Genomic DNA, 72089 nt, shown 5'->3' with positions numbered 1-72089 from the left:
GATCTTTGCATCTATGTTCATCATGGATGTTGTCCTGAAATTTTCTTTTTAGTTGTTTTTCTGCCAGGTTTTGGTATCAGGATGATGTTAGTCTCATAAAATGAGGTAGGGAGGATTCCCTCTTTTTGTATTGTTCAGAACAGTTTCAGAAGAAACGGTACCAGCTTCTCTTTGTATGTCTGGTAGAATTTGGCTGCGAACCTGTCTGTTCCTGAACTTTTTTTGGTTAATAGACTACTAATTGCTTCCTCAACTTCAGACCTTGTTATTGTTCTAGTCAGGGATTCAACTTCTTCCTGGTTTAGTCTTGAGAGGGTGTAAGTGTCCTGAAATTTATTCATTTCTTCTAGATTTACTGGTTTATGTGCATGGAGGTGATTGTAATCTCTGATGGTAGTTTGTATTTCTGTGGAACTCGTGATATCCCCTTTATCATTTTGTATTGCATCTATTCAATTCTTATCTCTTTTCTTTTTTATTAGTATGGCTAGTGGTCTCTCTATTTTGTTGATCTTTAAAAAAAAAAAACAGCTCCTGGATTCAGTGATTTTTGAAGGGTTTTTTTCTGTCTTTATCTTCTTCAGTTCTGCTCTGATCTTAGTTATTTTTCTTTTTGCTAGCTTTCGAATTTGTTTGATCTTGCTCCTCTAGTTCTTTTAATTGTGACCAACAAGGGAACTAAACTGGATGGACAATGAGTTTGACGAATTGACAGAAGCAGGTTTCAGAAGGTGGGTAATAACAAACTTCTCTGAGTTAAAGGAGCATGTTGTAACCCAATGCAAAGAAACTACGAACCTTGAAAAAAGATTAGACAAAATTCTAACTACTATAACCAGCTTAGAGAAGAACATAAATGACTTGATGGAGCTGAAAAACATAGCATGAGAACTTCAAGAAGCATACACAAGTTTCAATAGCCACATCGATCAAGCAGAAGAAAGGATATCAGAGATTGAAGATCAACTCAATGAAATAAAATGAGAAGGCAAGGTAGAGAAAAAAAAAGTGAAAAGAAATGAACAAAGCCTCCAGGAAATATGATATTATATGAAAAGACCTAATCTACATATGATCAGTATACCTGAATATGACAGGGATAATTAAATCCAGCTTGAAAACATTCTTCAGGATATATGCAGGAGAACTTTCCCAACCTAGCAAGGCAGGCCAACATTCAAATCCAGGAAGTACAGAGAACACCACAAAGATATTCCTTAAGAAGTGCAACCCTAAGGCACATTATTGTCAGATTCACCAGAGTTGAAATGAAGGATAAAATGCTAAGGGCAGCCAGAGAGAAAGGTTGGGTTACCTACAAAAGGAAGCCCATCAAATTTACAGCAGATCTCTTGGAAGAAGCCCTACAAACCAGAAAAGAGTGGGTGGCAATATTCAACATCCTTAAAGAAAAGAACTTTCAACCTAGAATTCCATATCCAGTCAGACTAAGCTTCATAAGTGAAGAAGAAATAAAATCCTTTTTGAACATGCAATTGTTGAGAGATTTTGTCACCACCAGGCCTGTGGAAAGGAACAACCAGTAGCAGCCACTGCAAAAACAAACCAAATGGTAACAACCACCAACACAATGAAGAAACTGCATCCACTAACTGGTAAAACAACCAGCTAGTATTAAAATGGCAGGATCAAATTCATACATGACAATATTAACCTTAAATGTAAATGGGCCAAATGCCCCAATCAAAAGACACAGACTGGCAAACTGGATTAAGAGTCAAGACCTACCTGTGGCTGTATTCAGGAGACCAATCTCATGTGCAAAGACACACATAGGCTGAAAATAAAGGGATGGAGGAAGATTTACCAAGCAAATGGAGAGCAAATAAAAGCAGGGGTTGCAATCCTAGTCTCTGATAAAAGATTTTTAAACCAACAAAGATCTAAAGAGACAAGGAACAACATTACATAATGATAAAGGGATCAATGCAACAAGAATAGCAAACTATCCTAAATACATATGCACCCAATACAGGAACACCCAGGTGTATAAAGCACGTTCTTAATGACCTACAAAGAGACTTAGACTCCCACACAATAATAGTGGAGGACTTTAACACTCCACTGTCAATATTAGACAGATCAGTGAGACAGAAAATTAATAAGAAGATCCAGGACTTGAAATCAGATTTGGACCAAGCTGACCTAATAGACATCTATAGAACTCTCCACTCCAAATCCACAGAATATCTATTCTTCCCAGCACTACATTGCACTTACTCTAAAATTTGCTACATAATTGAAAGTAAAACACTCCTCAGTAAATGCAAAAGAATGAAATCATAACCAATCTCTCAGACCACACTGCAATCAAATTAGAATTTAGGATTAAGAAACTCACTCAAAACTGCACAATCACATGGAAACTGAACAATCTGCTCCTGAATGACTACTGGATAAATAATGAAATGGAGACAGAAATAAATATGTTCTTTGAAACCAATGAGAACAAAGATACAGGTACCAGAATCTCAGGGACACATTTAAAGCAATGTCTAGAGGAAAATTTACAGCACTAAATGCCCACATGAGAAGTAAGGAAAGACCTAAAATCGACACCCTACTGTCACAATTAAAAGGGTTTTAAAAAAAAATAGTTTTGGAAGTGTAGAATTTTTTTAAAGAAAATTTGGGATGTTACTTTCATTTTCCATGAAATGTTTTCCCTTCCCCATTCTCTCTCTCCTCTCTTTATGGTATGACCATTAAGTATATATTGATATACTTCATGCAGTGCTACATTTGTCTTGGCCTTTGTTCAATTATCTTGCTTTTTCAGATTGCATAAATTTACCAATATTTCTTCAAGGTCACTGATTATTTATTCTAAGAGCTCTACATCTACTGTTGAGGCTCTGCAGTGAAATTTTCATCTCACTTATTATACTTTTCAAATATAGAGTTTTAATTGGTATTTTATTGTTTTAAATTTCTGTCTCTTCATTGATATTCTCTATTTGACGAGACTTTCCTTTAATTATTTAAAAATAGTTTACTTTGTTTACGCGACAATGAATGATAGTTTAACTTCTTACTCCCTCAAAAAGCAGTTTCTATTCCTTGCTTCTTTCCTATATATGGGGCATACTTTAACTTTCCTTGCATGCACATTTTTTTAACTGAAAATGTTGTATAATACATTGTAGCAACTCTGAACACTGACTTCTCACTCCTCAGTTTGTTGTTACTGGTCATTTTCTTTAGTTGCGTACTTGTTAAATGACTTGGCTAGACTAAATTCTGTGATATCTATATTCCATATAATGTGTAAGCTCTGATGCCCATGCTTACTTTATTTCCTTTGTTTTTAAGCTGAGCTTCCTAGAATTCATCACTCGATCAACATAGCTTAATAATCAATCATTTGTCTTTCACATATTGTTCCTAAGCACCTGAGCCAATACATTTTTCACTTTTTTCCAGTGAGTCACTGTGTGACCTGGGAACAGTTTTAAAATTTCAGTAAGTTTACAGGTCTGTGCCATGTTCATCAAGAGACAAATAGCTTGGATGTACCCTCATTATGAACTTCTAAGATGTTGCAGGAAATTTTAGAAAGCATAATAATCAAGTTACAGATTCTAAATTCATTTACCTACAGTCACACATGCCTAAACATCTCTTAGAAATATCCCCATATTCATGGAATATTTTAAACTCATTTTGGACAACAATTATTTAGGGGATGGAGAGAAATTGAATATCTTGCATAATTTTACAAAATATATTTACAAAAATTTTACATTTTTATAACATTAATTTTTTAACTGGAATTTTCCTTTTAATAAATTACTTTAAGAAATGCATCCATCAGTAATGCACAAATGAACAAAAGAAAGGGGAAATAAACAAGAAGGTATGCAAAGAGGTGATTGGATAATTCGATCAGCTTAACTTTGCCAGTGAACGTTGTCTTCAAAGTCTGCAAATAGATTGAGACTGGAATCTGGCTTCTTCTCATCTTTAGATGATGGCATAGGAAAATGTGAGTTTTTTCATCAAATGATTACTGGAGTCATCTAAGTTCTGTAGGTATCAGTACTTTAGTCATCCATTTTATTGCTGAGTCATATTCTATGGTATGAATGTACCATCAATTGTTTAACCTTACCTCATGAAACCATATAAATTGTTAGTGATTTGGACTAGTACAGATAAAGTTTTTGTAGACATGTGTCTATAAGATTTTGTGTGAATGAAACTTTTTATTTTTGTGTGATCAATGCCTAGGAATACAATCTCTCAGTCTTATACTAATTGAATATTTAGTTTTGGAAGAAACTGCCACACTATTTTCCCAAGTGGCTTATTATTTTACATTTATGCAAATAATGAATAAATGACCTCGTTTTTCTGCATCTTCACCAGCATTTGGTCTTGTTGCTATTTCTGTTTTTAAACTTAGCTATCCAGATATAGTTACATCTTATTTTGGTTTAAATTTGCATTTCTCTAATGGCCAAAAATGTTGAACATATTTATATGTGCTTATTTGCCATTTAACACAATTTATATGCTTATTTGGTGAACTATTTATTCATGTGTTTTTCACCATCTTTTTGCTTTATAAAGTAATAAGAATTTATGTTTAAATCATATGAAACATATATCGAGACTTTCAAGAGGTTTGCATCTATTCAAAGATAGTATCACTATTCAGGTTACTTTTATATGCCTTTGTGAAAAATGTTTAAAGCACAGTTTACAAGCCATATAAGAAATCAGTATTGTTATTGTAATAACCTACCCTAAGCTAGCATCACTGACTCCATCTTAGCTGTAAATTCCAGCCTAGCTTCCCCCTCCCTACCACAGCCCCTCTGAGTGCATAGCTGGGTCATGCTGCACTTAGAAGCATTGAAGCATACTGTTCTTAACACTTGTAACTATTGTAACCCCATCCTGCTTGGTGTACTCTCCTCCACCCTGCCTTTGTAAGAAAAAATTTTCCCTTTGATCATTGTGTAGAAGGAGTTTGATCACCCTACTTCTTGGTGATTGTATGGAAAACACCTGTGTCCGCTGACCCTTCCTCTAACCTGCTTTTCTGCTTCTGTAAAATTCTGCTTCAGCTAGGTACACCCTCCCCTACCTAAATCAAGGCATAAAAGATAATGAAGCCCATTCCTGGGGGCCAAGAGAACTTTGAGCATTAGCTGTTTCTCAGTCTCCAGCTAATAAAAGGACTCTTAATTTGGAACTCAGTGCATGGTGCATTCCTTCTAACTTGCTCAGTTACTACATTATGATACATTCAAACATCATTTTTACTTTGAAAACAGTGTGGTAAAAATTTATTGATTTGAATGTAAATAAGTTATTCATTTCACCTGGTAACAAATAACTCTACACAATTTCTGTACAAATCTACTTTCAAAGCAAAAAGATTCATTAAGAACATTCCGAGATTGTCCTATGACAGGTTATTGAAAAAAGATCCCAGAAGTGAGTTTTAAAACATATTGTGCAATAGCAGAAATGTTTCAAAAGAGAATTTTTGAAAAGGAAATATTTTATACTGATAAATTTTATATTCAGGTTACGTGTTTTATTTATTTTTATTTAGTATTTATGTATTTATTTATTTTTGGATTTCATGGTTATTTGTATTAAAAAAACAGAAATTTAGCTTCCAGTGCTTGGTTAGGCAGCCATCTTTTTTTTAAAAGCAGTTAAGAAATAATAATTAAAAGAACTGAAATACTTATGTGCAGAAAATATGCTGTCTATTTATTTAAATACATTCAGGATTGTCTTCTTTTGCGATTCATTTCAAATCCCAGGTGTATATCCCATGTTAGCAACCTAACATCACAACTAAAAGAATGAGAGAACAAAGAGCAAACAAATCCTAAAGCTAGCAGAAAACAAAAATAACCAAAATCAGAGCTGAAAGAAGGATAGAGACAGAAAAAAAACATTTAAAAGATCAACAAATCCAGGACCTACTGTTTTGAAAATATTGATAAAATCAATAGACTACTAGATAAACTAATAAAGAAGAAAAGAGGGAAGATTTGAATAAACATAATCAGAAATGATACAAAGGATATTAGCACTGAACCCACAGAAAAAAAATCAGCTATCAGATATTACTATAAACACCTCTATACACATAAACTAGGAAATCTTGACTAAATAGATAAATTTCTGGATGCATACACCCTCCCAAGATTAAACCAGGAAGAAATTGAATCCCAAAACAGATCAATAATGAGCTCTAAACCCAAAGCAGTAATAAATAGCCTACTAACCAAAAGTGTCCAGGACCAAATGAATTCACTGCTGAATTCTACCAGATGTACAAAGATGAGCTAGATCATTCCTATTGAAACTATTCCAAAATGTTCAGGGGCAGGTAGTCCTCCCTAACTCATTCTTTGAAGCCAGCATTATCCTGATACCAAAACAAAGCAGAGGTACATCTTAAAAAGAAAACATTAGGCCAATATCCTTGATGAACATCAATGCAAATATCCTCAACAAAATACTGGCAAACTACATCCAGCAGCACATCAAAAAGCTTACCTGCCATGATCAAGTAGACTTTATCCCTGAAATGCAGGGTTGACAACATATGCAAATCAATAAATGTGATTCATCATATAAACAGAACTAAAGACAAAAACCATGACTATCTTAATAGATGCAGAAACATTTTAGATAAAATTAAATCTCCATTCATGCTAAAAACTCTCAATAAACTAGGTACTGAAGGAACATATCTCAAAATAATAAAAGCCATATATGACAAATCCACAGCAAATATCAGACAGAATAGGCAAAAGCTGGAAGCATCCCCTTTGAAAATGGGCACAGAAAAAGAATGCCCATCCTCACCATTCCTATTCAACATAGTATTGGAAGTTCTGACCCAGGCAATCAGGCAAGAGAAAGAAATAAAGGGAATCCAAATAGAAATAGAAAAAAGTCAAACTATTCCTGTTTGCAGACCACACGATTCTATAACTAGAAAACCCCAGAGTCTTAGCCCAAAAGCTTCGTAAACTGATAAATAACTTCATCAAAATCTCAGGATACAAAATAAATGCACAAATAACACTAGCATTTCTGTATACCAACAGCCATCAAGCTGAGAGCAAATCAAGAACAAACTTCCATTCACAATTGTCACAAAAATATGCTTAGGAATACAGCTAACTTGGGAGGTGAAAGATTTCTACAAGGAGAACTACAAACCACTGCTCAAAGAAATCAGAAAAGATATAAGTAAATGGGAAAACATTCCTCGCTCTAGGAAAGGAAGAATCAATATTGTTAAAATAGCCATACTGCCAGAAGCAATGTATAGATTTAATCTATACCTATTAAACTACCATTGATATTCTTCATAGAACTAAAAAATTAATTTATACGGAACCAAAAAAGAACACAAATAGCAAGGCAATTCTAAGCAAAAGGAGTAAAGCTGGAGACATCACACTAACAGACTTCAAACTATACTACAGGGCTACACTAATCATAACGGCATGGTACTAGTATAAAAGCAGATGTATAGACTAATGGAACAGAATAGGGAACTTCTCCCAAGATTGAACCAGGAAGAAATTGAATCCTGAAACAGACCAATAACGAGCTCTAAAATTGAAGCAGTAATAAATAGCCTATTAACAAAAAATAAGATTGCACACTTACAACTATCTGATCTTTGACAAACCTGACAAAAACAAGCAATGGGGAAAGGACTCCATATTCAATAAATGGTGCTAGAATGACTGGCTAGCAATACACAGAAGATTGAAACTGGACCCCTTCCTTATACCATGGACAAAAATTAACTCAGGATGGATTAAAGACTTAAATGTAAAACCCAAAACTATAAAAACCATGGAAGACAGCCTAGGCAATACCATTTAAGACACAGGCATAGGCAAAGATTTCAGGATGAAGACACCAAAAGCAATCAAAACAAAAGCAAAAATTGACAAATGGTATCTAACTAAAGTAATGAGCTTCTGCATAGAAAAAGAAACTATCAACAGCATAAACAGACAACACACAGAAGAGGGGAAAAGTTTTGTAAACTTTTAAACAAGGTCAAATATCCAGCATCTATAAGAAGCTTAAACAAATGTACAGGGTTAAAAAAAAAATTAAAATGTGGCCAAAGGACAAAACAGACACTTAAAAAAAAAAAGACAAACAAAGGACCAACAACTATTAAAAAAAACTCAACATCACAGATCATTATCAACATTACAGTAAGCCATCTCACACTAACCAGAATGGCCATTATTAAAAAGTCAAAAAATTACATATGCTGGCAAGATTGTGGAGAGAAAGAAACACTTAACACTGTTGGTAGGAATGTAAATTAGTTCAACCATTGTAGAATACAGTGTGACAATTCCTGAAAGACCTAAAGAAAGAAATACTATTTGATTCAGCAATCCCATTAATGTGTACACCCAAAGGAATACAAATTATTGTATTATAAGGACACATGCATGTGTACGTTCATTGCAGCACTATTTACAATAGCAAAGACAAGGAATGAACCTAAATGCCCATTACTGATAGACTAGATAAAGAAAATGTGGTACATATTTACTATGGAATACTATGCAGTCATAAAAAAGAATGAGATTATGTCCTTTGTGGAGACATATATGGAGCTGGGGATGATTATCCTTAGCAAACTAACAAAGGAACAGAAAACCAAATACTGCCTGTTCTCAGTTATAACGAGAAGCTAAATGATGAAAACGCATGGACACATAGAGGGGTACAACATACACTGGGGCATTTCTGGGGGTGGAGGTCAAAAGGAAGGAAAGGAACAGGAAAAATAAATAATGGATATTAGACTTAATACCTGGGAGATAAAATAATCTCTACAACAAACCCCCATGACACAAATTTACCTATATAACAAACCTGAAATGTACCCCTGAATGTAAAGTTAGAAAAAACCATTGTAGAATACAGTGTGACAATTCCTGAAAGACCTAAAGAAAGAAATACTATTTGATTCAGCAATCCCATTAATGTGTACACCCAAAGGAATACAAATTATTGTATTATAAGGACACATGCACGTGTACGTTCATTGCAGCACTATTTACAATAGCAAAGACAAGGAATGAACCTAAATGCCCATTACTGATAGACTAGATAAAGAAAATGTGGTACATATTTACTATTCACCATTTGTAAAATAATATTGAATATTTCTTTTATATATATATATATTTATATTTAAACCACATCAGATGCTGCTATAATGTTTGCCTCACCGTTAAACATAATTTAGAAACCTCAAGAGAGGAAGGAACATTCATTGTTTTTAGCCATACTTGTGTTTAAGTTGACTTTTGAACAACATAGTAGTTCCAGTGTTACTCCTCTGCATGGATCACATATAACTTTAGAATCCTCAAAAACTTAACTATTAATAGCCTGCTGTTGACCAGAGCCTTGTGGATAGCATAGTCCATTAACACATATTTTATATATTGTATGTATAATGTATTCTCACAGTAGCATAAGCTACAGAAAAGTGTTCTTAAAATCATAAATAAGAAAAAATGTTTTCTATTCCTTAAGTGAGAATCATCACAAAGTGCTTCACCCTCACCATCTTCCTGTTGTGTATGTGGAGAAGGAAGAGGAGGATTTTGTCTTGCTGCGTTAGCTGTGGCAGAGGTGGAAAAAATGAATGAGGTGTAAGGGAATGCAGGAGAGTCAGGCACACTCAATGTAATTTTATAGAAATGTACCATAATTTCTGTCTGACATTCTTGCTTGTTAATTTCTCTAAAAATGTTTTTATATGACAATAATCTGTCTTCCATCATTTGCTTTAGTTTCAGTGCCCATATCGTTGAAGAGTCCATGCATAAAATAAGTTACAAACAATACTGGATAATAGGAGACCTTCTGCCAGATTGTCTAATGTCAAATTGTTTCCTGTTACTACTTTTCTATACAACTCCTTCTTTATTGTCTGGCACTGGTTTGGGAAACACACATCTCAATCATTCATCTTCTTCTGTTACTTTCTCTGGTGTTGGACTAGTAATCTTGAATGTCTCCAAGATATATATATTAAAACATTTCACTGCTTCTCACTTTATTGCTGTATCTACAATTTCTTCAAAGATTTCGTTGACTGGCTCTATTACAAATCTGTGAAGTCATGTACAACATGTAGACAAAGTTTTTACTAACAGGAATATATTATTTTCAGCTTGATGGCTTTCTTGGTGTTTTCTATAACAATTATGGCATTTTCAATGGTTTACTCCTTCCTTCATGATATTAACTCTATGTGATATTGTTAGCACTCTGAAAGAGAACCCTTTCAGAGTTTATGATATTAACCAAGAAAGGGTTCTCTTTCAGAGTGCTGACAATTCTTTCCATAGACTACCATGTGTAATGAGCCTTAATGGTCCCTATGACCCTCTGATCTAGAGGCTGAATTAGAGATGTTGTTTTTGGGGGCAATTAGACAACTTCAATACCTTTTGTTTTAAACTCATGGGGTTCTGAGTTACCAGGAGCATTGTCCAATACCAAAAACAGCTTTTAGAAGACAGTTTCTTACTGGGAAGGTAGTTCTTGATTTCAGGGACAAAACATTAATAAAACCAATCTATAAAAAGCATTCTTGTCCAAGCCTTCTTCTCATGTAACAAAATGACTAGAAGCTGGATATTTTCCCTTCAAGGCTTAAGGGTTAACAACTTTATAGATAAGGACAGTTATTATCATAAACCCAAGTGTATTTTCACAAAATGGGTAGTGTTAGCATATCCCTTCCTGCCTTAAATCCTTGCGCTTGCTTCTCTTTCTTAGCAATAGTGTCTTTTGTGGCATTTTTTCCCCAAATAAGGCACTTTCATTGACATTAATAACCCATACAGGTAGGTATCTGTATTAGTCAGGGTTCTCCAGAGGGACAGAACTAAGAGAACACACACACACACACACACACACACACACACATATATACATGAAAGGGAGTTTATTAAGGAGAATTGACTCACACAATCACAAGGTGAAGTCCCATGATAGGTCATATGCAAACTGAGGAGGAAGGAAGCCAGTAGTGGCTCAGTTTGAATACAAAAGCCTCAAAAGCAAGAGAGCTAATAATGCAGCCTTCAGGCTGTGGCAGAAGGCCTCAGAGCCTCCAGCAAATCACTGGTTTAAGTACAAGAATCCAAAGCCGAAGAACCTGGAGTCTGATGTCCAAAGGCAGGAAGCATCCAGCATGGAAGATAAAAGCCAGAAGAGTCAGCAAGCCAGTTTACCCCACCTCCTTTCACCTACTTTGCTCCAGCTGCACAGGTAGCTAATTGGATGGTGCCCACCCACATTGAGGGTGGGTTTCCCTCTCCCAGTCCACTGACTCAATTGTTAACTTCCTCTGGCAACACCTTCACAGACACCCTCAGAAACAATAGTTCACCAGCTTTCCAGGCATCCTTCAATCCAATCAAGTTTATTCCTAATATTAACCATCACAGTATTCTGTAGCATCAGGGATTTTCCTAACAGTGTCTGTGAACTCATCTGCTGCCTCTTGGTTGACAAAAGCAGCTTTTCCTATTATCTTGATATTTTTTAAGCCAAACTTCTTTCTCAAATTATCAAACCATCTTTTACTAGTATTAAATTCTCCAGCTTTAGCTCCTTCATCTTTGTTTTCCTTTAAGATATTATATAATTACTTTACTTTTTCTTTAATTATATTAGAGTTCATGTATGCCTTTCTTATAGCAGTCTTCACCAACATAAAAGACACATTTTCAATACAAGATAGACAAATAGGTATTACACTAGAAGTCCAAAGTGTTTCCACCTGCTGGCATAGCTTCAGTGACGGCTTGGAAAATTTCCTTCTGTTTTCTCACAGTGGTTTCTGGGCTGGATTCATGTCTCTTGAAATTGTAGGCAACTGCAGCTGAAGACCTCACTCTATGGTACACATCAAGCAGTTTAACTATTTCTTGTTATGTCATGACTTTGGTCTGCTTATTGGGAACACCCCAAGCACCACTAGTGGCACTTCATATAACCACTCCCCTCTCCCGATGTTCTTCAAGTTTTATGTCATTTGACTAAACACAATTTGAAATGAGAGCAAATCATGAGATATCAATTTTTATTGCAATATGAAATTTACTAGACAGAAGAAATGCTCACAGAGAGAGGATTAGTGTCATGTAACATTTAAACAAATATTCACAACATACTTGCAATAGCAACATGAGGTGGCTACAAAATTATTACAGTAGTACAGTATGAACTACAGTTAATTTTTGTAGTTTTAATTTAATATTCCATATTTATAGTTGGTTACATTTATATTATCTGTGAATGGAATCGTGTATGTTTTGTAAGTATTTGTGTACATAACTTTTGAAAAATTTTTTCTTCATATAATAGATTTGGGTATATTTCATGGTAGGAAATGACAAAATAGACTGGTATCTACATATATTTTATGCATTCATGGCACTCCTTGTTCTTAATTTTTGATAATTTAATGCTACATGATTTGTGAGTTTTTAAAAATTGTTGCAAGTCTCAAAAAGAATTTATTTATTGAAAAAAATCTGTGCATAAGCAGACCCACACCATGTTGTTCATTGGTGAACTATACTGTGTTTTTTCTTCCTCCTTTAGGTTCTAAGTTTTCCTTTCTGTTTGGAGAAATTTTTCAATATTCCTTTGATTAGGTCTTTTGCAATCAATTATTAGTTTTTCTTGATCTGAGCATATCTTGATACTCTCTTCATTTTTAAGGGATATTTTGTTGTATGTAAGATTCTGGGCTTACAGTCTATTTTGGTAATTGAAAATGACTGCATCTCTTTTTCAGATCCCATGTTTTCTGATAAGAAATGTAATAATTCTAATTATTTCTCCCTTATATGTATTATTACTTTCTCACTGCTCTCAAAAAATTTCTTTTGAGTTCAGTTTTGAGAACTTTGACTATAACTTATCTTAGTGTAAGTTTCCCTGAGATTAACTCAACATCTGGAAACTGTTGATATATGTCTTTTGTCAAAGGTGGAAAGTTTTCCAACATTATTCCTCATGTACTTGCTTCAGCTCTACCCTCCTCCTTTTCATCCAGATCTCTGGTTACATGAATGTTAAATATTTTATTTCAGTCTCACAGGTCTCTGAACCTTTTTCTTTCAGTTATTTTATCTCTGTTTTCAGGTTGGCTAATTTCTGTCGCTGGATCTTTCATCTCATTCTTTCTGTGTCACATTCATTTTTATATTGAGCCCATCTGTTGAGCTTTATTTATTTATTATATTTTTCAGTTTCAAATTGTGCATTTTGTTCTTCTTTATATTCTCTATTTCTTAGCTTAGATTTCTCTTTCTTTGAGTCTTTTTTTAAGTTTATGTCAATAATATCTATGATAGATCTTTGAAATGTTGTTATGGCTACTTTAAATCTTTGTTACATATTTTAACTTCTCTGTATCTTCCATGTTTATCATCTATTGATTATATTTTAAATTCAGCTTGAGACCTTCTTTATTCTTGGTTTTATGATTTTTTTTTACTTAAAAGCTGGACATTTTGAATATTATCTTATGCAACTGAAATCATATTTAAACCTTCTGATTCATCTGTCTTGGCAGAAAAAAAATAGAGGTCACCTCGTTACTTCTAGGTGATGGTAGAAGTCCAAGTTTCTTATTGAGCCTTTTTAAAATCTGAGGGGGAAGTTCCTCATTATTACTGGGTAGAAATGGGACTTCCAGTTTCCTTATAGGCCTCCCTTGATAACTTCCTGACTTGGAGAGACTGGTGTGCCAAGTTATTGTTCCCATGTGATCTGAAGTGACACTGGCAGAGGTTGGCCTCATTAATGCTGTACACAGTGAAAGTCCTTACTTTCCACTAGTATTCTTCTGATATCACCTTAGCAGGGAAAAAGACAGGACTTTACCTCTGCTGTATTGAAATTAGGTCCAGGCAAGGGATTACTTCTCAAAGAGTAAAGCTAGAAGATACCAGAAGACACTTTTCATCCAGATATAAAAATGTGTCAACTATTTTTTCTTAAGAGGGAAAAGCACATTCCGATATTAAGTAATAAAATATAAACATTTTTATTTCATTTATATGAAAGCTATTATATAAACATATATTCACAGTGCTTATTTCCTTGGACGTGTGGATGGAATTACCAGAAATGTTTCCACCAGATACCCTAAATCATCTCTCTCAAGTTCAAAGTTCCACAGATCTCTAGGGCAGGGCAAAATGTCACCAGTCTATTTGCATAGCCTGAGTATCCTTTACTCCAGTTCCCAATAATTTCTTCATCTCCATCTGAGATCACCTCAGCCTGGACCTCACTGTTCATGTCACTATCAGCATTTTGGTCCAAGCCATTCAACAAATCTCTGGAAAGTTTCAAACTTTCCCACATTTTCATATCTTTGAGCACTCCAAACTGTTCCATCCTCTTCCTGTTTACCCAGTTCCAAAGTTGCTTCCACATTTTTGGGTATCTTCACAGCAGCACCCCACTCTACCAGTACCAACTTACTGTATTAGTTTGTTCTCATGGTGCTAATAAAGACATACCCTAGATGAGGTAATTTATTTAAAAAAGAGGCTTAATTGACTCACAATTCAGCATGGCTGGAGAAACTTCAGGAAACTTACAATTATGGAGGAAGAAAAAGCAAATAGATCCTTCTTTAAATGGCAGCAGGAAGGAGAAGCACAGAATGAGGTCAGGGGAAAACTACTTATAAAACCATCACTTTTGAGAACTTGCTCACTATTATGAGAACAGCATGGAAGTAGCCACCCCCATGATTCAATTAACTCCCACTAGATCCCTTCCATGGGGATTATGAGAATTACAGTTCAAGATGCAATTTGGGTGGGAACACAGCCAAACCCTATCATAGCCCCATATTTATTATATTTAATGAAATAAAGCTCTGATATTAAAAGTTGATGTTTTGTCATTTAAGGACAAAGCTCAAAAGGAGCTTAAATAAATTCCATACTCCCACTTTACCTCCTTATTGTAATACCTTTTTTTTCAATATCCCTTTCGTGTCATGATGACATATAACTTTAGATACAAATTTCTAATTCTATCCTATACCCACTTTAAATATATGGTCTCATAAGTAAAAACTTTGAACTCATATTTATTTTTCTTCAAAACTGAACTCATAATGTTTCCTCCAAATTATCCTATATTTTATTTTTGAGACATTGTTTCCTGTTTCACAAATATGGTTGCCAACTTATAGATTCCTCCATTTACCTTATGTTCATTCAATGTGCAGTTTCTATGAATGTGTAACAATTTTACTCACAAGTAGCTCTTCTTTCCTCCATTCCCATTCTACAAGATCCCAGTTACTTCTTAGGTCTGTTCTGGTTATCATTCAGTAGAAGATTAAATAATAAATTCAATCTGTGATACACCATTTTAAGATTATGCTCATACTTCTTCTCTTATTCTAACTGATCTCATTGAACAACTACAAATGTAGATATAGCCCAAAGAAGAAAATGTCTGATTTGGTGACACATCACCTTTAACAAATCCTATACAAAGGAATATCTTAGCTCTAGTTATCTGTGTTAGAGGTACATATATTGTCTGTATTTGTCTATTTTAACTGTGTTTTTGAAAATCTCTCGGATTCAAACAGCATTTCAGATATGACTGAAAAATTTGAATGAACAAAAGGCAATATATTAATGTCAGATTTCTAGGCATGATACTGACTGCTATGTACATGTGGTAATGAGAAACAAAAAGAAGTTCAACATGAACTACTCTGTTTGATATTTTTCTATCAGTTATTTCAATGTGTTTCTGTTTCCCAAAGGAATGTATATGATAATTAGACTTGTGGTGAAGCACATATTTCTAAATGACTACCCTGATTCCACTGTAGGTAAAGGAAAGAACTGAAAACTGTTCTTATAAAAATATGAAATATGATATTAATAGTCTAAGTTGTATACTTCCCTTGAGACCTTCATTTTTAATAACCTCCAGGATCATAGATAAAACTGAGGTAGTAATCATTACTGAAATGGATTTTCTGGCAGAATTAGATATCACCTCCAAGAATCAATAATCATTTGAAGCTAATAGGGTGATTAAATGACCTCCTTTTTATTTTCCCTTATGTTGAGTTGCTTTTTAATCTTGATTTAGAGTCACACTTAGAAACTTAAACCGAGGACTTAGGACATTGGAGCAGCAACTTGAGATCTATTCATTATCAAGGTTAAAGGCTCCCTTCCTTCAGTCAAGGTATTTTTAGCTAATCAATGCATTCTAAAGGAAAAACTGAGCACTCTAGGTGCAGACTGTATAAATACCACCACCTAAGGCTGCTTCTCCTTTTTAAAGATCTGCACCATTAGCTTTGCTATGGCAGGTGCTATATTTTTTTATTTAATAATTTACTATGTCAGTGATGCTTGAGGATATCTTTGCATTGACTGATAATGATGTCATTAATTCTTTTCATCCAAGAAGTTTATCCCTCCCATCTTTTTATAGTCCAGAAAAGAACTGCCTCAAGTTGGCAGCAACTTAATTCTACTAGTCAAATATTTTCTACCATATGTAGGAAACACAGCCAATTCCAAAAGTTTTTCATAGTTCAAACTGTCAATTACCATCTAAAGAACTGTATTGACCAAACTATTTAGTGTGTGTGTGTGTGTGTGCATGTGTGTCCTAATATGCACATATCACAATATGGAAATGAAATTTTAGTGTTTATGCACAATAAATAACTACAATTTAAAAAATACATAATTATAGAATTCAATACAATTTAAAGCAAATATTGTTTCATCTCTTATCCAAAGATAGATAAATGCAGAGCAGAGAGAGAGAGAGATACATAAAGAGAGAGAGAAAGAGACCTGCTGGATGCCTATGTATACATACACATGTATTCACAAAGGAATAAAGGAGTCAGAGAGAGTGTGTCTTTAGATATATACAATAAATATATTATTAACCTATTGACCTTACTTTCCTGACTCTGAAAATAATAGTTTTTATTTATAACTACTTCTATCTTAAGCCCTTGTTTCTTCATAGATGGAACATGTTTCCCTTCTATAAAAGTATATTTCATGTTTGAAGTCAAAACATGATCTAATAAGATTATAACATTGCAAGTTAGACACTAACAATTATGCACTTTCTTTGCATAATGTTTTTAAATTTTATTTATAATTAATTAATGAACCTCATTTCTGAGAGTTACTTGGTAACTAGAAGATGATTTTCAAAATGTTGCAATAGGATACACAAACTTTAAACACCTTTGCCACTTCCATGACAGTCATTGAGGGAAAATTTTAACCTTCTTAAAGAAATTAAATTTAATTATTTTTTAACATTGCAGTGTTCTGCTGTTCCTTTTCAAGTGCAGAGTGTAATTTCACTTCATTATTACATAGTTAACAGCTTGAAAGGGAGATATTCAGCTAATACTTTTACAGTTCTGTTTATTCATTCTCACATTCATTTACACACCTTTAATACTGTGCATATAATTCTGACAAGAATGACAGAGAGATGCTCTGTACTTCTCATAGATCTCTATCAGGGGACATATTATATATCTTTTTGTGAAATTAATTTTGATCAGTGTGGCCAGGTGTTATCTGTCGAATTCATCCACATAAAATTCATTGTCAGTTTTTTATCTAAATGGTTTAGCAGCCATTCATGATGATTCTCTATCTACTTTATTTATTTAGGAGTTGCAAAATAATTCTATTCTAATTCTATCAAGTATTTCTCATTCATTATCTGCAATTCATTCCATTATTCTAAGTATTATGAAGCATATTTCACAAAGTAAGAAATAAACCCTATACATGTTCTGATGTTTATTAATTACTTAGAATAATTGGTTCTCAAAAATGCAATAAAAGTGAGAAATATATTTTTATTTTACTTACGATTGCAGTAATATTAGCATGTTTGACATGTTTTGTTATGTTGCATTAATTATTTTCAATGCTCATATTGTCCTATCTTTGACCAGGGACATCATTCAATATTTTGTTGTATTTAATATGAGCCTAGTAGTCTTTATCGCTTTCATGATGTCTTGTATAATATGTTCCAAGCACCACTTGCACCTATTTTACTTCAGACCTGGAATTTTCCTCAAGGAGCTTTGATCATTATTAATACAATGTGTTTAGCGATGACAACCTGGGCACTAAGGTTTCTCCCTATTATTGTATTGTTCATTGTTTCTACATTTTTTGATGAATATAACTAGGAATATATGTCTTTTTAAATTAGCAAGGAACACATCATAGATTCATACTAATATGTCCAATTACACTTTAGAATTATAGTGCTTTGTATTATTTGATTTTTTATTTATCTACATTTTATAATGCTGAAAAATATTGGTTTCTAATGACATTAGCTTATTTACTTGTTTGATTTATCCTCATAGATGTGTGCATATACATATAGTGGTATGCTGTTAAACATTAAATATTGAAAAGTAAACTCTCTGGAGAAATAAAAACAACCCTGGTTTGTAGCATTTGCTTATTTCCATGGAGTAAATACTCCCTCTATGATTGATTTCAAGCTACTAACATGGCACCACTGAAGGCAGAATACAGAAAGATGCACTGTCACGCAGGAGTGTCTAATATGTTCACCATACAAGTACAATAAATTCAAATGATCCCAAGGTCATGTCATAAAATATAGTAAAGTAATTAAGAAGTGATAAATTGTTGATTATTAACTTTACTGTAAAACACAATATATTTAATTGTGAGGTTTTATAATTTAATCTTTTACTTATTACTGCACTTCTGCATGTTTCCAATGACAAATGGAAGATTCCATTATAGAAATTGTACTGTCATCATTTTCCCATTTATCCTATTCTCTCCGTTCACTTATTGATAACTACAGTATTAGGATTTTATTTAGTCTTACATTTACAGTTAGACAAGCATAATATATTATTTATTTGGTTTGATTGATACAACAAATTTATAAGAAGTATAAAATTAATAGAGGGATATGTTAAGGGCCACTACAAACATGCAATCAAATACATTTAGAAAGTAGAAAATTCTATGGAACAAATAGCTCAGCTTCTTAATCAACTGCAAGACAAAGAAAATAAAAGTGTTTGGATATTGTAGATATAAGAGACTTAAGATACATGTTAACCAAATTTAATATGCAGACCTTGTTTGGATCCTTATTCAGTCAAAACATGAGAAAAAAAACACAGAGAGAGAAAGAGAGAGAGAATGAATAATTCTGGGCTTTTGAATGCTAATTTAATTGTTATCTGGTATTTAGAAATTATTGTAATTCCTAATTTTTTTTAAGAGTAAAAATTGTATTAAGGCAGTGTTAAAAAATAAAAGGTCTTGGTTTTAGAGATACATACTGAAATTTTATATGTTTTTATAGATATTGGTGATTACTGAACTTGAGTCACATGTATACGGGGGTTCTGATTACCATTATCAGAGATATAAAAACAAAATGAAGTTGCTATCCTCAAGAGTCTTTTACACTGGTGTAGTTTTCAGGCTTGTAAATAATTATTACAATTTTGATATCTAGACAGTTTAAAATCTGCTATATTGTAAAGAATGGGGAGAAAGTAAATCCATCTGGGGAATTAAGAAGAGCTTTATGGAAAGAAGGGTCAAAATATATGTATAAGAATTTGGTAGTAATCAGTGAAAATGAGAACATTTCACCCAACAATCCTTATTTGCAGAATAGGAGTTTTGAAAACTCATGACATTTTCAAAAATAGTGAATAACAGATTGTGTTGTTTCTTCCAAACTGTACTTTATATTGAAAACTAAAAGTACTGTACTTATGATGTGGTATAATTCTTAATTGTATTTTATTTATATCAGTGGAATTAGAATTTTATTCCATATGTTATTAAAATTATGAGGCATTTTAGTTCATAAAAATATTATATTTAAAATATGTAAGATAAATCAGCTATGTCAGGTATACAAAAATATAGCTACTGAAATGGCTTTCTGTAAACTAAATTATTCAAAGTTTAGTTAGGATGTAAATTATGTGTTGCAATTGTGAAAATAAACCTATAGATTGCATTATTGGGTCATTGATGAGAACATATCAGTACCTGTTATCCACAGAATTCAGAATCATGTTACTGAGAGCATTTGACAATTTGCATATGTTTAATTTTAAAAAGGGATGAAACCTAAAAAGATCACGTTAAGATACTTTCTAAAACAAAATTAGATCAATATGCAGTACTTAACAAATTATAGGACTCTAGGGATTCTTTTTTAAATGCGAAGGTAAAAGGTATATGTAATCTGAAAATGATCCCAAAGTAATTTTAATGATTTTTGCTTCCTTTATACTCACCTTGAATCCATCTAGAATCACAGACCCAATCTAAATGACAAAGGCTTATACTTAAGTGTGAAAATATTGTGAGGGAGAAACAGGTGCAAAGTGTGTTCCAAGTTTTGACATTTTTAAAATAAAAGCATTTGATATTAAGAAAGAAGGATGAAAAACAGGCAAAGATGATTGAAGAGATGAAGAGAAATTTAGAAAACCAAAATTATAGCAAAGGAAAGAAGGATACTGAAGAGATTCAGAAAGAAGGAAAAAGAAAAATCAGAAGGAACATTAAGGACAAAGAGAGAAAGGTCTATTTCCTGGTCATGGCCATGTAAGTATTCATCACCTGCCAACTAACTTTATATTTATTTTTTTAACATGGTTTTATCATTTTTTTAAATAGTTTTAAATCTTAACTTTACATATAAGTCTTTATAGGCACATATACACCGTGGACTACACATCCTTTGTAGGGACACGGATGAACCTGGAAACCATCATTCTCAGCAAACTGACACAAGAACACAAAATCAAACACGGCATGTTCTCACTCATAGGTGGGTGTTGAACAATGAGAACACATGGACACAGGGAGGGGAGCACTACACACTGGGGTCTGTTGGGGGAAAATAGGGGAGGGACAGCAGGGGGTGGGGAGTTGGGGAGAGATAGCATGGGGAGAAATGCCACATATAGGTGAAGGGGAGGAAGGCAGCAAATCACACTGCCATGTATGCACCTATGCAACAATCTTGCATGTTCTTCACATGTACCCCAAAACCTAAAATGCAATAAATAATAATAATAATAATAAAGTGTGGTTAATAAGTAAAAAAAAAAAAAAAAGTCATATGAGACTTATAATGAAAAATAGGTTTCTTATGCTTCACTGGTTTCAAATCTCTAATTTTGATTTACAGAAACAATAATTTATACAATTTTTCTCAACAATGATATGTACTTCTTTTCTTTTTTCCTTTTCTTTAGATGGAGTCTCGCTCTGTCTCCCAGGCTGACGTGCAGTGGTGCGATCTCAGCTCACTGCCACACCCTCCTTTCCTGGGTTAAAGAGATTTTCCTGAGTAGCTACAGGCGCGTGCCATCACACCAGGCTAATTTTTTAAATCTTAGTAGAGATGAGATTTTGCCATGTTAGCCAGGCTGGTCTCGAATTCCTGACCTCAAATGATCTTCCTGCTTTGGCCTCCCAAAATGCTGGGATTTCTGGCATGAGCCACTACTCCCAGCATGTTCTCTTTCTTGATTTTATGCTCTATCCAATTCTTCCATATACTGGTAATCTAGTATTTGGTTTTTAAGCTATATAGGCCTTCTAAGATGAAACAGAAAAATCTATTTTTCTTTCCACTTCTCAGAAACCAATGTATCTTTCATATTTGACAATCTATTCATCTAAATTAATAGGTAGCATTTTTTCAATTTTTCAGCTATTAATGATTGTGAATATTGTTCAATCTGAGACATGTTTGCACTGTGGTTTTATTTCCTCTTTTGGGCTTGCTTGCCCATTTTACTTTATATATAACAACAACTTGTCTTCCAACTCTCTGGAAGCATAAAATTATATTCCCACTCCAGAAGCCATAATATTAGTGCCTATCAGGACTTTTTTTTTTTTCCAAGCTAGTTGTAATCTTAGGATTGCCATTTCTCATTATTCAGAGTATTATTTTTATCTCTTCTTACTTACCCTCCTCTTCTTGAGCACATTCATTCTTCATCTTCAAGAAAAGGATAATATGGGAGGGATCTTTGAGATTTTGTGTGTCAGAAAACATCATTAGTCCACTTTCTACCAGAACACTAATTTACCTGCTCATATAATTTTAGATGGAAAGTTATTTTTTTCTAAGAATTTTCAAGGCATTTCCAACTGCCTCCACCCTTCCTGATATTCTTGAAAATGCAAAGACATTGTCCTTCTTTGTGTTTTAGAAGTAATCTTTTAGTATTCTTTCTGGAGGCTATTAAGAATGTAATTTTTTATTCCTAGAGTTCTAAAATTTCATAATGATATACATTGTTGGGGGTCTTTCAAACTTTCTTGCTCTAAGCAAACAGTAAATATTTTTTTTTGAGTTTGGCCATTCACATCTTCCTATTCTGATAAAAATTATTGACCAATTTCCTTTATAAGGAAACACATTCTTTATTTTTGCAGCCCTTACTATTCCGAAGAATAACTAGTTGACTACCCAGATTGATCCTATTCTTTCTCATTTCTTATTTATTTTTGTGCTTTTTTTTCTTTCTCTAATTTTCTTAGGTCTTATCTTCAAAATTTTTATATTTAGTTTTTAATGTTTTTATATCAATAGACCAATCTATATTTTACACATTTCTATCTATCTATCTATCTATCTATCTATCTATCTATCTATCTATCTATCTATCTAGTGAGAGACAGAGAGAAGGAAAAAGGGGCTTAGGCTTTAGCATACAACATATTGAGACTTCTTTTCATTTCCTATTTCTTTTTGTCTCTGCAGACTTATGCCTAATGTCATTTTATCACAATTTCAAGAAAGAGTAGATCCAAAGACATACATTGAATCTACTATTTTAAAATAACAGCCACTTCCATACATAATATTTTCTAATTCACTTTACTTATCTAGGTTTCTTTATTTCTTTGTCTTAACATCTTATTTGTCTGTTTTTAGCACTTACTTATTCCCTTCCTCATTTAATAATATACCTACTAACAACATACAAAATATTTTGTGAGACTCCTACTCAAGACCTTTTTATATTCTTCATCCTACTTTTCTTGCTATGTATTTACTTCTCATCTTTGTTATTTGACTTTTTAACATTTTCACTGTGGTAAATGCTATATGCACAAATGTAAAAATTAATATGTATGATTTAATTAAAAATGGCTAAATAAGTATCCATAACTTCCAAAAAAATAGAATGTTAGCAACTACCTTAGAAGCCCACTGTGCTGCCCACTAAAATATCCCATTGCTTCTTCCCCTAGAAGTTACACCTGTCCTGAGTTGTGCACTTACCTCTTATTTGCCAAAATAAAATACTTGATTTGAATATTTGAACCGCTTTTTAAAAAATGAATGCGATCACAATGAATATGTTCTTTTGTGACTTGCTCCATTCACTCAATATAATGTTTTTGAGTTTTAACCATGCTGTTACATTTAGCTACATTTCTTTCATTTTTTGCTGCTGAAAGAAATCCACTGTATATACATACCAAAGATTATTAGTTAATTCTATGATTGTTATATATTTTTATTTCCAGGTATTTGCTATTACATAAAATATAACTAAAACATTTATTTTTGTGTTTCATGGTATATATATGCAATAATTTTAAGGGAGTACAAACAAAATAGTTAAATACAAATACAAAGAGTTGTGAATGCTCTTCTCACATTCAGAGAAATGACTCAATAAGAAGAATGTGAAAATTTTCCATTTAATATATAATTACAAACTTTTAATAAAGTGATGTAGCAATTTATATTCTTATCAGTTGCATAAGGCAACTGATAAGAACAGTTGCATCAATCAACCTTTTTCAGAAAAAAATTGATATTAATAGAATTACATTGGTGGTATCGACAATAGGGGTCTCAGACTTTTGCAGTTCATTGTGAATCTTACTTGACTTTTGGCAGGAGTGGGAAGGAGAGGTCTTCCTTTTGTCTGTCTTTCCTCATGCCTGATGTTGGGTTCAATGCACCTTCCCTAATGAAAGCTAGCCCTTCATATATTCACTTGCCAGGCTTTATGATTTACTTCTATTTTAGTATGAGCAGAAATTCAAAAAAATTTTAGCTATTTATTCCACATGCAATTGTACACTCTAGACAGTACTTCAGAGCATCTAGTCTGCTATATTGCAAAACATAGAAGTTTCCTGTTTTATTTTAAATAGGATGAAGAAATAAAACACATGATTCTAATAAAAGAAACTACACAAATTTAAAAGTTCTAAATTTTTTTTCATTTACTATTGGTTGTTGTTTCACCTAGTCTTGCAGAAACACTAACAAACCAAAACTGGTAACAAACAAGATTTATGAACTTTAAAATTGACAAGATTCACCCCTCTGTAGATCATTTTCTTAATCTGTATATGGCAATAACAATAAAATTAACCTTATGAAACTTTATAAAAGTTCCTACCACTTATTTTAACTAATTATTTTTGACTATTGGTGAAAACATCATATGCATATAAATTGAAATATATGATACCATAAATGTCAAAAAGCAGTCATTAAAAAATATTTTGTTCTTAATCTCTTGCTCTCCCAATCTCCCATGAACATCCACTTACACACACCCACACAGTAGAAATACTTTGAAATTCATGGAGAAGGAAACTGAATTTCATAAATAAATCTTGAAAGTGATTTGAAATAACAGAAAAAAAAATGTGCCAGTGTTCGAATATATTTAAAGAATTGAACAACTTTCTGTAGAGTTGATCAACATTTGCAGAGGCTGAAAGTACATGTCCCTCAGAATCACAAAATAAGGGACTTGATTTGAAATATAAAGGTGAGATATGCACAGCATTGGATTGACAAAAAGAGTTAACATCTTTAGGAGATTTTTATAATAGAAGTCTCTATTCATCCTTAATTCAAACCTTGCTCTTTAAATGCTTAATTTAATGTACCTGGGCCAATCCATCATTCAAAAGCCTATTGAGTGCCTACTATGTGCTCAGCATGAGAGTAGCAGAATCAGACACCTCTGACATTTTGATAGGTTGATCTGATTTTCTGTCACTTGTCTTTTAGGCTCCCCTAGAGAGAATAAACCTGGCAGTAGCAGGCTCTATCCCTTCAGGGAAATCTTAATGAGATCTAGCAGTTCAGACTGACAACCTGCAATCAGACCTGATTTTACTGCATTTCTTTTAGAATGAACATTGGTCTTTTCTTTATGTTTCTTTACAAGTCCTTTATCTTTAAGCATTTCATTTTTACATATTTATATATGAAAAAATTAATAAAAGCTTTGATTTTTTTGAAATAAATGATTGTAGTAGACCCTGACCTCAATTAGTAGCACAAAAAAGATGTCATGTTTCAAATTGAAATAAAAACTTAAAAATCTTCTTCACCTTTTAGATGTTAATAGGGATGTCTAAAATAATCTGCAGATTTAATTTTCGATTGTTACTTGTTTTCATTCTTTAATTTCTTCCAATATAAACTTAAAATACATAGAGCCATTTTTTGTAGTTTTTTGACCTAATTTATCTTATCTAGTACTAAATTCTTTATTATTGTCTATTTGTGTTGCTTCAATGCTAGATCTTTTTTATTTGTTATTGTTAATTCATATTTAATACATAATTAGCCTGCCTGTACTGTTTGAGAATCATTCTAGAATCATGGATTGAATTAGTAAATAAAAAAAAATCACTTTATTTGTAGTTGGGCCCAAAACAGATCTCCAGATCTAAGACCTGAAATGTCAAGGCTTGTATTCAAGAGTGTAAATGTAGATTATCAGATTGGACCATGTTAGAATGTAAGCATCAGTAGCTACATGTTTGAAATAATATGGAGATTTAATCATCAACTATACTTTCTCAGCAGGGTCAGATCTAGATTTTTGGTACCTAAAACCTCTATATTTTGGGAGCTCTTAAAAAAACCAGAAAGATAATTTACTAAAACAACAAGTATAATTTTGTTCACCACAAAAGGCTTTAGAAAGGAATAGTGCTAATTTGAGACCCTAAAATTTAAACTTTATTTGATTCACAATAAATGTGCCTCTACTTATGAAATTTAGAATGAGTATAAATTTAGATAAAATGTAGTATTTATATGTTTACTATTGCCTAACATATCTAACTGATAAGGAAGCTATCTCAGTACTAATACATATGATGTGATGAGACTTCTTAAAATTGTTCTAGGCCAGGTGCAGTAGCTCACACCTGTAATCTCAGAACTTTGGGAGGCTGAGGCAGGCAGATCACCTGAAGTCAGGAGTTCGAGACCAGCCTGGCTAACATGGTGAAACCCCATTTCTACTAAAAATACAAAAAAGTAGTGAGGTGTGGCTGTGAGCACCTGTAATCCCACCTACTTAGGAGGCTGAGACAGGAGAATCACTTGAACCAGGAGGCAGAGAGTGCAGTGAGCCCAGATCATGCCATTGCACTCCATCTTGGGCAACAAGAGTGAAATGCTGTCTCAATCAATCACTCAATCAATAAATAGTGTTCTAAAACCAGAGATCCTGATAAGCAGAATAACTGTATTAAATTTACAGTTGATGAAATTGACTAATTTCATTGTGTGGGACTAGGGAAAGCTTAGGTAGAATAAATGAAACCAAGATAATTATAAGGAGGACAGGAGAAAATGCAATGTGATGCACAAAGAGACAAAATGCTTCAGAGAAAATAATGGTGATTTTATATAAAATTTGTATATATGTAAATAATTTTAGGAATTATTTAATTAATAATAAAAATAACATGTAAGGTAGAAAAGAACTTTCAAATGCAAAACTATTAGCCAAACTACTATCATTTTGATATGCAAAAGAATATGTAAAATGGCTTAGATTTAATGAGAAATCCTTCAATTTATTTATCAGATGGCTATCTTAAGCAAAGTTGGACACTATTTTTCTTTGGACCTTTTCCTTGGACTATATTTGACCTGCTGCTTTATAAAAAAAATTTAAATGTCACATTTTATTTCGTCTTTAGAAATGACCAATTCATCTTTTAATGACTTAATCTATGTGTTAGTAATTCTACATAGAAGAATAAGTCCATGGCAACAGAATAAATCAGGAAAAAAAAGGTTTGTAAAAAAACTAATAATTTGTATTGTAAAAGTTACTCAGAAAAATGTGAGTATATCTAAGGGGGCAAACACTTTTGCAGCGTGCCATGCACTGAAGGGAAGTAACAGAATTATAAATGCAATCATGCTTTTTGAGATAACATTTACTTGAATGTAAACTGGCTTGAATATTATATTATCATTAAAAAGAATTTTAGATTAAATATATATAAAACAGCATGGAATTGAATCATTGAGAATCTTAAAGATAAAATAATAAAATATGTATTTGTATGAAAGTTTTCAACAATTATAATAGCTAGAGCCAAAATAACAGATGGATTAGGACAACAGATGGACAGTTTATTTCACACTTAGAGACCACAAGTACCCACCTGAGAAACAAGGACACACTGATCTACTGCAACAACTAAATTATTGGTTGCATATAACAAAATGCTGTAGCATTTATTTATGACTAAAATTAATTAAATTAGGTAAACATAAAATACTGTAATGAAACAATTAAAATTAACCCATTAAATCAAATTACTGAAAAGATACTAGAAATTTATCAATTTCTGCTCAAGAAGAAGTATTAATTTTATGTATCCAGTATTAAGTACCTTGCAAGAAATATTATACTATCATATGCACAGCGGCTTGCTTAGAATAACTATGATAACAACATATATTATACATAAGTAAAAGCAGATAAATATTAAAGTATTAAAGTATAACTAGTCTGATCATTACTTATATGGTTTGGCTGTGTCCCACTCAAATCTCATCTTGAACTGTAGCTCTCACGATTCCCACAGATAATAATAGGGACCTCATGAGAGGTAATTGAATCATAAGGCAGGTCCTTCATGTGCTGTTCTCAGGATAGTGAATAAGTCTCACAAGATCTGATGGTCTTATAAAGGGTAGATCCCCTGCACAAGCTCTCTTTCTTGTCTGCTGCCATGTAAGACATGACTTTTCACTTTCTTTGCCTTCCACCATGATTGTAAGGCCTCCCCAGTCATGTGGAACTGTGAGTCAATGAAACTTCTATTCTTTATAAATTACCCAGTCTCAGGTATATTTTTGTTAGCAGCATGAGAACAGAGTAATACAGTAATTGGTACCAGAATTGGGGTGCTGCTTTAAAGATGCCCAAAAATGCGAAAGTGACTTTGGAACTGAGTAACAGGCAGACATTGGAAGAGTTTGTAGGGCTCAGAAGAAGACAGAAAGGTAAAGGAAAGTTTGAGATTTCCTAGAGCCTTGTTTATGGCTTTGACCAAATGCTGCTCATCTTAAATGGAGATGAGGACCCTGTTGGAAACTGGAATAAAGGTGACTCTTGGTATGTTATAGTAAAGAGTCTAGTGACATTTTGCCTCTGCCCTAGGAGATCTGTAGAACTTTGAACTTGATAGAGACAATTTTGAGTATCTGGGCAGAAGAAATTTCTAAGTAACAAAGCATTTAAGAGGTGATTTGTGTGCTGTTAAAGTATTCAGCTTTATGTATTCACAAAGACTTGGTTTGGAATTGAAACTTTTTTTTTTTTTTGAGACGGAGTTTTCGCTCTTGTTACCCAGGCTGGAGTGCAATGGCGCGATCTTGGCTCACTGCAACCTCCATCTCCTGGGTTCAGGCAATTCTCCTGCCTCAGACTCCTGAGTAGCTGGGATTACAGGCACGCGCCACCATGCCCAGCTAATTTTTTGTATTTTTAGTAGAGACGGGGTTTCACCATGTTGACCAGGATGGTCTTGATCTCTTGATCTTGTGATCCACCCGTCTCGGCCTCCCAAAGTACTACGATTATAGGCGTGAGCCACTGCTCCCGGCGGAATTGAAACTTATGTTTAAAAGGTAAGCAGAGCATGAAAGTTCAGAAAATTTGCAGGCTGACAATGCAATGGGAAGGAAAAACCCATTTTTTGAGAATAAGTTCAAGTAGGCTGCAGAAATTTGCATAAGTACAAAGAGCTAAATGTTAAATGTCAAAACACTGGGAAAATTGTCTCCAGGTCACATCAGAGATCTTTGTGGCAGGCACTTTCATCACACAGGCACAAAGGCCTATGAGGAAAAAAATGGTTTAATGGGCCAGGTCTAGGGCCCACTTTCTGTGTCCAGCCTACGATCTTGCTGCCTTGAATCCCAGCCCCTCCAGCTTTGGCTAAAAGGGGCCAAGATACAGATTGGGGTGTGATGTTAGAGAGTGCAAACCCCATGCCTGGAACATATCCACATAGTGTTGAGCCTGCAAATGCACAAAAGTAAAGAATTGATGTTTGAGAACCTCCACCTAGATTTCAGCGGTGGAGAACCTGTGCTAGGGCAGAGGTTCTCTATTTGCACTCAAAAGAGAAATGTGAGGTTGAAGCCTGCACAGAGAGTCCCCACTGGAGTGCTGCCTAGAGGAGCTGTGAGAAGAGGACCACTATCCTCCAGACCCCACAATGTTAGATCTACCAACAGCTTGCACCATGTCCCTGGAAAAGCCAGCCTATGAAAGCAGCCAGGATCACAGGTTATACCTGCAAAGCTACATGGGCAAAGCTATTCAAGGCCATTGGAACCCAACACTTGCATCAGCATGACCTGGATGTGAGATATGAAATTAAAAAAAATATCATTTTGGAGCTTTAAGATTTGACTGTCCCATTAGATTTCAGACTGTATGGGACCTGTAGCACCTTCATTTTGGCCAATTTCTCCCATTTGGAATGGATGTATTTACCCACTGCCTGTATTCCCATTGTATCTAGGAAGTAACAAACTTGCTTTTGATTTAACATATTTATAGGTGGAAGAGACTTGCTGTCTCTCAGATGAGACTGGCCTGTGAACTTCTGAGTTAATGCTGAAATGAGTTAAGACTCTGAGACTGTTGGGAAGGCATGATTAATTTTGAATTGTGAGGACATGAGATTTGGGAAGGTGGAATGATAGGATTTGGCTTTGATAATGTAGGAGCTAAAATTCAAGATGAGATTTGGGTGAGGACACAGTCAAACCATATCACTGGCTATGATTCCCACATGTTGTGGAAGGGACTGCTGGGAGGTAATTGAATCATGGGGCAGGTCTTTCTGGTGCTGCTCTCATGATAGTGAGTAAGTGTCATGACATCTAATGGTTTTATAAAGAGAAGTTTCCCTGCACAAACTCTCTCTCTTGCCTGCTGCATGCAAGATTATGACTTTGCTCCTCCTTTCCCTTCCATCATGATTGCAAGACCTCCCCAGCCATGTGGAACTGTGAGTAAACTAAATCTCTTTCCTTTATAAATTACCCAATCTTGGGTTGGTCTTTATTAGCAGCATGAACAGACCAATACAATTACCTTAATGAATAAAATTACATACATTCACATTAATGCTCTCAGACTATTTGCCCATGTTTCCATTCCTAGCATCAGTAAATAAAATTATTTCTTCTGTATGTGATTTTGAACCTTATATCATTTCAACAAACAGGGATGAAAGAAAATTGTCTTATTAAGTATTTTAAATTATTATGCTAACACCAAATATGAGCATCATGTCAGAATTTATCTCAGAGACTCTTTTAAATGCCAGATTGTTCCAATAGTGATATGTTTTACTAAAATGTGTTTAAAGTATATAATCTTTCTTATATCATTTTCTCTCAAAAAAAAGCTTTAAAAAGCATGTATTTCTGGTTAAAATTTTAATACAGCATAGTTGTGTAATCATGTGAGTAATACATGACCTTAGTATCAATTCTCTTACCTAGTGGGGTTCCAGGGGAAACACTGACCCCAAAATATTACTTCTTTTCTGCAACATGTGAACAGTCTATATGGTTAGATGTAGTTTTTATTACTAAAATTTTAAAATTTAATGAAAATATAATTGATATTAAAAACAAAGACATAAATAGCATCAAGAATCAAAAGAATATCAAAGATTTAATGCAATATTATAGAAAAATGCCTTAAAATATCAAAGATAATATTCCAGATATATTGCAGGTGAAATAAGATACTTAGAATATAGCAGATCTCAACATTTACTCTTTGACCAAAGATTCTATAAAGGAATGAACAGGAATATGTGAATTTTTTCAACTTCTTTTCCATAACAACAAATTGAGGAAAAATAGAAGAATATAAGTTGTGCATGGATTTACTTTTTAAATGTCATTTTCCCTTGAGATCAATAAGATTAGCACTGTACCAGATCCATTCTCTCTTTTTCAACACATACATGCACACACACACACACACACACACACACACATCACCAAAATTGTCTACTTTAAGTGATGGCTTATTCTCAGTTCAATATGTTTGCATTTTGACATATGCCAATCAGCCCTCATTTTCTAATGATAAAATTGACAGTTCCTTCCTCTAGAGATGATTCAGTTTACAGATATGATTTGATTTTTTATCCATGTAAACTATGATGATAGTCTATAATGATGGAAACTCAATACATTCCTTAAAGGCTATGTAAACAATAAGACCAAGCAACTTACACAAAATAAAAACTTACATAAAGTAAACCATATATATATATATATATATATATACACTATATATATGAGTAAATCCTAAAATTTATAGTAACTTTATATATACATAGATATATATATAAAGTTTTGCACGTAACTTTATTTAAATTTTTATATTTACTGTTGCAAAATTTATTATGCAATTTCTTATTTGGCTAAAAGATTGGAGTAGGGATCTAAATGAGTGTTTCAAATACTTCAGAGCTACTGAACTCTAGGGAGATGCTTAATTCAGGACATGGGTAATAAAGGTGTTCACGTTTCTGTCCATATAAGCAGGCCATAATTTTATACTAGAGATCCGACCAAGGGGTAATTCTTTGCACTAACTGGGAATAGGATTACATGGCTTCTATTAACATTGTGGAAGAAAGAAAAGAAAAAAACGCAATACTGGAGCAAGTTTTGTTTGACCCACATAATTGAGAATGCATTCACAGTAGAGATATATGAGGTTATACCTGGAAAAAGTTAAAAAATATGTGCAAGCATTTTTAAAAACACAATAAGAGATTTCAAATATCTGTAAAATGTCAATGTTAGAGATGTATTACTAAATCTGAACTTTGAGCAATTGAAATAACAAATCTTGGTAAATTGTAAATAATAATAATAAAATGATCACAGGTTAAGAAACCATTCTATGTGCATAATGAATGCAACAATGAATATCAGAAGAGATTAACAGAGGGGAAAGGAAACTTTAAAATGAATTCAAACACAAACATTACTTTGTCACCCTTTGTAACTGACTTTTGTGCTACTTTAGTGAATATGAAATTGTAAATCATTATTACACCCATTGTTTATCAAATTAAATTTGTTGTTGATGATTAGTAAAAGGGGCATAGTTCTTACATAGTAGGTTCACCATTCTTACTATTTCAGTTTTCTTGGGAAAGAGGAAAGAAGCTCCTGAGTATGAGGAGCTGGTCTGGAAGCATTAGATACATTTAGAATTATTTCTGCTGTCTCTCTCCTGGCACTTGTAGGTATGCAGTGGTATACTCTTCTTGAATATAAACCATATCACAGAATACCCACATTAGACAAGGGCCACTCCGTGACTTGACTGATCAAAATATAAACAACACTACTTTGTAATCATATTTGAGCACAAAATCTAGGTGATTGCCTCAACTACAAAAATGCCAAAAAACTCTCCATCCTAGCTATTGTGAGTGAGTACTGCTTCTTGAGCATTGAATCTTCAGTTGAGTTCCATTCTTCCTTTTCTCCAGAAAACAATTTAAGATTGCTAATTATAAACGATACTTATTGCTTCTTCCTGAAAAGATCTAACCCATAGCAAAATCTCTTTTCCTTGACCTTACTGCTAAGTCACCTAACACAAAGTCAAAGCCTATAAGTTCTTTCTAACACCCTCACTCCCTAGGGCGATAGTGGGAGGGATCTATTATTGTGTGATTTAATAAACCAGTGTTGAATACAGGTATCTTCCTAGTGGTCTTTGACTGGAAGACATTCACAGACATCAAAATGTTTCTCTTTTCCCCTTAATACTATAGATACTTATAGGAAATATTTTGCCTCTCCAAAATTCAAGACTGTGGATTTTTAGAGAGGCTTATCTAGCTTTTCTATATACTATATCTACTTAGTTATGGACACATGTTTCTTAATGGTTAATTGACCTGAACTATGCTGGTGATACGCAGAGACCTGTAACTTGTTGACCTTCTACAATCCTCAAATATGAATGTATGCTCTTTCAAGTAAAGCTTTACTCAGTTACTGAAAATATAATAATCACTGATTTTAATTAAAAGGTTTTGAAAGAAACCTGAGGCTCTTGAAGTGAAACTAAAAGTTATGTCAAGATGCTCTGATGCAGTAAATTTTGTTTGTTCAAAATGGTTCAACAGTAGAGATTGGGAGAGCTTGTGTTTGATTCTCATCCATGTGTTTTTATTATGGTTTATCTTTGGTAACTTAAGTTACAAGTCCATATAGAGACCCCGAAGCACTGTGACTTGTCTCTTTTCCTCTCACTTATCATATTTTTGTGTTCCATAGGTCATTTATAATTGCAGTTTTGTACAACTCAGAGTAGAAGTTAGGCAGAGCAGAGATGCAAGATGACTTCACAGTTAAAGGACGGTTACCTAGAGCAACAGAGTTTGGTTTAAATCACCTATCTACCATGTACAATAAATGTGATTTCATCAATGTTACTTTTCATCTCTGTGCCTTAATATCCTTTTAATACAGGGATAATTATTATAGCTACTGTTTATGGTTTCTTTGAGAATTAAAAGTGTTAATATGTTTGTAAAGCCATAGATAAATGCTGGCACTAAATTAATCTTGTTAAATATTTATGGAAAACCCAGAGTCCACTTTTACCATCATCCCCAATAACAATATGCTTAGAATTATATGCTTGTTAAGTGTATTACTTAACTACTCCATGTGCATTTACACATTTATACTCTATGTGTATAGAATGTGTTATTTAAAAAAAATGAAATGTTTCATGCTCTTCTTAACTCTTTTAGTCTGGTTTATTGAAAGTATAACTTATAGACAGTTAAATTAATCTGTATGTAGTATGAGGTATAGATCAAGGTTCCCTTTTGTGCATATTGAGGAAATAAAACTGTTTTTGTATCACTTGTTAAACAAACTGAATTGCCTTTGCTCCTTTATTAGAGCAACTGACCATATTTCTTCTAGTCTTTTTATAGACTTTACACATTTTTATAATCTAGAGGTATATTCTTTTATTAAATGAGTATTTTAATTCAGTTTCAGAAAAAGATGATACATGGATTTGAATTAGAAAACATGAAATTAAGAGACTTGTTTTACTGAAAATAGGAAAGAAAAATAAATAACCTATAATGTATTCAATTATAATTTTATGGATCTTCTTCTGTGTCAAAAGCTATATATTTTCTCCCCAAATCAGCTGCTCCAAGGAATAACTCCCTCTAGATGAGATAGACTAATTCCATTCCACCCCCATCTCTCTTTTTTCAATAATACTGTGTAGGTGTTAAAGACCTGGGCTCTGACCAATGAACGTAATTGTCCTTTATGCCAGCAACCCACAGGCAGTGGCACTAACAATCTCATCCCCATTGTTTCCACTGCCTCAGGAAGAAGGAGCCAAAAGCTGACCCTAAGCACAAATCAAAGCCCAATATTTAGAGAAAATAAGTGTTTCTAGCCCAGAGTAGGCAAGCTATGGGCAAGAAAGGTTCTCTTTTCCACCACTATGGTCTACAAGTTACTCTACTGCTACTGAGCTCCAGGGGTATTTGAAAGTGCAAAAGGATCTAAACTAATGAGAAGAACTTTGCCCAGGCTGCAGATAAGAGTATCAAACAGGGTGACACGTGAATGTAATCATGTGTAGGAAGATGATTCTGGAAACTACCGCCCTTCACATGGCTGCCAGCCTACAGAGGACAACAAAGTTAAGAACCAAGACAACCACTCCAAACTGGTGTATCTGGGAAATCTTCAACCCTTTTCCTAGATCCCACATCAAGTGTCAAATCCCACTCTCAGTATAACACATGAGAGGGAAGATGAGTGCCAATTTAGCTGTAAGTATCAGTGCTGGCCCCAGACACAGGGACTTCATGAGTTCCAAATAAGACTCAAAGTTCCCAGGGAGCAACAGGGCCTACATGCCAAAAAAAGAAACCTTTGCACTTAAAGCAACACCAGTGCCACAGTGACAGATGGACATCACTATGGGAAGATACCAACTGTAGATAATAATGTGGGAGATAAAGAACAGTTTGAACCTGTGTTCTTATTCCAGAACTCCTTCATCTCTTCTTTGGCCATGGTTCCCAAAGCAACCATCAGAAAAGCATTTCTGATACAGAGCTGGGGACTAAAGTGGGTTCCTAGGCAATGATGGCCAACATGTCCCAGCAAGAGTGCAGCCATCTTGAGTTCCAGCCTGGATGAAAGCTAATCTAGAGTTACATTATTACAACAAAACCACAGTGTACTGACTACTAAAACCATATAGTAAGCCTTATAATCAGGTTGGGTGAGTACTTTAAATTCTTTTTCAAAAATTTTTATTAGTCTAAGTTCTTTTTGTTTCTATGTATATTTATAAAATCATTCTGCCAATATTCTACAGAAATGCTTTCTGGGTGATTTCTCAAAGGTTAAAAATTATATTGATAAATTTTTCATTAATACATAATTATTATACATATTTATGGGATACATGTGATATTTAGATACAGGCATATGATGTGTAATGATCAAATAGGGGTATATAAGATATCTATCACCTAAACATGTATCATTTCTTTTTGTTTTGGGAACATTTCAAATCCTCTCTTCCAGCTATATTGAAATATGCAATAAATTGTTGTTAACTATAGTTACACTACTGTGTTTTCATTGAAATTGCACTAAATATAAAGATAAGGGAAATTAGAATCTTAATTGAGTTTTCAATCCATAAACACTGCCTGTGTCTCTAGTTAATTAAATCTTCTTTGAATTTTAGCTCCATAGTATTTTAGTTTTCCACATATACATCCTGCAAATGTTTTATTATATTTATTCCTATTTTATTTGTTAAGGTGGTATATACATTTTAAAAAATTTTAATTCCAAATATCTATTGATAGTATATATAAATATTATTGTTTTTTATATGCTGATCCTTATTTTTTATTATTTATCATTGGCAAACCCATTTATGAGTTTTAGGAGATTATTTTAAAATCGTTGGGATTTTCTATGTAGAAGATTAAGCCATTTTACAAACAGCAACCATTATTTCTTCCTTTTTAACTTCTACCTTTGAAAAAAATTTTTCAGTAGTTTGCTTTAATGCATTGGCTAAGATTCACAGTAAGATATTGAATAAGTATGCTCAGAATATATATCCTTACCTTGTTTCCAATATAGAATGGTAAGAATTCAGTTTTCACCACTCAATATGATGCTAGCCTTAGTTTTTTGTTTGTCTTTACTATGAATGAATGTAACATTTTCAAAATATAATTTTTTGCCTCAGTTGGTATAATTATCTAATGTTTTCTTTATGTTATTGCATATATTCAGTTATATTGATTTATTTTTGCATGTTAAAACAGCCAAGCATTGCTGGGATGAGCCATGTTTATGATGCATTTCTCTTCATGTATTGCTGAATTCAATTTGCTAATATTTTGTTGGAAATTTGCATCTGTGTTCATGAAGAATGTTAAGCCTGTAGTTTCCTTTATTGTACTATATTTTTCTGACTTTAGATTGGTGAACTCATTACAGAAAACAGCGTGGAGATTTCTAGAGAAAATAAAAATACAACTATTGCATGACCCAGTAATCACTCTTCTGGAGATAGATAGAACAAAAGAAAATGAAACCACCAACAAGTAAAGATATCTGCACTCCCCTGTTCATTGCAGCATTATTCATAATAGCCAAGATCAGGAGTCAACCTAAGTTTTAACATCAGTCGATGGATGAATGGATAAACAATGGGATATTATTCAGACTTAGAACTGGAGGGGATCCTGTTATTTGCCACAATATGAATGAACCTAGAGGACCTTATGCTAAGTGAAATAAGCCAACACAAAAGAAAAATATTATATTATTACACTTATATGAAATCTCTTTTTAAAAGACAAATATACTGAGAGAGAAAATAAAACAGGGTTACTAGGGCCTGGGTTGGGTGGGGTGAAAAAAATGGGGAAATGTTGGTCAAAGGATAGAAAGTAGCAAATATGTGAGATGAACTATACAACATGAGGATTATGATTAAGTATGCTTTTTGTATTCAGCATTTTTACTAAATGAGCAGATTGTAGTTGCTTTTGCCACACACACACCAAAAAAAAAAAATGGTTAAATATGTGAGAGGATGTATATGTTAATTAGCATTGCTATAGTAAGCAATTTTCTCTCAATATGTCTCTCATAATATAATATATACTTTAAATATGCACAATAAAATTTATTTTTAAAAGTTGAGAAGTATTTCCTTTTTTATTTTTTGAAGAAATTTTATAGAATTGATATTATTTCTTCTTTAAACATTTTGAAGAATTATATAAACATGCAAGTAGATTCCTTTTTTAACTATGAATTTATTCAGGTTATATATTTCAGGCTGAGTTTTAGTAGTTTGTAACATTTATCTACATGTAGAATTGTATTTGTGTTACTGAACTGACTTATATTTACTTGTTTGTATTATTTCCTTATTATTATTGTAAGGCCTGTGAACTCAGTAATGACTTTTGTTCCTAACAATGGTAATTTATTTACTCTCTCTTTTTTTCTTATTAGTTTTGCCAGAGTGTTATTGATTGTATTGATATTTTCAAAGAAATAGCTTTAGTTTCTTGATTTTCAGTTTGTTTTCTGTTTTCAATTTCATTCATTTCTATTTCTATTTCTACGTTATTTCCATCATTCTGTTCAATTTGGTTTATTTTACTCTATATGCCCTAATTTTTTAAGACAGAAACCTATATGATTATTTTGGAACTTTTCTACTTTCCTAGTATAAGTATTTAATGCTACAATTTTCCCCATAAACACTACTTTATCAGATCCCATATTTTTAACATACTGTATTTTGATTTTCATTCTTTTAAAAATACTTTATTTTAACCCTTTGACTTCATATTTGACTCATGGATTTCTTGCTTTTTTATTCAATCTGATAAAACTGTGATGATCAGTTCATTTATATCGTTTGATTTGAATCTGTCATATTGCTAGCTGTTTGATTTAAACCCATGTTTTTTTGTTTGTTTTTCCCTTTGTTTTTGCTTTTTGGGTGATTAATATTTATTTACAAAATTAATATAAAATATATGGTCTTGTTTATCTTGTTTAACTTATTAGTTAATATTCCTTTTTGAGTGTTCTAAAGTTTACAATATAATTCTTTAATTTATATTACTGTCTTCATATATTCTTTTAAGACTTCATGTACAGTGTAAGAAATTTTAAATTTCCACTTTCCATACTGTGTGCTATTGTTGTCATACATTATTCTATAAATAACATGATTCATCAAATATATTACCAATATTTTTATTAGGCAGTTATTCTTTAAAGAATGTAAAATAAGAAAACTGTATTTTTAATTTAGCTACAATTTTAGCTATTCTTTTGCTTTATTTATTATGTTTTATCTATTTAGTATAGTTATCAAAATTTGCATTTGATATTACTCCTTCCTTTATCATTTCTTATATGGCAGTTCTGTGTAAGATGCATTCTCTGGAATGTGTTCATCTGAAATATCTTTTATTTGGCTTCATTATTGAAATATACATTCACTAGATATAAAATTATTAGTTGTTTTTTTTTCATTTCATTTTATTATATATTTTTTTGAGACTGAGTCTTGTCCCACCAGGTAGAGACGGGGTTTCACCATGTTGATTAGTTGTTAGTTTTAAAGGATTTTAATGTCACTCAGTTGACCTCTGATTTGTCTTGATTTTTAACAAAAGCCTACTCTAATTCTAAATTTTGTTGTTCTGTAGATACACATACACACACACACACACACACACACACAAATATATATATATATTTTAACCTTCTGGAAGTCTTCAATATCTTCTCTTTATTGTTAGTTTCAACAATTAACTGTGCCTGTCTGAGATGTGTGTGTTTATACCATTTTCTCATCAAATTTATCTTCTTCCCTATGCCTTCTAAATTCTCTTACCAAGACTTCAACAATTGTACATATGTTAGACCATTAGGTAATGTCCCACAGGATACTATATTCTAAATTTTTAAAAATTATTTTTTGTATTTTAGTTTGGATAATTTCTCTTGGACTAAAATTTTTATTTCCACTGTATCCATTCTGTTGATAAAACCATCAAATGAATATTTTATTTGGTATGTTTTTGTAGAATTTCCACGTGACTTTTTTTTTTTATTTTCCATCTATCAAAATTCTCTATCATGCTCTTGTCATAATTTTTAAAACTTTTTATATGGTACTTCTTTATGTCTAGTTCTATTAACTATGAATTCTGACTTTTTTATTCTTGATTTTTTGGTAATTTTTGGTGGAATAATAGGCATTATAGGCCAAAGAACACAAGAAACTGCAATAAATAAAATTTATGCCTCTTGTTTTTTCAGGCTTTTGGTGTGGGGGGGTTCAACTGAGTCAATTATTGAGTAGAATTTAACTTTTGTTATTGCTGTAATTACAGCAGCACACTACAAGTTTCAAAGTTCTTCAGTAGTGGGATGCTACTAAGTCATTCATAGTGTTCTATCCTCTTCTTCTATTAGACTTAGATGCCTGCAACACTAGATGTTCTTTATGGACACTCTTGCCCTTCCCCCAGTTTTAGATTGTTGTGGCTTTTACTGGATGCAAGTATAATTTGGAGGACAGGGCAGTTCTCAGGTCTGCTGGTCATTCTTTTGTCCTAGACAGGTTTTGTATGCCTGGGCCACTGATATAGTGGTTCCTCAGCATCTTATTCTTCCTTCTCATGGAAGCCAGTTTCTCATATCTATGGAAAATCATGAGTTGGAAGGGAGTATGCATATCCTCTTAGATTGGTAGTCAAACTGCCTTTATCAATTTAGTATCTTTAGCCTAAGTGGATTTTTCCAGTTGTTTCTCAGTGGCAGACAGCTTGTTTATTTTCTGTCATCCAAGGTAGTACATAATATCTGGGCTCCTTATTTTAGAGGGTGTTTTACACTCCTCCAATAGCTTACAGACTTCTTTTATAAGATAATAGGGTCAGGAATGTGGTGAGATTTTGTGTCTATGCACTACTGTGTGTACTTTATCTGGTTCACTGCTCTGCCCCAATATATCTTAAAAGCATCTGCTATTGACCTATATTAAAAGCTTTCAAGAGATGATAGATAATTCTTATATGGCTTGGATGTGTGTCCCCTTCAAATCCAAGTTGTAATGTGAACTCCAATGTTGTTGTGGTCCTAATAGGAAGTGTGTGTGTCATGGGGTGGATCCCTCATCTTGGTAATAAGTGAGTTGGTGTCCTCATCTTGGTAATAAGTGAGTTCTCTACTACTTCACTGTAGAGCTGGTTGTTTTGAAAGAGTGTGGCAACTCCCTGCTTTTTCTCTTTTTTTCCACGCTTGCCATAGGGATATGTCGGATCTCCCTTCTCCTTCTGCCGTGATTGTAAGCTTCCTAAGGCCTTCACCAGAAGCAGATACTGGTGTCATGCCTGTACAGCCTACAGAACTGTGAGCCAATTAAGCCTGTTTTCTTTATATACAAATGATTAGCTTATCATTTTCTTTTGGATTACTTGCTTAGTTAATTGGAAAAACTCTTTAATAATTCTCTCAGAGAAGATCTGAGGAAGTAACATGTCTAGTTTCTTTCACTTTATTTAAAAGTATGTTTATTTTCTCATTACACTCCTAACAATAACTATAGAATCCTGTGTAATATTTATTTTCTAAAAAAATGTTAAAATATGATTACATTTTATGGTAAACAGTAGTAGTTAATAGTTTATTTTTTATTAATTACCGTTTTTTTTTTTTAACAATTTCAACCTTTATTTCAGATTCAATGGGTACATGTGCAGGTTTGTTACATGAGAAAATTGCATTATGATGAGATTTGAGGTACATATAATCCTGTCACCCAGGTAATGAGGATTGTACTCAATAGGTAGTTTTTCAGCCATTCCCCCAGCCCCATCTTTTTGAGTCCCCAGACTGTTCCCATCTTTGTGTCTTGGTAGTGAGAAATCTGAGATATTTCTGATCCTTATTAATTAGTAGATGATCTTAAGGTTTTTCTTCCCTTTCTATTAAGCCCTTGCCATGTTTGTGGACAGTTGCTGATGTTATTATTTTTTTATTTTTATTACTATTAATTTATCTTACTCAATAGATGTGTCCTCATTGGACTCTTTTAATGTTTTAATGTGACTGTTCTTTTTTCTTTATCTCTATTTTTGGGAACTTTGTGTGAATTCTTTGAATAGTGTTTATCATTTATTCTCTCTAGTCATTCTCTGGAATTAATTTTAAAAGATGACATTAGAAGTTTATTCCACTTCAATTAACCCTTATTTCTTGCTGTTTTTAAAAGAACAAGATATATCACAAATATTATCTTCAGCTATGTCTATCATATACATTTAGTTTAGTTTTGTTTTTAATTCAAATGATTCAAGTTAAACATCCATAACAACTTTTAGCATTTTTTATATGTATTATATTCCTCAGTGAATTTCTCTGAAGATATTAAATGTTTTGGCTCTGTGTTCCTGGTCTATTTGCTCAGTTATCTCTGTTACCTTTATTGAAAGTTATTTATGCTAATTCATTATTATGCCTTTCTCTTTTGTGTTGTAGGTAACCCTCAATATCTGATGATGAATATATAGATTGATAAATACAGATACAGATATATAGATATATATCATGTATATGTCCAAGTGTATGTGTGTGCATAAGATTTGTATTTATTTATTAGATGTATTACTAAGTCAGCTTGTACAATTTGTATATAAATATTGGATTAGACAGGACTTGCTTCAGAAGCTAACATTATTGTTTGTATAAATAGAATTAGAGAACTGAAGGACATCAATCTTGCTGGATGGAGTGCTTTCCTAACTATTATTATTAACATGAGAAGTATCGTTCTTCTTGATCCACCTGGAATTATCTGGTTGTCACTAAGAGTATGGAGGAAAACACCACTGTTGCTGTTCTCTAATTCAAATGGGTGGAGGAAGTTCACAGATGAAGGTTCCTGTTCAGGCTCATGACAAGGGGTAACTATCAAGGTTTGCTGTGGAACCTTGATAAGTCACTTTTAGGAAACTCCTGCCTCTATGATCACCACCTCCATAGATGGATCACTCACTTTCAGTGTTGCTCCCACCTTCTCAAGTAGCCTTTCCTGCATACGTTTTGTCTTGCCTCTTTCTTCATTGATTCCATCTTTTCTCCTTGCCAGCTTTCAAAGGCTCTTCACAATCTTTGCTAAATAGTAGGCTCATTTTTATTTTCCAAATTTTGCTTACACATTTCTTTATTTGCTTTAGTCCCTTCAATCAATTCTAAAATTTTTCCTAGAAAAAGATACTTGTAATATGGCTTTGGTGTTCAGTTTTTGCCTTAAATAGTCTCACTTTCAAGATGGTCTTTATGAAAACTCAGGAGTCATTGGATTTATAGTTTTATGGTGGTGTTTAAATTTATTAATATTAAATCATAAAATTATAGAATTCTATTTATGAAGTAGATGCTAAAATGTACATTATTTCCCCAAAATATAAACCTAACATGAAAAAGTTTATATGGAGCTAGATTTTTAGCTACATTAATTAATGTAAAACACCATTCATGCTAAAATATATTTATTGGGCAGCTCCTCATTGTGCAATTGATTGCACTTAGTTTAACAAATATTCATGGAATGTTTATTTTGTACTATTTTAATATATACTTATAAGAATGATTTTATTTCTTCAAAAGGTCTTCGTGTACTAAATTCCATCTATTGATAAAAGGATTGCAACCAAATTCCTATTTATAATTACATGTCATTATTGCGACATCAGAAATACACCAGACAAACCTCTTACTTCCTTAATATCATTGAAGAACATCATTACATAGCATAGGTAGACACATTTTTTTGTACCATCTAGTAAATATTTTAGAATTTGTGGGTCATAAGGTCTCTTTTGAAACAACATAACTCTGCTCTTCTACTGTGAAATATTTCATGGTTAATATAAAAATAGTAAATTTGTTGTATTTCAATAAAACTTTATTTATTAAATAGACAGTAGGCAGGACTTGGCCTGTAGCCCATTGTTTGCTTTTCCTCACTAGATAATATATGCATAAAAGATTTCAAACTACAATTCCTTAAATTTAATTTTTGAAAAAAATCTTTCTACTGCCTCTTATCAATTTGGAATACTTTTCCAAATTCTTCAAGAGGAAATGAAAGTACCATGATATCTTTTATCTTCATTAATTTAACAAAAATATTTTTACATCTGAAAAGGAATGTGTGTTGATAAATACAACTTCAGGATAAAGAATAATTCAGAATGTTCTAAGTTCACATATATTTTTCTCTATTGCTTCAAAGTTCCCAAAGATGAAAAAGGAAGCTTCAATCTCAAATTCCTGAACAAGTTGAAAAATGATTCATACTACATACTCTGCTGTAAATATGAAAATAAAGTCTGCAGTACGTAAATTGTTATGTAAAATTCCATAATATTATTTATTTAAACTAGAGCAAAGAAAATGTATACTTGGCATCCATATATAAAATATACTTGATAATCTTTATAACTGCTAGGGGAAAAGTTCATGACAAAAGCACAGTCTGTAGTAAGGCAAGAGATATTAGGTAGGATTTAAAAGTCATAAAGAGAGTATTTTTTTAATATGAAACACAATGAGAATCTAAAAATATTAGTAGGTTACACTATAACATGTGTGGACTTATTTTATATCTTTTAAGGTAATTGTGTTATATTTCTTCAAGCTTCAATCCCTTAATGGCAGATTTGCTCTTTGTATATGAGTCCCCTCAGTTGAATTACCACAATTTACTCTCCATTCTTCGTTTGGTAGTGACCCAGGAGACACACTTCTTTTTTTCCCCCAGGGAGTAAATACTTGCTCATTTATTGCTTTACAGTTTGTTCTTTCTACTGGTCATCACCAATTTTGTTTGTGTGGCTTTATGCTCACTGTATTGTCACCATTGGCCTTGTGCTCATATTACTGTTATCAGCTCTATACTCAGGTAATCACTCTTGTAGAGGAAGGTGTACATTAAATACCGCCCTGCCCCCAAATCTAATCTTTGTCCTTCTCTTTCTTGCTTCCTTCCCTGGGAGTTCTATCCCTGTGCACTGCAATGCCATGGCTTCGCCGCTAGCTGGCTTCCAGTTGGATGTAATTAATGAAAAGCACCAGCAGGAGATTGAGATATGAGACGGATTGTAAGGCTTTTGTTTTTTCTCTCTGCCTTCATTGTCTTTCAGCAGTGTGTTTGTTGCAGTACCTGTAACCCTTCAGAACCAAATCTTACCAGCTGATCACTCCTACATTGCTCCAACAGTCACTGGGCTCCTGCAGCACTGTTTTCTCTCTTTGCTTCTTCAATCCTAACAGTCACAAAGCCTTACTACTAATTTCTAGCCTCTATTTGCCTACCTTATGCTTTTGTTCCCTTTATGCTGTCCTCACCCCATAGGTTTTCTTTTCTTTAAAATCCCTTAGTTTAAAATATCTGTCAGCTTTCTTTCTTGCTGGACCCTGTTGTAAGACATAATTTAGATTTAGAATGACTTTGTTTAGTTGATTTCTGCTGTTTTTTAACTCTCTGAGTTGCATATACGATCTTTATGAAATTAGAATTCATTTTCTAAAATAAGCATTTATTTCTTTAATTTGATGCTATAAAATAGTAACAAAAATACAAGCCTACATATACATAGAAACTTTATAGAATTTGAAGTCTAGAGGAGTACATGGTTTATATAATAAAAATAATATAGCCTGTTTTTAAAATATTTCCATGTAGTCTGTTTTCCAAATATTTAATTTTGACCTTTATTAATGAGTGTTTTTAGATTTAGTCGTACACAACTTAAGGCTTTTCTTAAATCGATTTCCTTCACTATTCTTCACTCTCCAAAAGTTTAAATTTAACTTTCATTTTTTCACCTTGAAATCTTCCTCCCCATATAAGAAGAAAACATTGGCAGTTACCAATAAATTTATTAATAGTAAATCTACAGGCTAATTTATCCCAGAAGGATTGACTTCTCCTAGTAGATTGCTGGATTTTCACAGCTAGGGAGCCATTTTCTTCAAAGTAGTGAGCAATTATGACATTGTCACCAAACTATAGCATACTATCTCCACAAATCTCAATATAAAATATTTCGCCTTTTGGAAACATATCAAGGAAATTATTGAAACTCAAGGAATCTTCCATTACTTAGTCTATAATATTTGTTGAGTGCATTTATATAAATGTAGTTGAAAATGTAATACCAGATATTATTGTCTGAAAGCACAAGGAGATAATAATATCACTGATGTTAAAAATAGACTTCATCACTAAGGCAGAATACTGCTTTTATTACAAATTACACTTCTCATACTGAAGTTTCATTGAACAATTTTCTCTAGAATCAAAAAGACTTCACATCAAGAGACTATACTATATTGTAAAATCTAGGAGAAATCATTTTTTTGGAGTAATTTAACAGTTTGTCAACATTGTAGTAGCTGAGTCTCACTTGGAGATAAACTGTGAAGTAAAGTGTATATTTTCACAATTCTTTCATCATTCTACATTTTTACCATGGTACACGTTCAGTGGAATATATATCCCTGCCCCATTGCAAAATGCAATGTTAGAAAAATCCTGAATGTGTTGGCAGTGTTTTCCTTACCTACTTATGTTTATGCTGTTTACCATGAGAGAAGCCTGCCCTATTTTGCTACTTCTCCCTAAGAAAAACAGGGAACTGTTGTGGAAACACACCTGTTCACAATCCACACTAACTCTTGAACTTGTGTATTAAAAAATGATTGCTAGTTTTTATAAGTCACTGTAATTTTGGGATCATTTGTTATATAGCATAGTCACATCAACAGCTGCATTATACAAACTCTTTAGTAGAGAAATAATCAGAGGAATTCAGATAAATGAGACTTGCTGAAAGATGGTGGGAAAGATTACCATATTATTTTACAAATGCAAATACAATAATGTGTAACAACATTTTGGTCAACAATGAACCACATATAAGAAGGTGGTCCCATGAGATTATAATACCATAATTTTATTGTTTCTATTCCATGTTTAGATATACAAATGTAACCCATTGTATTACAACTGCCTAAAGTATTCAGTACAGAAATATGGTGTACAGGTTTGTAGCTTGGGAGCAAGATACCATATAGCCTGAATGTGTAGTAAGCTATACTATGTTTGTTTTTGTAAACACACTGTGAAATTTACAAAATGGCAAAATCACCTAAAGCTGCATTTCTCAGAAAGTTTCCCCAATATTAAGAGCATAACTGGATTTATGTATTGGTTTACAAAGGAAATTAATTTCTACAATCTTCTCTGACCACTTGATGAAAAGAAAATAAAAGAAAAAGCACAGATAATATTGTTATGCTTCTAGTCTTAAATAAAATGTGTGTTTGGTGTGCTAAGGAAACAATTCTCTGCTGCTTGTATTACAATTTTAAGAAGTTTCAAAAGTGTGGTTTGTGTCCAGGATTAGTCTAGCAAAAGAGCCTTTTCAGAATGTGTTTTGTTTTGCTTGGTGTTTTTCTGTAAAGCCCTTCATCTGCCTAGAGTGAAGATTTGGGACTGTGCTAGAATTCAAGTGATAGCCACTATGCTACTCTAAGAGAGTCCCTAAAGATATTAGGTTTTACCACTTTCTTTCTTCTGAATAATTCACATAAAATGCTGCTAGGTACAGATGAGCAAGGCAGGTATCTTCAAAGGAAGGTGATGGCAGAATCTTGTCATGGGGCACTGAAACCAAGTGGGGTGAGGAGGAAGTCTGTGCAGGGTGGGAAATGGCAGCAGCTTGTCAAGGGTGCCGGAGCCTGAGCATGTTAAAATTATCTCTAGTGTTTTAAATAATTATTCAAGTTTATTCTCTACATCTGAATAGAGTTTTAAAAACACTTTGTAAAGGGGCAGCCAAAATGTGTGTGTTTGTGTGTGTGCTTAAATGGACTAGTGCAGCTACATCAGATTATATAATTTTTGTATGTCAAACAGCTAGTTGTCATTACTGTTTTTTAAAAAATAAATGTTCAACTAAAATATGTTTCATAATTAATTTGTCTAATCATTCTATGACTGTTTCTATTACCAAAAATTTGCATGGAAAAGAAGCTCCATAATGAAAAAGAATTTGCTATATTTCATTATTAAAATGAATATACAAAAATGTTTGATAGGCTATTTAAGACATTTATATCAGGAAGTGTATTGTAGAGTAGAAAAACTGAGGATTGATTTAAAAGCAAAACAAAATAAAGCATTTATTTTGCATTCAAACTAAATGAAAGAAAATTCTTTACAAAATTTAATTGCAATTTTCAAGTACTTCCAGTAATTTCTTGGAGATAACTATAATCTAGGAAAGTCATTAGCATGCCCAACTCTAGCTATTACTCTATTATATCTCAACCCAGTGGCTGTGACAACAATAGCTTCCTACCATGTTTGCTACGAAGGAGTAGCATTGTCAGAGCAATGCTTTACCTTTTAGTAAATTCTGTGTTTCACTGTCAGGGAGCTTTACTAATACCAGGGAATTTAATCATCCTCAGCTCCCTCTCTTTTACTATTTTATACAAATGGGTTTTTGTTCAACTCCATAAATAGAACCAGACAGTCCCCAAATATACTGTGGAGCACTTGACTGCTAATATTCTACTTGCCCCCAACCACATTCCCAATGTCTTCTAAAAAGGAAAAGCAAACTATAGGAGAAGGGTGACCACCATTTGATAAGAAAAACCATAGATTGAGCATATTTTATTGGCAAGATTGCTCACTGGATTCTTCATACTTACAAGTTGAGCTGAAAGAAAAGGTGTCTCCTATACTTTAACCTGACTACCCATTATCTTTTTTTGCCTCCAGAGTTTTCTACAGAGTATTGCTTAAATTCAAATTTGGTTCTTCAATTTATAATTTGCACCTGACTTGCCAATTTAGGTCTAGATGTTTTATTCAATTGAAGAAAATGTTTAACTTAGAAAGATAGGTTTATTTCCTCAGTATGTCTTCAATTTATTAGTTAGAATTCAAATATCTGGCACTTCCCCTTTCACATATTAGTAAATATTTATCAGATTTCTATTTTTTAATTTCTCTTTGTGCCCACTGTTGTCATAATTCTGCTTCTAAAACTGAGAAATAATAATTACTATTAATATACCAAGTGTGTTATAATCAATACGTCATTAAATCTTTGCAGCACTGTATGTGGTAGGAATCATTAATAATGTCATAAGGTAGATGAGAAACTGAGATTCTTAGAAGTCATTAGTTTGTCCAAGAGCCCTTGTAATTGGCAAGGCCAAAATTTGAATAAAGGGTGTCTAATTCTGGAGCTTGAGCTTGGCAGGATCTCATCGAGAATTTGCTAACAATTTCCTTTGGCTTTCTCACTTTTATCGGAAGTTCAAATATAACTGCTCTATGATGGCTATCTCACTGTAACCTGCTGGCAAATATCCCTAACAATTTTTTTTATTATAATCACTACTGAATAAAACCAATGTTTGAAAAAAAATTGTTCCTTACTACCTGTAGCAGACATATTTACAAATAGCTAAGGCTATAGTTATAGCTATATACATGTAGATTTAAATAAAGGGCTTTTATGATTGTGGGGGCTGGGAAGTCTAGAATCTGTAGGGAAGACCAGGCTGGAAACTTAGGCTGGAGTTAATGCTTTCATCTTGAAGTCTAATTTCTACTTCACTAGAAAAGTTCAGTTTTCACTCTTAAGGACTAATTGTTTAGATGTGGCCTATTCACATTGTTGAAAGTGATTGTTTTTAAAGTTAACTTGTTTTAGATATTAACCACATCTACAAAATACTTTTATAGAAATACTTAGATTGTTATTTGATTAAATATTTAGGTACTATAGCTTACCCAAGTTGACATATAGAATTAACCATTTTACTACCTATAACAAGAAGCTGGCATTTCTTTTCATAAGAAATTGTAATAATCAAATTAGTGTAGTAATTTACCAAAAGTAAATATGGAAAAAATAACCCCTCCAATGATATTGCTTCAAAGATTTGTAAATTTCTTGACCAAACATGAAAATATTGAGTTACTTGTACAATCCCGATCAAATTTACAAAACCCTATTCATGAGTTTTAACTATTTAAGGATGGCATATGGATTTCATATCATAAAGATTTTGAAGACATTTACATCTCAAGAAATTTAACTTACCATTGATACTCATTTTAGTCTTAACACACATGCTGTATGTATTCATGTCACCTGGTTCTGTCATTCATTACACTATACCATCAGATAAATTATTTTTGAAAAGTTTCTGACAGTATATGATATTGAAGTTCTTACAAACAAATGTTGTAATTTTTGTAATCAACTTTTCTTGACTGCATCATTATGAAATATACAAGTTGGCTTTCATTTGATATGCTTCTACATCAGTGTAGTTATTTTGTTAGATTAATCAAATCATACATTGGTTCATTCATGTATTAAAGATCACTGAACATATTGTAGGTACTAAGAATACAGTGGTTAGGAAAGAGAAATGAAATTTTTCTTACACAAGAGTTGAGTTGTTTTGAAAGTGATTGCATTATTGTTTCCATAATCTTGCCTTTTTTGACACCATATCTGATCTATCAAGAAATTGTGCTGACACACTCTTCAAATTCTTTACTAGAGGTTCAAAACATCTCTCCACCTCCACTGTACTTTTCTGGCACACACTGATATCATCTCTGGCCAGCGTTACTGGTTACTGCTATCACTTCCTATCTGGTTCCTCTTGCTCCTGCTGTCCTAGGTAACCTGTTGGTCTCCTTGCTCTGAAGCAAATTATGTGTATTTACAAGAAATAATGGGATGTTTTAATATGTATACATTGTGGAAAGTGTCAGTGAAGCTAATGACACTTTCTTGGCTTACAGATAAAGCTGCCTTCTTGCTCTGTGCTCACATAGCCTATTCTCTGTACATGTACATCCCGGATATCTCTTCTTCTTTTAAAAATGCCAATCATATTGAATGGTGTCACTCTTCTGACATCATTTAACCTTAATTCCCTATTTAAAGGCCTTATTGCCAAATACAGTCACACTGACATTAAGGATTCAAGGTATAAACCTGGGTGAACATAATTCAGTCAATAAAAACATTCTAATGGATTAATTCTTTTATCATTATATCATAATGTTGTATAACTCTGGTAATTTTCTTTGCTCTGAAATTTGTTTTATCTGATATTAATATAGTCACTCAATTTGTATTTTTAATGTTAACATAGTTTATCTTTTTCCATGTTATGTTTCAACCTGCATATGACATTGTGTTTGAAGTAAATTTCTTGAAGACATCATATAAAGCATGGATTTTTTAATACACTGTCAATCTCTTTTTTTTAAATCAGTGTATTTTATAATTTACATTTAAGTAATTTTGTTGTGGGACTGCATAAATCTAATTTCATTTACTTCTATTTTCTCTATTTTTCATTCTTTACTTTTAGTTTTCTTCCCATCATTTGGATTACATGAATATTTCCTAGAATTCTTTCTTTTTAATTGTGTTTTGAAATGTATCACTTTGTATGGTTATCTTAATGGTCGTTCCATGCAATACAGTGTACCTATATAACTTATCACAACCAACAGTTACTGACATTTTATCACTTTTTTCTTTCCTTTCCTTTCTTTCTTTTCTTTTTCTTCTTTTTTTTTTTTTTTTTTTTTGACAAGGCTCTGTCTATGCCCAGGCTGGGTTTGAACTCCCAAGCTGCTCAGGTAATTCTCTCACCTCAGCCTCATGAGTAGTTGGGATTACAGGTGCACAATACCATGTCCAGTGATATTTTACCACTTTAAGTAAGTACTGAATCTGTAGTTCTACTAGTATCTCTGTCCCTCCCCATTCTAAAAATTTGTCTCAATTATTTATCTGCATACACTGACCACCACATAATTTTTGCTTCTGCCATCTAATGTGATTTTAAAACTCATGAGTAGAAAAAATATATTTTCCATAATATACAGATTTTTAAATGAAATTCCAGATTTTCTGTCATCATTTTCATTCTAATTGGATAGATTCTTTAACCCTTCTTTAAGGGTAAATTGCTAGCATAAAATTTCTTAATGTTTCTTTGCCTGAGAATATCTTAATTTCCCCATCAACCCTGAAGGACAGTTTTACCAGATATTGAATTTGTGGTTGACAGTTCTTCTTTCTTATAGCACTTAAAAAATCATGTCCCTTTCTTCAGACCTTCATGGTCAAACAGGAATTTCACTCTTATTTGAACAAGTTTTTTTGCTATAGATAATGCATCATTATCTCTGGTTGCCTTTAAGATATTTTTGTCATTCATTTTTAGAAGTTCACTTATCATGTGTCAGGGAGAGGATTGCTTTGAATCTAAGTTGTATGGGATTCACTCCAGCTTCTTGAATCTGTAAATTCATATAATTTTGCCAAATCTGGGGAGTTTTCAGCGATTGTTTTTTGAATGTTTTTATACCCATGTTCTTTCGCCTTTTCCTCTGGGTCTCCAATAATAGAAATGTTTAATATTTTGTTCTATTCCACATGTCCCTGAAACTGTGTTCAGTTTTTTTTTAAGTCTGGAGTCTGTGCTTCATATTAAGTAAATTCTGTTGATCTGTTGATCCCCTCAAGTTTACTGCCTCTATCTTCTTGTCATCTCCACTCTATTACTAAGCTCACTAAAGAAATAGAAGGTATAAGATGGAATCAAATGAAAATTATGGAACCAAGAAATGCAATAATCAAAAACTCACTTGATGCGTTTTTATTTTGGTTATTGCATTTCTTGATTCTACAATTTTCATTTGATTCTATCTTATAACTTCTATTTCTTTAGTTACATTTTCATGTTTTTTATTGATTTCAAGAGCTCTGTAATTAATTATTGAAGAATTTCTTGTGATAATTACTTTGAAATCTTTGACATACAGTTCTAATATATTATTTATGTCCATGTCCACAACAATTTATTTGTTTCTTTTTTTCATTCAAGTATTGATATTTTCTAGTTCTTGGTATGATGAGTGATTTTTGACCACATACTGGATATTTTAGATTGTATATTAGGAGACTATTAACTCTATTTAAATCTTCAATTTTAACAGGCAGTTGTCCCACTTGTTTAGTTTACAGGTACTGGTCTTGTTTTGTGAAGTGTAATTCTAGCAACAATTTAGTTTTCTGAACCCTCACAATGTTATTCTGAACTGCTTTGTTTTGATTCAGCTTAACCTCTCTATTCCCTCCTGGTACTGATGGCAGAGATGGAAGTTGCTTCCCTAAGCACCCAGATCTCTTATGTAGGAGATGCTGAACCTGCAAGATGGAGAATATTTCACTGATAGTCTTTGGATTTCCCATTATGTCTCTTGTAGTGGCACCAAAGGGAGGGAGATGCCTATGTCAACTATCTTTAACACACTGGGTAGAGGACAAATTAGTATCTGACTTAGACCTATTTCTTCCACTGCAGTAGAGGGCTAGAGTATTGCTTTTTATTCTTGGGCAGAAGATGAACAAACACCAGGCCTCTTGGCACCTCCAGTGCAATTGGAGAAGCCCATCTGCTGCTAACAAATGTGGGACATGGTTTGGGTGGGAATGACAGGCATATTGGATTGCTTCTGCTGGAGGACCCAGGGAAGAATGTGAGCCGGCCCACTCAGATTCTGCTGCTACTAGTTTCATTGTCATGGAGCATTCAGCCTCATTGTCACAGGTATAAGGCTAGGTATAGAGAGCAGATGTGGCCAATACAGCTACTAGACATTGAATTTCCCATTAGATCTCTATTGGCTTACCCCTTTTTCTCTTTTATTGGCCAGAGAGACCAGGATGTTACTGCGTTTGTTTGAGTGTAGTTTTGTTTTGTTTTGTTTTTCATAATAGGCATTTTCAGGTAAGAGTTCCATCTCTGTTTAATTGCAGGTATATTAATTAATGTAGATATTATATTATCTAAATATTTTTGCATTGAGTCATGTAATTAACATTGTCTTTTACATATATCTATAAAAAATAACATATATCAGAACTATACTCTGATACAGCATAGGATAGAAAACTGTTTTGAAATATGTTTTTCAGTTATTTTTAAATGCTTATTATTTAGGTTCAGAATATATTGGATATTTATTACTGGGTTGCCTTAGATAGCTTGTTTGTTGACAGTCTCTATAATTTGTGGTATTTACTACAGAAAAGATTGCAGTTTTTTCAGTGCATTTTTATTTTCACTTTATGCTCCCTGTTGTGGAAAATAATTTATCTTGAGGTTATAATATGCCAAATTCTAGGTTCTATTTAAGATAAAATACATATGACTTTGTTAATTTTGATTTAATAAGTTTCCTTAATTAAATTTTATACTGTATCTTATTTTATTTCAATATTCTGACAAAAATGTTCATATGTTATAATATGATATATTTTGGAAAATTTATTTTTATTTTAGTTATATTAAAAACTAAAAGTTTTACATTATGTAAGAAATCTTGGGTAAAATTTTGTATATATCTATACAAAATTGCATACACACACAGATACACACATACATGTACTGAGATTTAGTTACCTAAACAGTGGGGACTGACATAAGCAATATTTTTATACATTTAGATATTATGTTTTACACTTAAAATAGTCTTTATTATCTATATAGGAGACTGCTCCCATTATTACAAAATTAGCAACTTGATAACCTTGTTAGTATATTTATCATAATAGTTCATGTACATGCTAGATTGTTGTAAAAAACAGGCCCAACATACAACAGATTTTCTAAAAGAGGTGACTTCTCTGTCATGGAACAATCCACTATACTGTCATTCTAAGGCCTATCACATTGTTCTTTGCTTCATTGTTTATCCTATACTAGTTTTACATCCGTGTTCAGCTTGTAGGTAGAGGAAAAGACAGGCAGAAATTCCAGGACAATAAATTTTATAAAGTTGATCAGATGGAAGTTTTATACTTCTTTTTCTATTCTTTTGGTGATAACTTAATCATATGGCCACATCTAGCCACATGATGGCTAGAAGATGTTATAGCTCACTGGATATTCATATACAAAGAAAAATGAATGAACAGATATGAGAGACAACCTGAAACTTTCTATAACTTTCCAATATTTTACTCTAGATTTCTTGTCGATTAGCTGAAACTTGACTTTTCTGTATTATAAACATAAGGAGAAATGAGGACGCTTTAGATGTAACTATCTTACTTTTAACCTGAACAAATGTTAAACTCCAGTTTGCCATACTTGATCTTATCTCTAAGGTCTAGATTTATGGGCTGTTTAAAAAAAACATTTTTGTGAGTGGTAAATAAATACAGATACAATTTAACATGTATTCTGTCTCTTAAAAGTTTGAGAATCAACAAAGCATAAATATTTGTATTAAGGGTGTGGAGGCTATTTTTCAGTTTTGTTGAGCTTTTCTAAATTTTTATTTTTGTTTAAATGAAAGTCTGGGTAATTGTAATTTACAACTGCATGACAAATCTTCCATCAGAAAACCAGTAAAAACATAATAAGAGACCCTGAACCTTGGGAGAGCCCCAGAACTCCATGAACATGTGCAGAAGCATTTGGCTATCTTAACTGCCACCAACCAAATGGTAACTTCACTACAATTGGAAACCAATGTGAAAATTCACATACAAATATGAAAGCCAAATATTCTGCTGAAACAAATGTTTTCAACTGAAACAAATGCTTGGGTTGTTTGCATGTGCCCAAACCAAATATTTTCTTGTAACAATAAATCCGTTTCCAAGTTATCCTACTCTGCATCATTTATTAACTAAGCAAGACTTTATATTAAACAAAACTTAATACTATCTTGCACTTTATTCTGCTTATTTTGAAGAAAGCATGAAATGGTATACTTTGTTCGGAGGGATCCATACCTGAGGAATAGAGCCTTCACATACACTAATGCCTTCTATGGAAATGCTTAGAATAAACTCTAATTTGTCTGCTTAGCTCTTAATATTTATTCAGTTTTCACCACAATCGTAAGTTCTTCTGGAAAACATTCCCTGTTTAAGTTAAATACCACAAATATTCTATACTTATTATTGTAAGTCTTATTCAATATGTATCTCTTCCATTGTGGTGTAACCAAAATAAGAGAAGTGACTGTGTGTGACATGTAAAAGGCAAGCAACAGCTATTGGATAAATAAATGGAGATAATACTATGTCACTCCAAGGGTTGATTTGAGAATTCAGTGGGTTATTGCATGTAAAATGCTTAGTGCCTGGCACATGGAAAGCAATTGTTTTTTTAATTCCAATGTAAACTCAATGAAGTCAAGAGTTTTTTTTCCAATCAATATATTCATGAAACTTAGAAGAATTTCTAAGATATAAAACATTATCAACACATAAAGAATGAATGAACGAATGAATAAAATTGAATGGAACCCAAAATGCAAGCTTCTTTATGTTAAAAAAGCTCAACTTTATTCATGAACCTGAAGGAATGAGTAAATACACACACACACACACACACACACACACACACATACACACACACTGTTCAATTGTTTGACTGGTATAATGACTACAGAGAGAGTATGAAAACAAAGCTGGGTAAAGTTTGAGACTGGGCAAAAAAATATTTCAGATTGGAAGCACTGTATTTTTAAAACTTTAAGAGCCATCTGGTAAGAGTCAGTCTTGAATCTATTCTATTATTTCCATACAGTTTAATTAAAATTGACTTATTTTGTATAATATCTGGAATATAGATATCAAAATCATGAGTAAAGATTAAAATAATGTGACCAGAATCAAATACGAAAATCCCCAAGGCTAAAAATGATTACTAGAACATATCAATTATTACTTGATATGACTCAATAGTAGAAATAAAAATGCTTGAAAACAACTTGTGGTATGAAGGAGAACATGGTACTTTTAAACATAGTGAATTATAAGTTAAAATCACCAGTATAAAAGACATTAAAAGATGAAAGGAAAGGAAAATAAAAATGCAAAGAAAGGAAAGCAAGAGAGAGAGAAACAGAGACAGAGAACAATATTCTTGAAAACACTGCACAAAAGTGGTTTCTCTAACACATTATGAAAATGCACAGGACACTGACACTAAGACCCAATGATAACACTCATTCTGAGATCTGGCAAAAATTTGTCATGGCCTATTACTGGTGAAATGGTAATGATGATCTATGTATGTAAAGTTCAGTGCCACCTTTCTGTACCACAATATTGGATATTGGGATCTTTTTCAGATAGCTTATTTCAGAACTGAACAAGGTGGAATATATATACTTCTCCTATCACTCCTGAAGGAAAGCAAAGGCTCATGCTGAAAGCCACCATCTGCATGATGCCAAACACCACAAAGTTGGCTATGCCTCTCTGCACAAATATGTTGATGCATTTGTATGGCTTAAGTCATCCAGTTAGTTTCAAAAATGTTTGTGAAAAATGTGTTTGACTTTTAAAAATGTGAATTAAGACTCCAGTCAAAATTTGGAGCCAATTTTAATAGATAGTTCTCAATTCCATTTTAAAAATATCAAGGGATATAAATTTTTTTAAAATTGTTTTTATCTAAAGATCTTTAAGTATTTTTATTTCTTTATATCTTATTTTTCATAATAAATATGCCTACATGCTTTATGTAATTATTCCTTTTATTTCAAATATTACTTCTTGCTATCTGAGTTTAAGAATCTTGGAAAAGTAAATGTTTATGTAACATGTTTCTATAGAGAGCTTTTTAACATATTTGTATAAGCAACATATAAATTTTATCAGCATTCTGATTATTTAGTATTAAAATTGGTGTGACTTTGCCAATATCACTGATGCAGGAGCACACTACTTAAAATATCATTTAATTCATTTTAAAAAGTCACTTAGAAATTGATTCATTCACAACAGAATGCATAAAAGCTGATAAACATATATGTTTGATACAGTACAAAAGTAAAATATATAAAGTTATGGAAATAAAGGTAAATGCTGGAAAATAATATGAAATAAAAGATACTATTTCAAATTACACAATATACTTACTATAAATTATTATTTGGTGACTTAAAGTTGGCTACAACATAGGGTCTGTGAGGCCATAAAGCAAGAAGAAATAAGGAAAAGCTTTAGACTCAGTTATACAGTTATCCAAAGTTGTTTCCAGGTCTACAACATTAATTCATGAGAAATTTATTCATCAGTTAATTATTCTTAACTGCTTTTTTTTTAACTAAGTGCTAAGAAAAATTTATTTCATTGGTCCTGATGAGGGTACAATGAATGATGTAATAAGTGCTGTCTTCAAGAACATCTCAAATATTAATACTGTAAGTATTACAGGGCAGCTTCCTCTTATGTTATCAGGAAAGTTCAATGTGACAGTTTCCATTCACATGTCAGAAAAGAAGACCAGAATGTATCCAAATTGTTGCCCAAGTACAAATAATCCAATCTGACAAGTGTTTTGACAGCCTGAGTAAAATGTTCTCAGTAAAAAATAAATAATGTATGACTATTTGATAAGTCTTTTTTCTGGACAATATATGACATTTATTAAATATTGAAATATGAAAAAGAATATTTACATTCACATATATTGTATCCATTGAAGATGTAGGTGAATAATAATAATAATACTCATCACCAACCATCTTCCATAAATAAAATACTTCTATTACATTGAAACCCTTTGCGTAACTTTCTTCCACTTCATCCTGTTTTCTTTAGAGAGGCAACTTCTTTTTTGAATTTCTTGCTGTATCCTTGATTTTATTTATTATTATATTAAATTATTTTTACCTTTAATAAAACATTTCAAGTATTTTTAACTTTAATAAATTAAAGCAATCATATGTTTCTCTGCCACATGCTTTTTGTGCCTTTGATTTTGTTCCTGAGATTCAATCATGTTATTGTTTTTACTTGTCATTTGTTCATTTTTACTTAAGTATAGAATTCCTTTATATGTCATAATTTATTTACATATGTTACCATTGAAGCACAATTGATTTGTTTCTTTTTGGGTGGCTAAGACAAATAACACTGCCAAGGTCTCCAAATGCACCTCTTTCCCTAGGGTGAATACTAAAAAACAGAATTTCTGGGACATCAATTTGCTAAAGATTTGCTAATTTTACTAATTTAAACTCTTCAACAGTATAATGATGTTCCAGTTTCTCCATAACTTCATCTTTACTTCCTATTGTCATTTTCTTTTCTGCAAAATTTCTTGGTAAAAAGTTGTATCTTAATAGTCTTATATTTCCTTGCTTATTAACAATTTTAGAATATCAACCTGTTGTTGGATCATATTTTGTATACTTATTCAGGACTTTTGCTCCCTTCTCTTTTGAATAATAATAATTTTAATGCAATCAACTCAGTAACATTTCATTTAGAAATCAGTTTAACTATATATTTTTGTTTTTTACATATAGATAATTATGTCATCTGTGAATAATTGATGACGGCAGTGGCCCATCTGGAGAAGCCACTGCAAAACGCCAGCTGCAGCAGGGGAGGAATGGCCAGGGCTGTGTGCTCTGTGGAGCCAGCGGGAGCCAGAAACAGGTGGCAGCCCTGCCCCCTACCAAGTTGGCAGAGTGGAAGCCCAAGGCTCCTGGGTGCAGCTGCAGCTGCCCAGCTGTGGCTTCAGACCCAGGCATCCCTGTTGTCTTGGGACCTGGGAAGCCCTGGCCCCTGCAGGCTCAGAAGGGCCTGCTTCCACCCCCTGACCTCTTCCCCCTCCAAGTGCCCACTCCAGTGCAGAGCAAAGTTGTGGTGGAGCCCAGGTGCTGCTGTGTGTGACCCGGCCTGGTGTGTGCCTGCTGACATGCCAGCCCCCTGCCGCCTTGACCCTCTCCGGACTTTGAGCTCTGACAAGTGTGAGGGAAGGGATAGTAGGCAAAGAGCAGTTCCGCACAGGACAGCAGGCACTCCTAGGCATGAACAACCTGAGCACCATGGACAGCATGTTGATGACAGAAGGCAGACAGGTTTCTAGGTAGAAAGGGACGGGTGCCCAATAAAAACCCTACCTTCAAGCCAGGGACAGTCTGAAGCCTGGGGTTAAACTGCAAGTTATGATGGCCTCCACTGACTGGAGTGAAAAGCTAATAGTGCTTCTTCCGTCTGCCTGTGACCGCCTATGGGCCAATCATCACGTACTTCCGCCTTTCTGCGTCCATAAAAACCCGAGGACTCAACCAAACTCAGACACACACGTCCGGACTACCCGGATGCGGACAGGAGTTACCCACCTTGGCTCTCCTGAGAGCTGTTCTATAGCTCAGTGAAGCTCCTCTCCGCCTTGCTCACCCTCCACTTTTCTGCATACCTCAGTCTCCCTGGATGCGGGAAAAGAACTCCGGACCCACCGAATGGTAGGACTGAAAGAGCTGTAACACAAACAGGGCTGAAGCCCCGTTACGCCCCCATTTGCTACATTAGTGGTGACGAGGAGAGAAGAGCTACGGGCCTTCTGGGAGCCCAGACCTTAGCGTTTCCTGAGCCAGGGCTGTGACATGCTGTAGCACCCGTTTTGGGGCTCTGCAGTTCCTGGCATCTCTGAGCTTTCAGGCGCCATCACGTTCCCCTTGCCCAGATGCCGGTGCCTGCCCCGGAAGCCCCTTGTACTTCTAGTCCAGCCACAGCCTCACTCAGAGCCAGCGCCTATGCCGGCGCCTGGGCTGCCGGCCTCACCACAGCCCGCCCCACCACCGCCTGTGCGGAGTGCCTGGCTGTGCACAGTGGCAAGGCGGAGCCCCACGCTCCCTCACTTGCTCATAAAACCCTTGTCGCTCTGGGTCTGGCTTGTCTTTGGCAGGCGTGGGATTCGGGCTGGTCGCGCGAAATGAGCGCAGCCTGCTGGGCCAAATGGGCAGAAGGAGCCCAGGGGATGTTAAGCAAAACCCTAGCAGAGGCAACGCCGCCGGCCACAGAGGTTTCCGGCTAGCGAAGTGACACCATAAGAATCCTGTAGAATAATCATGTCTTCAAACCTTTGGTATATAAATCAGCTGGCGAAACAAACTTGAAAACTTGTCAGTCTCACTCAGAGATTTTGAGCTTGCTACAACGACAAACCAATGTTATTTTTAAAATGATAATGTAAAATAGTCAAGGCCTGGCATGGTAGGTTACTCCTGTAATTCTACCGCTTTGGAAGACCAAGTTGGGCGAATCACTTGAGGCCAGGAGTTTGAGACCAGCCGGGCCAAAGTGGTGAAACCCTGTCTCTACTAAAGATACCAAATAATTAGCCAGGAGTGGTGATGTGCGCCTGTAATCCCAGCTTCTCTGGAGGCTGAGGCATGAAAATCTTTTGAACCCGTGAGGCAGAGGCTGCAGTGAGCCAAGATCATGTCACTGCACTCCAGCCTGGGTGACTGGGTGACAGAATGAGACTCTGTTTTAAAAAAAAAAAAAAAAAAAAAAAAATATATATATATATATATATATATATACACACACATACACACACACACACACTTGTTCTAATAGTCTAGGTCCAAAACCAGATTTTAATAAATCACTAAACTAACATTCTGGAAAATCAAAATATGTCACCAATAGTAAGACCTCTAAAGCTAAATGTAGATTAACTACATTTACCATGATTTGTTTTAGAATTTAATGATTCATTTGGAATACTTGTATGTTCACTATCTTATGTCATATTTTATTATTTTCTTTGGCTCCTTCAAAGACTAATTTTAATGCAAGTCTCAAGTATAGAAAACAATAACATGCTTTCACAATGCTTTATATTTTTCGGAGAATATTAGCATCCATTACATCAACTCATCTTCATAGGATTCTGTGAGCTAAGATGTAATTAAATTACTTCTCAGGCAAATAATTCAGTAGATTTATTAAAAATTAGAAAAAAATAGAGGCCAGTGTGGTGGCTCATGCCTGTAATCCCAGAACTTTGGGAGGCTGAGGTGAGCGGATCACTTGAGGTCAGGAGTTTGAGAGCAGCCTGGCCAACATGGCTGAAACCCCATCTCTCCAGGAGGCAGAGGTTGCAGTGAGCCAAGATGGTGCCATTGCATTCCAGCCTGGGCAACAAGAGTGAAACTCCATCTCAAAAAAAAAAAAAAAAAAAGAAAGAAAAAATTGATATTGGAGGCCTATATTATATTTAATCCATGATTTATGCCATGTCAGACACTTGCAATATCACAGTGATTAAATTATGTCATCTAAAAATTTAAAAGGTTGTTAAGAAAACACCAACAGCAGCAGAAACATTGTTTGTTACTCATTATTTACCATCTCACATTCTTTATGAATTTTTTCAAAAATATTAGTTGTTAAATATTGTAAAATAAATTAGATTTATTAAATAATTTGTTAAGTAAAACAGATTTCTCCCCTAAATATATATAAGGGCCATATAAATGTCTGTGTTATATACATTGACAAGCTAGAAAGATGTATTTGAGGAGATAAGCTCAAATAAGGTATCAGGTTTTGATTCATTCTTATTATCCTATCTAATCTTTATGAAAAACAGTGATATTTATATGTTACAAGCCAGAGTTAGAAAACATACAACTAAATGAATCATAGGTAAATTAACCTCCTTACCTTAGCTTACTAAAAAATATTTATTTTTATGTTCTTACTAAACTAACTTCTATGAGTCACTTTTTGCCTTTTACATGATTATCCGTCCAGTGCATATGAAGTTTTCCCTTGCAATAGCCCTGGTGTGTGCTGTTGAAAATCAATAACCTTGAATGCTGTGTGTGGTGGCAATTCTACCAACTCTGTCAGACAAGGAGAGAGAGGACAATTAAGATATTGCATTTAGGCATGTGTATTAACTCACCATCTAACATAGAAAAGGTAATGCATGTAACCCTCACAATGGTGGAGTATAGGGAGCTTTTAAATAGGGAGTTTAATCTCCTTTAGAGCAAAGCCATACTCTCGGTTGCCCTAGGTTTTTGGCAAGATTCCCAGAAGCTGCAGTCAATCATGAACCACACACTCTGTTCTTTGGAAAATTGCATTGGGATCCTCACACAGTGCAACCAATGCTCTAGTTTTGGATGCCTCATCTGTAAAAAATCCCCTCACACTTACACGTGCGTGGTACTTAACTCAGCCACCACCGAAGAATGGAGCACTACAGGGATTTGAACCTGTAGTTGCAGGAAGTCCAAGTATTTCAAACCTTATGTGTCGACTATAAAACCATTCCCTCTGGCTGATTATTCTGGAATTAAAATGTAGTTCATGTTAAGCAAGCTTGGAAAATTCCCAAATCAAATAAGCTTGTTTAGAAAGGGTTGTTCTCCTCTCTTTAGAAATGCTGAAGCCACAGCTTTATTCCACCTTGGTTCCCTTTGACTTTGGTAATGTACTCTATGTTCTCATTCACACTAAACTCTGTGAAATTTGAATAAGATTTCTCTACAAATCAGATATGCTGAGTGTAACTATAAAATGTAATACAGTACATAATATGTGTTTACTTATTTAAATTCTAGAGCTATGAAAAATTAGTAGTGTATTTTATTTTGAAGGCAAAGGGAAATCTCTTTCATTACTTACTGTTTGTTTAACATAAAAGGGCTTGAGATTGTATCTTTACTGGGTAAACCAAAATGGCTAATTAGATCGATATGTATAAATGTTTCCTATGCAATATTTTATAGGTATGTATATTTGATTTTTATACTAATTGAAGTTGTCAGTTTTAATAAATAGACTTGCCTTATATTTAATTTACTTTATTTTGAAATATCAAATTTTGTTAAAGTTCTTGTTTAAAAATGCATAGATTGAAAATCTAGTAGGTTGTCAGCTTTTGGATATATGCAGTTTCTGAAGTTTACACACATCTAAAATATGTATGTTATATTTATATTTAAACATATAACTTAAATTACACACACACACACACACACACACACATCATTAAACAGAAAAGGGAAAACAGCATACAACATCTGTTACCACTGCCAATAGCAAAAGCAGAAGACCATGTCTATTCTACTTCTTCATGACATAAAATTTTGATCTAATTTAATTGGAAATAAACAGGTTCTTGTTAAGCTTTGGCAAAGAACATTTATAGCAATTAAGCTATTTTGGTTATTGAATTTGTATAATCCTTAGCATTAACTGGCAATCAAGAGAGGATCCTCCAGAGCTTCAGTTTTGCAGACAGTGAAGTTAGATACCTTAAAATATGCTTTCTTTGCATGCATACTAGTTGTTTTGTTCACCTCAATACACTTTTTTGTTGTTGTTAGAGAGACATTTTCTTTGATATTATCATGTTATATTTCCTGAGAGCATTTTCTACCCCAGGGCTGAATGTGCTTTTGCAAAACTGATTTCATTAATTCTTTTAATATTTCTGTGATTTAATAAAAAAACGAGTGACAGAGAGAGAGCAGATGGTGTTCTCTTTATTTTTACAGAGACACTGAGACACTAAGAAGTTATGTAGTTTCCCAGGCAATAATACATTTAAGTCAAGAAAACAAAATATAAGTAAAACATAAGCAAAAAATGAGTAAGCCCTCATAGCTAGTTTTTATTTTTTATTTTAACTTTTTTTTTTGCACAGAAACATATCACCTGGTTTTATTTGCATTTTCCGTACTTAATTGAAGATGGCTTGCTCCTTCCAGGATTAGCACATTGTTTACAAACTGGACACTTCCAAAACAACAGAAACCAGACCCAAATCCCGTGTGGCCTGACTGAATTGTCCCCAGAAATTTCAATTTGGTATCTTCTGCAGTTTTATGATTGGCTGTGAGGCAATGAATTAGAGTACATGTAGAGAGTTAGTGGGGAGTTTCTTTTAAGACAGCTCAATTTTTATATAAAAAAAGTGGAGAAACACTTCATAGAATTTAAAATATATATTCTATATATAGTTATACATACAAATATATATTTGCTTCATTGCTATTTACAACTAAGAAAGGATAATAAAAATTAGTTAACTGGAAAATATAGGATACAGAGTATGTGGAAAAAACATGCTTCCATAAAAAGATGAAAATTTGAACATAATTTAGGATCCTACGTATAATAATATAAGAAAGGGTTACCAAGAAAAATCTGTTTACATTTTAGTGAAAAATAAGACTAAAAAGGAGCAGTCACCATTTAACAATCTTTTACTTTCTTCTACTCTACTGAAGTATATAAATTATAATTAAAATATTTTCTGTAGCCAATATGTCATCAGGGTCATAAAAACAAGATAATTAGGTCTATTTTTGAATTGATGTTTTCTTTTTAACATCTCATTGTTATAATTTTTACTGAAATAAATGTAACAACCTTTTGAGGCTCTCAAGCCATATAAAATGAGATAAAATGAGATGTTATCAATGAAATGCATTTGGTTGTCTAAACTAATATGCATTTTTACATCTTGTGTATGAATAAAAATATTTACTTTAAAAATACATTGAAATATCATAGTGTTGTTTTTGCTATTAAAAATATTGTTATGTAATTCAACTTTCTTAAGGGGAATACAGAAGACAATTAAACCTGTTTAGAAATTTCTTCTGAAATTGCATATCTTATTTATATTGCAAAGAACATTTTTTCTTGTTCATCATGTGGCAAACATATTATTGCCAATTAATAGGATAATAGACATACTTAATAGTTACTATATTATTTGAAATTTCACAATTTCCATAAAAACAACTTTTTATAATTTTTCTTTGGCATTTTTACTGAGATTAAAATGTATAATTTAATTTGAGAAAAAACACTAACATTGGATAAAATTCAACATTTGTGTTAATCAAGTTATTTTGCAGATTTGGTGTAAACTTGACAAAAGGGTAACTGTGAGATGAGACTGAAAGAGGAAAAGTGTAGTTAAAGGATCCAATGGAAGAAACGTGCTGTAAGAGATTATATTTATGAATAATTTCTTAAAGACAGCATTATTAGAAGCTAAATTTGTAATGACTTCTGTATGAAACAAATAGAAATAAAGTAAAACATGTTATTATAAAAGTAAACCCTCATTGATAATTGGTTGCTAAAGAGCCTATTGGCATTATAGAGAAAATAAGCCTTAAAGAACAGCTCCAAGTGTCATACCTGTTCAGATGTTTTGCAAAGTTTTGACATTGAAGAATTCACATTTAAAAAATAGAGGTGAACCTGAGCACACAGAAAAAAAAATATCATAGAGATTTCAATTTGCTACACAGTATGACCATGCATTTGAAAGACTGTATTTTTTTATTTTTGACGTATGTAAGAGAAATGGATATCTAAATTTTTTTATGTCTACTAGCATTGCACATAGAAGATAATCAGTTTCATGTTCATCTCACATGTGTGGCAGGCCTCACGGAAGACAACTGGAGCTAGAATCAGAGAGATTTCCAGTGATTCTTGAAACAAAGCAAAGTAAGAAAGCTCAAAGCTTTTGCAGAAATTGTGACATTTGCCTCAAGTTAATGACCCCTCTCCCTATGTAGCTATAAATGATAACAACAATAACAAAAAGAGCATAGCTGTTACAGAGACATGCTTTTTCTTGAGAAAAATATTGCAATTTAAAATAAACTTTTTTTCAGAGTTCATCCACCTCCGCACCCCAGCATTCACACACACACACACACACACACACCCCCCACACACAAATGTAAGCTTCATAGATATTCACTCAAAGTGAAAAAGCCATCTATGAATTTTGGTTTTCTTTGTATCATATCCTAAGATAGTTTTTACCTTTCTTCCTGTGTGATTTAGATGGAGATTAACAACAAAAGCAACAAAATTTTTAAAAAATTAACTGCTTGAAGAGTGCTAATTAGAACCAATTATAATTTCATTGTCCTGCCGTGGTTCACTATGTCCTGGTTAAAAATAATAATAATTTTCCTTTCTGTACACGTCTGCCTTTATGCACATGCCTGATTGGAGAAGCTTAATATTTAACACATGTGCATAAAGTAATCCATTAACTAGCAGTCTAAGGCAGCAATAACCTATACAATTCCTTGTGTTAATTTCTAATTAATATGATTAAGTAAATACCATCAGACTTCAAAAGGACCACTTAACTTATGGAACTAGTGGTTATTTAACTGGTATGTGAAATTAGTTTTCATGTCAATAAAGATTTAAAAGTTTCTAATATTGTGTATTCATCAGAAATCATAGAAATGACTATGTTAACAAAAAAGAAGAAAGTTCCCTAAAATTAATTTAGTTCTTGAGGAAAGCAATTCAATCTTAATGTAACCTACACTAGTTAACAAAAGATATTTCCTGAGCCTTGGTTAGAAATGTAATACAGTAACCTAGAATTACCTTACATCTAAGTTTAGCAACTACCATTTTCAAACTGTCTGTACAGAGTTTAAAAAGTTGTCTACTCCCATCTAGCGGTCATTTTGTTAAATGTCATTTCAAAACTTAGCAGCCTGAATGGTCTGCATTAAGGCAAATGGAACTGCTGTTTTATTGTCAGAATTAAATAATTAATGCAGTTAACAACATCTGCATAGATTAAGTAATTCAGCCTCATGGGTTTTGTTGATAGCAGTAATTTTAAAAGCAGCATAAAATGGTTTTAGTCTGATTTATGGAGCGTAGCTCATGCTGCCAGAGCCGCATGGAGCTCATTGACTGAAAAACTCCCAGGATCACTCAAGAGGATTGCCATAGTTCTATAGTCAACAATCTCTTATGAATATTTTATTAAAATGTCTATGTATAAAGAGAAGGAAAGTTCAAGCAATGAGGTCCTCTGTGTACAACTGAACTCCAGAATATAAAAATAGATGATTGATCTCTTCAAATCCTTGTTAAAGAAAAATTAAGACTATCAGTTTTTAAAATAAGATATGCTTTAAAGTATGTATCATGTAATCTTTATTTTTTGTACCAAAATGCAGACTAGAAGAGCATTTGTCTTGTTAATGATACCTGATTTTCAAAAACAAACAAAAAACCTGAAAGAAAAATTCCGGCCGGGCGCGGTGGCTCACGCCGGTAATCCCAGCACTTTGGGAGGCCGAGGCGGGTGGATCACGAGGTCAAGAGATCGAGACCATCATGGTCAACATGGTGAAACTCCGTCTCTACTAAAAATACAAAAATTAGCTGGGCATGGTGGCGTGTGCCTGTAATCCCAGCTACTCAGGAGGCTGAGGCAGGAGAATTGCCTGAACCCAGGAGGCGGAGGTTGCAGTGAGCAGAGATCGCGCCATTGCACTGGATCCAGCCTGGGTAACAAGAGCGAAACTTCGTCTCAAAAAAAAAAAAAGAAAACAAATTCCATTTTATATGTCAGCAAAAGGAAGTGATTTGGTTTTGTTTTGATTTTAAATCTTGTCCTAACCTAGCTGCATGTTGCTTGTTGTGGGTATAATGTTGTACATTTACGTATGTTGGATTAATTAGAACCTTGTACAATGGTGAACTCCAGCTCCACATCAAGAAATATAATTAAATCCTCGTAGTATCTATGCAATTGGCTTTAATTACTCACTATTTTCCAGTGAGTAGAAACATGAGCTAATTATCCAACAGAGCAGATCTACTTATTTTACTCACTAAAATATATCAAGCATCTCTATACAAATACCATACTGGTGTTTGGCAAAAATCTAGGGTTTGTGTTGCTACTTGAAGAGAAGCATGCATCATAACCCCAAACAAAGGAATGGTCGAGTCATAACATAGTGTCAGGATTCTAAGGGAAGTAGAAAACCACAGTGGTTGGGAAAGCTTCCTGGGGGTGATAGGATTTGATCTAAAGATTAAAAAATAAGTGTGATTTGTGTTAGAAGCAAGAGAATAATGGCTTCAACAGAAACAAAGATGTTAAGAGCAAATTAGACATGTTTGAGGGAAAGCTAGCAGATTATTCTCTGAAGAATGGAGAACATGCCAGGGAACAGAGAGAGAGTGAGAAAAGTAGTTTGGACCAAGACTGGAAACTGTCCTGAATACCTTGACACACAAGAAAGCTGAGTAAGCTGAGGTTGGATAAATAAGTTTCCCTTGGAGGTATAAAACTTAAATATGGGAAAATAATAATGTGCAAATTCCTGCAAGGTGACTAGAAAGAAAAAAATTATTAAGAGCTTGTTTACTTGCGTAAAAACTATGAGAGTTATGCAGTGGTTAGTTATTAGGATAAATTGAAAACTTATATATGGAACTTACTTATTGATTGATTCATATAAGCATCAAATACTTTTAGCATCTCGTATGTGCTAGGGACAGTATTAGTAGTTATACAGTGTTTACATGTAAATGCTATTTAAAATGTTAGAAATATATGTATTAGTGACAACATAAAGTATATATATTTTTCATATATCACTGGAAAACACAGTGTAGAATAAATACTCAAGTATTCTAAAAGTTAACGTAGATAATGGGTTGATGGGTGCAGCAAACCACCATGGCACGTGTATACCTATGTAACAAATCTGTACCTTCTGCACCATGTATCTCAGAACTTAAAGTGTAATTAAAAAAAAAAGAACTTGGATTAAAAATTGAAAAAAATGTTGTATGGTTAACTAAAAAGCCTAATTCAGATGTTTTATGTATATTTACATATAATTTATTAAAATTTTTTTTACTCTAGTTTATTACCTATTAAATAAAACTGCCATCAAAAAGCTAGAACAACTGTGAGGAACTGAAATAATATAAAAAGCAAGAGTGTACGTCATTTTAAATTAAACTAAATTATCTTAAAACTTTGGCAACTAATATCAACCAGTGACTTCTAGCAAGACAGGGAATAATAATAAATCACTTTTTTTTTTGAACAAATAGTTCATATCTATTTGTTACTCTTACTGCTTCAGACTGCCCTTCCATCAACTTATATATATATATATATATATATATATATACAGACTGCCCTTCCATCAACATATATATATATATAAATGAAAGAATAAGTGTGATTTGTGTGTGAGATATATATACATATATACATGCATATATATATATATATATCTCTTATTTGCAAATAGATAAATGATAGGTAAAGATAAAAATGTCACTAAACATATAAGTAAACATATAAAATATGAGTATAATATAATTTTAACTTATATTCTTTAGAAACCAGAACTGAGTATTTTAATACCCAGTGTCTAAAATATAATAGATGGAATTTTATCCTCTGAGAAAATTTAAAAATGGATTTATATCCTTCCTCTGTGTCCTCTTGTTGTACGGATCCCTGGACACAGGGAAAAAATCAAAAAAAAAAAAAAAAAAATGGATTTATATTTGTACTGAAAAATATTTCTTTGTAATTATTTGGGCAAATACAAATTAAAAAATAAACTTCCTTATTATATTTAATGATATTATTTCAGATAATGTTAACATTTTAAATGCTGAATATTCCAATCATATGTGTGTGTGTTAATTGTTATATTTCACAAGTCTAATTTTACATTCTAAATTAATTAACATTCTAGAAAGATGTTCGAATTTTTAAAAACTTAGCACTGGAAACAAATGTCTTTCACAAACACATTTTGTAAAATAAAATATTAAATGAGTTTCACCAGGATAATATTTTAAATTTTTTTGGCTGAGGGATCTTAGTAAGCTCCTATGGGGCATGTTTCCTTTTGCTGATGGGCTGAAAAAGAAGATGATTCAATGACTTTGATGTGCTTTTATCAAGGTACATCAAGACTAAAATCAACTCCATCAAACAAAAATTTTTTTTTTATTTTGTTTTCTTAGGATGAAAGAAAGCATAGGACTTTGAGTTAAGAAAAAACAACGCAAACCAAAAAAAATGAAGTTTGCCTGCAATAGACAGGTGAGTCAGAGAAGTGCCGTCCTACATAGTGAATCATTCCAAGAGGTATTTTCTTTAGCTATTTTAAGACTCATGTCTCCACTCTCCCCCAACCCTTTTTTTTTTTTTTAATATTGTAGTAAAGAACAAAGGCGATCAACAGGAAAAGCAATATAGTAATTAAGTGGTAATTGGTAGAAGAGCCTTTGGGGTTAAAATTAATAAAACCAGCATGATATACATTAAGACTGTGTAAATATTTAAGGAACTATACCCGCTTGGAGATGTAAACCGATTAGCAAAACTACTTAATCTGGAGATTCAAATATTTCAGGTAGATAAAATAAACAGAGACTGCTTGTTGGAAATATGACCAGTTTTCATCCTGGGAGTGCTTTTCTTTTTCAAATTTTAATCGTCAAAATAAAACACTTTTGATGTTTTGTGTAGAAGGTTTTATATTGCATCTAACGCAACGCAGGAAATGGAATCACAAATGAAATCATTGCAGATGTTTTTCTTTTCTTGTCAGATCATGTATTATAGATAGAATTCTGGCCTTTCACATTGAAATTAGAAGGAAACTAACAAAAGAAACTAAAAACTCATCCTTCAGATTTTCCTTTGTTGGTAATATTGATACATAAAATTTATCTACAGGAAGGAAAGTATTTAAAGGTAAAATACTTATTCTTCATATCTAGCAATTCAAATGATATAGTTAATGTAATTGAAAGTAATTAATAAACAAGGGCATTATAACTGCTGTTTAATCCACTTTCTTTCCTTGCAAAATCTACTATAGGTATTTGATATAAATTTCAGTATTTAATATTTAATATCTAGATGAAAATTTTAAAAACAGAACTATTAACTGAATGTTGGTAAATATATGCATGCTTATATTTACTTAGAAAAAATGTCTAACTATTTACTAGTATTTTATAATATTTTTCTGAACCCTTTTGTAACACACAGCCTTAAACTTGACAATGTTTAGAATTAACATTATATTTTGGGTCATATTCACATAACATCAAAATACCCACATGAATAGGGACACTTTTGTAATTGGACAAAACTAAATGTTCAATATAAACACATTCTGTTTATTCAACAAATTCATCATTATCTCACAAAATTAGTTAGCATGAGTTGCATTGTGAATCAGGAGATATCTATCTTATATCAGAATTCCTTAGCAAAGATCTGCATTTTTAGTATCTTTATGCTGAATTCCCTTGAAAACATTAATTTTTCTAGTAGAATGCATCTGTATAGAATACACACCCATACCAAAGCCAGTACATTGAAGTCCCTATTTGCAATTTTAAATTTGTATTTGTAGAAATACCAAATAAGTGTTTGAACAGAGAAAAGAATGATAGAATAGCCAATAATTGTCAGTGAATAAATCAAAGCTTTTTTTTCAATTGATAGAGCACTCAGGAGAAATGCTTGTAAAATGGGGTTGTAGTCAGAAGACTTTCTCTCTGATTGATATTAGGCACTATGTGGGTCAGGAAACAAGCTAAGACAATGATCCATCAAGAATACCTTGCCCTAAATATGTCAAATATTTAAGTTTTGTTTTTCTTGTTCATGTTGTCTACATCTTCTCCCTGGCCTATTTTTCT

This window comes from Aotus nancymaae, unplaced genomic scaffold (assembly GCF_030222135.1).
Source record: "Aotus nancymaae isolate 86718 unplaced genomic scaffold, 86718_ANA_hifiasm-v0.15.2.pri h1tg000040l, whole genome shotgun sequence".
NCBI lineage: Eukaryota > Metazoa > Chordata > Mammalia > Primates > Aotidae > Aotus > Aotus nancymaae.
Note: the sequence above shows the minus strand (reverse complement) of the source record.